At 34.7% G+C, this 68,660-nt stretch overlaps 9 protein-coding genes across 11 annotated transcripts in view; 7 read left to right on the forward strand and 2 right to left on the reverse strand.

The window, feature by feature from the left end:
• The window catches only part of LOC133699506 (conserved oligomeric Golgi complex subunit 6), a 4,107-nt gene extending 553 nt beyond the window's left edge, over positions 1-3,554 (reverse strand). Inside the window, exons 1-9 of the mRNA XM_062122769.1 lie at positions 3,281-3,554; positions 3,142-3,194; positions 2,724-3,047; positions 2,415-2,538; positions 2,176-2,322; positions 1,789-2,052; positions 1,417-1,701; positions 767-910; positions 1-31 (exon numbers count right to left, since the gene is read on the reverse strand). The exon at positions 1-31 is cut by the window's left edge and continues 553 nt beyond it. Coding sequence (XP_061978753.1) covers positions 1-31; positions 767-910; positions 1,417-1,701; positions 1,789-2,052; positions 2,176-2,322; positions 2,415-2,538; positions 2,724-3,047; positions 3,142-3,194; positions 3,281-3,502 — 1,594 coding nt within the window. The 5' untranslated portion in view covers positions 3,503-3,554. The remainder of the gene's footprint in view (positions 32-766; positions 911-1,416; positions 1,702-1,788; positions 2,053-2,175; positions 2,323-2,414; positions 2,539-2,723; positions 3,048-3,141; positions 3,195-3,280) is intronic.
• A 13,599-nt stretch (positions 3,555-17,153) lies between these two features.
• On the forward strand, positions 17,154-20,705 carry LOC133700027 (ABC transporter G family member 14-like). Its single transcript, XM_062123591.1, has 5 exons — positions 17,154-17,444; positions 17,626-18,418; positions 19,095-19,271; positions 19,389-19,576; positions 19,859-20,705. Exons 1-5 carry the CDS (start codon positions 17,283-17,285, stop codon positions 20,507-20,509), a joined length of 1,971 nt encoding a protein of 656 aa, XP_061979575.1. The 5' UTR covers positions 17,154-17,282; the 3' UTR covers positions 20,510-20,705.
• A 2,686-nt stretch (positions 20,706-23,391) lies between these two features.
• On the forward strand, positions 23,392-27,103 carry LOC133698408 (uncharacterized zinc finger CCHC domain-containing protein At4g19190). The gene is made up of 7 exons (XM_062121317.1): positions 23,392-23,727; positions 23,823-23,885; positions 23,991-24,124; positions 24,205-24,315; positions 25,051-25,252; positions 26,055-26,169; positions 26,276-27,103. The coding sequence occupies exons 1-7, from the start codon at positions 23,491-23,493 to the stop codon at positions 26,836-26,838; spliced, it is 1,425 nt and encodes a 474-aa protein (XP_061977301.1). The 5' UTR covers positions 23,392-23,490; the 3' UTR covers positions 26,839-27,103.
• An 8,302-nt stretch (positions 27,104-35,405) lies between these two features.
• Positions 35,406-39,042, forward strand: LOC133699666 (F-box protein SKIP31). The gene is made up of 9 exons (XM_062123018.1): positions 35,406-35,630; positions 35,696-35,917; positions 35,997-36,070; positions 36,659-36,734; positions 37,211-37,321; positions 37,771-37,945; positions 38,040-38,158; positions 38,650-38,710; positions 38,809-39,042. The coding sequence occupies exons 1-9, from the start codon at positions 35,547-35,549 to the stop codon at positions 38,877-38,879; spliced, it is 993 nt and encodes a 330-aa protein (XP_061979002.1). The 5' UTR covers positions 35,406-35,546; the 3' UTR covers positions 38,880-39,042.
• A 154-nt stretch (positions 39,043-39,196) lies between these two features.
• On the forward strand, positions 39,197-41,332 carry LOC133699667 (glycine-rich cell wall structural protein-like). Of its 2 annotated transcripts, XM_062123020.1 has the most exons (4): positions 39,197-39,763; positions 40,083-40,359; positions 40,649-40,765; positions 40,802-41,332. In XM_062123020.1, exons 2-4 carry the CDS (start codon positions 40,113-40,115, stop codon positions 40,972-40,974), a joined length of 537 nt encoding a protein of 178 aa, XP_061979004.1. In that variant the 5' UTR covers positions 39,197-39,763; positions 40,083-40,112; the 3' UTR covers positions 40,975-41,332. The 2 variants fall into 2 exon arrangements, with proteins under 2 accessions (XP_061979004.1, XP_061979003.1); XM_062123019.1 differs by having other exon boundaries at positions 40,649-41,332.
• A 1,180-nt stretch (positions 41,333-42,512) lies between these two features.
• LOC133699664 (uncharacterized) lies at positions 42,513-51,064 on the forward strand. Of its 2 annotated transcripts, XM_062123016.1 has the most exons (13): positions 42,513-42,753; positions 45,312-45,369; positions 45,467-45,829; positions 45,915-46,126; positions 46,718-46,875; positions 46,963-47,047; positions 47,204-47,411; positions 48,222-48,314; positions 48,425-48,516; positions 49,211-49,328; positions 49,487-49,572; positions 50,019-50,070; positions 50,183-51,064. In XM_062123016.1, the coding sequence occupies exons 2-13, from the start codon at positions 45,361-45,363 to the stop codon at positions 50,702-50,704; spliced, it is 1,998 nt and encodes a 665-aa protein (XP_061979000.1). In that variant the 5' UTR covers positions 42,513-42,753; positions 45,312-45,360; the 3' UTR covers positions 50,705-51,064. The 2 variants fall into 2 exon arrangements, with proteins under 2 accessions (XP_061979000.1, XP_061978998.1); XM_062123014.1 differs by having other exon boundaries at positions 42,514-42,753; positions 46,718-47,047.
• A 565-nt stretch (positions 51,065-51,629) lies between these two features.
• LOC133699665 (ABC transporter E family member 2) lies at positions 51,630-56,651 on the forward strand. Its single transcript, XM_062123017.1, has 12 exons — positions 51,630-51,907; positions 52,133-52,218; positions 52,302-52,399; positions 52,494-52,611; positions 52,715-52,804; positions 53,349-53,653; positions 53,744-53,939; positions 54,021-54,206; positions 54,285-54,554; positions 54,996-55,241; positions 55,934-56,070; positions 56,184-56,651. The coding sequence occupies exons 1-11, from the start codon at positions 51,805-51,807 to the stop codon at positions 56,051-56,053; spliced, it is 1,818 nt and encodes a 605-aa protein (XP_061979001.1). The 5' UTR covers positions 51,630-51,804; the 3' UTR covers positions 56,054-56,070; positions 56,184-56,651.
• Positions 56,652-57,986: 1,335 nt separating this feature from the next.
• On the reverse strand, positions 57,987-63,943 carry LOC133699563 (arabinosyltransferase XEG113). The gene is made up of 13 exons (XM_062122859.1): positions 63,398-63,943; positions 62,554-62,838; positions 62,216-62,421; positions 61,993-62,098; positions 61,094-61,350; positions 60,830-60,965; positions 60,149-60,243; positions 59,999-60,052; positions 59,738-59,851; positions 59,317-59,415; positions 59,108-59,227; positions 58,587-58,673; positions 57,987-58,472 (listed from the first exon to the last, which is right to left on the reverse strand). The coding sequence occupies exons 1-13, from the start codon at positions 63,627-63,629 to the stop codon at positions 58,305-58,307; spliced, it is 1,959 nt and encodes a 652-aa protein (XP_061978843.1). The 5' UTR covers positions 63,630-63,943; the 3' UTR covers positions 57,987-58,304.
• A 559-nt stretch (positions 63,944-64,502) lies between these two features.
• LOC133698281 (pto-interacting protein 1-like) lies at positions 64,503-66,234 on the forward strand. The gene is made up of 2 exons (XM_062121153.1): positions 64,503-65,213; positions 65,502-66,234. The coding sequence occupies exons 1-2, from the start codon at positions 64,751-64,753 to the stop codon at positions 66,182-66,184; spliced, it is 1,146 nt and encodes a 381-aa protein (XP_061977137.1). The 5' UTR covers positions 64,503-64,750; the 3' UTR covers positions 66,185-66,234.
• Positions 66,235-68,660: the final 2,426 nt, after the last annotated feature.

A 68,660-nucleotide genomic window follows, 5' to 3' on the forward strand; every position in this document is an offset into this window, starting at 1 on the left:
TGAGGAATATTTTGGAAGGAGTTTCACTATTCTGCAAGGATTCATGAGTCCATGGTATTAATTAATATTATAAATTAGGATGCAAAAGCCATTTAGAAGAATGCACAAATCTGCATATGTTTCGTCATTTAATGTTAGACAAACTAAGCCGGATGTAAGTTGAGCACAAGCATCACCCTTTCAAGCTCTTTTTTGGCATCTTAAGATGTACTTCATAGAATGAAAAAAAAAAGGGGTGTAATTCATGAATTCAAACATGAGCAGGATTATAATTGCCTAGTTCTGTGTTATCACCACAACAGCTACCCTGAGATATGGTATTGAATGCTCAGAATTTAAAATGCAGGGACAATAGAGACAGTGAGGCATATGGTCATTAAGACAATGGATACATATACATCTTAATAGAGAGAAAAGGATCATGTTCAATCCTGACATGTTATGACTGAATACTAAGTTGGAAATGATTCAGTTTACGTTCCTAGGGTTCCTTCCTTCCGCTGACTCGACAAAAGTATGTCATGACCTGGAAATTTCATCATAAAGATTATTTAAAGGTAGCTAATTTTAATGGTCGTAGATGCCAGGAAAATGCACCAGTATACAAAATCAGGGGGCTATTTGATATATCAAGCCTTCGACCATATAATGGCTCGAAATGCTCATAAAGCATACCACAAACCCACCAAGTGTGAGAAGAGAGAGGTGAAGCTCTAGGACTGAAAAAGGAAGACAACAATAAAAGCATTGAGAGAACAGGCAAAACCTTGGACGATGTTGCAGGGCTGTTATTTGACAAGAGAGCATCGACCGATGATTTACTAATTTGGCCCGAGTCAGAACTTGCTCTTCTTCTCGATGCATGGCTAACACCCTTGGACTTGTGTGCCTCTGCAGCTTGCTCACACATCTGTGATTATTGAAAGCAATTAGATGGAAATCAAAAATAACATGTTGCCTAAAAAAACTCAATGGAATCTAAGTTCTTAACAGAGAAAAACTAGTCCTAAAATAGAAGCAATACTCGCATGTTTGAAAAACATCAATCCAGTTTCAAAAGTAGTGCCAAAAGCAATTCACAACAAGCTCAGAACATAAACTCATCAGAAGTTAAAATGTAAGACCAATTGCCATTTTCTGTTTCAAATGCAATCACAGATATTTGCTCCGGCGCAACTTTAAATCACATGGTTAGAGCCTAAGCATCTTTGGAAGCAGATAAATTTCCAAACTTTACACAGTGATTGTTACAGGTCACTTATGCACAACACAGTTTTAACATTAAAGTTATTCAGCACATCCACCAAGTTTAATGCAGTTTGTCCACTTATTTTATCTCATGTTGAAATTATGTAATCAGGAGCATGTTCGCCATGAATAATGCTATTCTACCACTAACATCAAAGACAAGCACACCTGAATGATAGGGTCAAGTAAAGCAGAGATCACTGGATCAAAATCAGGCTTCTTCCCTGTAACAGTAACCATCATGCTGTTGTGGGTTTCAATTATTTCAAGCAGAACCGAGACTCCTTCCCTCACTGCTTTTGGTGGGGAAAGATCAACAGCAACAAGGGGAGGATATCGCAAAAGCTTCTCTCCCCGACTTTTCAGAATGTCGAAAAATGTTTTCTGAGCAGCATCCCTCAGTGCCCAAAGTGTATTACACAGAACTGTATCTCTCCCAAGTAAATCAGAGATCTGAAGAACAGCAGAGACTACAGTTATTGTCATCAAGAAGGAGAAACAAAAAAGCGGGCATGGAAAACAAAGATGAGGTAAACTCACAGTGTAGCTGTAAAATTCCAGTGTGTTACTGAGTTTACAGGCAATTATGAGACTAGGTTGTGACTGCAAAACTTGTTCAACTCTAACTTTAAATGGCCGGCAAACTCCTTCGAAAATTCTATCCAGAACAAATGTTAGGTCAGATTCTGTCTTTCCAGTGCCATTCTCCAAACTCTTGGAGAATCGGTTTACGGTTGATACGGTATCTACCAATGCATCTGGGTCGAGTAGGACAAGAACAAGTTCTCGTTCAGATGCCAAGGCCTGCACGTGGAGCAAATTGACATAAAATTATTAAAGAATGAAACTGAGATTAATATGTGCATGGAACTCGGCCAAGCAGAAAATTAGAAGTACAACACAATCAGAGAGGACTCCAAGTCGAACCTGATGTAACCATCCTAGCATGTCACCTACATATCTTAACGGATCATGAGCATGAACCTCAATAGGTCTTGGCATTCCACCAGGTCCTCCACGTGTAAGAGCGCTTATAAATCTTCTAAACAATGCATTATGCCTCATATTTGCTACCTGTATAAATAATTATGAAAAATTAGAGAGGGAAAAAAACAGCATTTGACCATTAAGCTATTCGTCATTAAGCTTTGCCACATGAGAACTACCTCTTCTGCACAGTACTTAAAAAGAGCAGGCCTTTCCTTGAGCCAACGGACAGCTGTTTTCAAAAGCTCATCAACTTCAGGATTATCACTGTCACCCAATTTCCTACACTCTGCCTGAACCCACCTACATAATTACACATATGCATAAAGGAACGATATCTTTTAAATTAAACCATACAAGACAGGCAAAAAATTTAGAAGAAATGAGAAACAAAGAAACGAGAAGCAAGAATTCATTCCTCATATTAAAATGAAACGAGTGGTTCTATATATTGAAGGCAGGCAAAAAAGGGGGGGGGGGGTGTTTGCCTGCAAAGGCGCTCATAGGCTCCTTCTTGGTAGACAGCCATCATATCCATGAGCTCCAAACCAGCACGCTGATGGTGGGTACGCAGCAGAACCTTGCAGTTGGCGTGGATTTGTTGAACATGAGAAAGAGCCTTGAAGAAGTTGTCATCGAGATCCTCATCCCTAAGAGCATTGATCTCTTGATTTGAGAGCTGGTAATCGCGAAGGAAGCAGGATACAATGTCTTGTCTCTGAGTGGTGATTTCTAGTTCCTCTTTGAGCCTCTCGGTGGTGCTGATAATATCACCCGTACTTGCACTACAACTACTCAAAGCCTTGGCAATACTGAAATGAAAGGATGTTTTTATTTATTTAATTATTTAATTTTAACATGGAAAACTGAATTGGAGTAAAAATCAGGACAATGATAGAAAGTTACTTATCGCAGCATTCGGCCAGGGCGTTAACCTCCTCCTCGACACGATCCAAAGCCTAGTAATAATAGATCAATTCAACTCAGTTCAAATTACAGAGAAATAGATGTATAGGAGGATTCGGAGTTTTATTGTATAGTTTACTTGCTGAGCGGTGTGGGAGGCTTGAAGAAACTCGTGATTGAGGTGGAGAGAGCGGTCCTCGATGGTGGATCTGAGGTGGCGACGTGACTGAGGGGTGTTTTCGTTGTAGAAAGCGGACAGAGTATTGAGCGAAGCCACCAGATCCGGACTGTCCGTCCGACATTCCAGCACCTTCTTCAGCTTCCTAGAAAGTCCCGGCGCCAATCCCACCGGCGTTCCCATTTCCCGTTTCCGTTTCTTGATTCTGTTTTATCTGGTGATAAAGGAATTTTGGTGCTGGCTTCATTTCTCAGAGTTTCCTTATAAATCTATAATAATTAGATGTGGATGTGGGCTTTCCCAAATCCACTAAACTCATCAAATTTTAGACCCTTACAAGCCCACCTCTGCCTAAAAGGGCCCTTTCCCACCCCTTTTTTTATCCAACCTTTTCGGCCCAGCTAATTCCCTAGATATATTTTAAGCGACCCACTGGCCACGTGTATCAAACAAAACAAAAACTGCATTTGAATAAAACTTTTATGGGGAAACTTTATATATATATATATATTTGCATATTTTATATCCTAAATTATTGTTTATTTAAATAAAATCTGAAAAAAAAATTAAAATTTTCAGTCTCGTGTTCATATTTATGCACTAAAATGACATCAATTTAAGAAAATATAAAAAAGATATTGATGAGAAAGTTAACAAATAAATTTGATTAAGAATTTTAGGACTTGATTGATAAAAATTATAGATATAAGATTTGGAAATAAATTGGTGTTTCTCCAAAATCATTGTCCATGCCGAAGACTGACTGCTTGGGCCTAATAGGAACCCAACTCGAAATGCAGATAATCTGCACATTTTAAACAAATCTACATTAATTAGGCGCCCCTCGCCAAGTTAATTATTAATTAATGTAGCTTCCACGTGTACACAAAAATATGAAGGTCACCCCTTCCTTTGTTTGCAAAATGAAATCAAGTGCATTAGAAATTATATGAGGCAATGGTACTAAATCAGGCTAGGACATCGACTCGTTTAAGTTAATGGGCTATCTGTCACTAGTTTATTGGTCGGTCCACTATAATATAAATATATTTTATAACATATAAAGCATGAATAGAAATTAGAGAGTTGGTAAGTGCATTATTTTTTAACTTAATACATAAAAAATTATAAAAAAAAAGCTAAACTAGTTTTTTTATTATATCAAATATTGTATAATATCTAATATATGTATTTTAATTATTGTCAATAAAAACTCTTCACTAAACGCTCATATTTTTCTAAACAATGTTACAATTATCATCATCATAATTGTAATTGTAATTGTAATTACTATACATTTACCATTATAATTAGTCTTTAAACCAAATACATACTAATTGCTGGTTTAGGAATGCTATAATTTAAGATGTTTTTTTTTAAAATATATATATTAAAATAATATTTTTATTTTATTTTTTATATTAGCACATTAAAAAATTAATTTAGAATTAAAAAAAATAAAAAGTTTCAAAAGTAAAGTTATGCCGCAGTGCCTATAACCACCAAAGTATAGCTAATTTTACCCTCTCTTTATGGCTATTACAGTGCATAAATAATAATGCCATAGGCAATATGCCTATCACATATTTATTTGCCTATGGCTAGCTAGCTTTTGGGATCGGATTTCCTCTCTCTATGATATCACTCCAACTATGTCCTCGTCATGTGCTTGTTAATATTTCTCTTTTTAAATCACAATATTTATATAATTATAGCTTTATTGACTAAGTATTTTAATTGCCTATATACCCACAAGTCAAATTACTCCCACGGTTTTAAGATCAAGGCGATTTAATATGTGCAGTTCTTCTTCTAGATGTCTAGCTACTAGCTAGTATAAGAAACCTCTTATGGATTTTATATACTTTGCATACATGTATTGTAGTGTGAGTATAATATATACAAGAACCAATATTAATCTTTTCGACATTTTTTAATTTTTAATTTTTTTGAGTAATTGGACATCTTTTATTGATGGATCGATTTCAACTTTTTATCTATATCTACTTTATAAGCATGCAACTATATATAATAGATTATAAACAGTGAACCAACTATATAGTACAACAGTTCTTCAATATATATATATATATATATATATATATATAACCATAGTTTTTAAATCAACAACTACTACTGCTACTACTTTCTCTGTCAAATCATCATTATTCAATAATTCCCATTATAACTTAGCTTTTAGGCGTATAATGCAGATGATGTAGTTAAAGATAATGTAATATACATGTCAGTTAATCAGTTGTTGGGTTGTTGTCTCCATCAAACAAATTAAGTGCTTGGTCTTCTGCCCATTCGACTGGTCCGCATCATGCTTATATATGTGTGAAATTAACTGTATAGATATTGTTTTTATTTTTAAAGAATAATAAGTGGTATCTTATTAGTTATTTTTTAGGTGTATTTCAAAGGGAGATATAAATCCAAGTGAGAGAAAAAAATATCATACGGAGATATTCTTATTTCTTAATGATGGGTTATAAATTTTATTTTTATCTTTTTTATGTTTAGTTCTATCAAGTAACTAAGATTCAAAAAAAGATACCTGATTAATAAGATTCAATGCTCAGTTTCTCACTAAGAGATAGAGAGTGAAAAGATTTAAGATTCTAATAAGACTTCACAGATTCAATACTCAGTTTTGATAAGTTACAAGTGTAAGTTATTCCAGGAGTGGCAAGTTTTGAAGAAAAAAAATCTGGAATTTTCTCTAAATTTTTTTTTTTTAATTTTCAGATGAGAGATACTTGATTATATACGATTTGAACTTGATCATGTACAGATTACTACGTGGTGTACTTGTGTTAGTTTTGACGGTGAAAATCTAATGAAATGATAAATGAGAGACGCAACAACTTTTTAAGAATAGATTGCATATAATTAAATCTATAAGGATGGATTAGACACAATCCTATATATATATATAAGGATATGTCAAGTCATTTTCCCTTATTTTTCTTGTTGCCCTCATTAACACTATAAACTATAGAGAAGATTTTTTTTTATGTGTAATCATTGTTCATCAAGACAGATTAGCCAGTTTACCCAATTGTTCATATGCAGCCGATTTTTTTTTCTTGATCCATAATTCTTTTTGATTTCTTACACGCCAGTCACCACACTTAACTTCTTTTCAATCTTATAATTTCAAATTTTGTTTCCAAGGTTTTATGTGTTGGTATATGTTTTTATTATTATTCCTTTGTCATAGAGCATTTTATCGTTAAAATAAATATATATTTCATAAAATATAATTTATATTTTTTTGTAGGAAAAGATAAAATATAATGACCAAAATTGACACTAGTAAAAAAAATAGAATTGTTTTTACAAAAAAACAAAGCATGAAAAAAAATCCAATTTTATCTCTGAAGTCTCAAATTAATTATACATGTTTGGTCTATGATGTTTTAGATTCTTTTTTATTATAGTCTAAAAATTTATTAAATTACATCTTAATACTTGGATGGATGTTGAGGAATGAAAGAAATAATTGTCAAAAAAATAAAAAGAGAGAAAGTTGACAACCATCCATATTTTAATCACTAAAAAGATAGGGTGATTTCATCATTTAAATATGTTAAAAAATAGATATGAATTTCGTTAATTTATTTTTTATTCTATTTTATTTTGGATTCTTAAATTAATTTAAATTAATAAGAGGGTGTTTTAGACTCCAAAATATATTTATTGTGATTTTTATGATGCTTTTGAGATTTAAATAGTCGTACTCTAACTTTCCAAATATAGAAGCAAATTAGTTACATGCCCCGTGCGATGCCGCGGGTCAATTATTTTTTGCATTTTAAAAATAGTTAAGATTTAAAAGTATTAGGTTTTTTTATAAAGTTATATCTAAGAGTCTCAGGTTTGGTTGCAACGCCTGATCCAAGAGTAATGTTTATAATATTAATAATAACATTAAACTTGGGTTAACCCTTAGCATAAAAGTGTCTGGATTGCAATACCAGACCCAATAACATTGGACATGGGTCTGGCTGCAAGGTTGTATCATAAAAGTGTGATAATTTAATAAATTAGTTTAAAAAAAACCAACAGGAAGAAAAAAACTAATGAAAAAAAAAATGAATTAATTGGGTTAACCCTTCAAACCAGGGTTAACCCGTCATACCTTAAATTTGCATCGTGAAAGCTTGATAGTTAAAAAGAAAAAAATAAATTAATGGGTTAACCAAGAATTAACTGGTCTAACTCGTCAAATCAGGTTAACCTGTCAAATCCAGAATCCGTGTAATGAAAGTTTGATAACTAAATAGAAAAAAATTTAACATTAACAATTTAAATTAAACAAAAAAAATTAACTAAAAAAAATCAGCCTTTTCACAGTGGACTGCATTGTGCAGTTCACAGTCAAAGGCATAAAAAAAAAACTAAAGGCATCAGTCGAGAACTACTTAGAAAAAAATTTAATATTAATAAACTAAATTAATTAAATAAAATTAATTAAAAAGAAAAAAGAAAAGAAAAAAAACCTCTAAGAAGAAAAAAAACTAAATAGAAAGAAATTTAACATTAACAAACTAAACTAAACGAAATGAAAAAAATAATTAAAAAGAAAAAAAAGCAAAAAATAAAATAAAATTCATGTTAACTCGTCAAACCAAGTTAACCCGTTAAACCCGAGATCTGTGTCATGAATGTCTGGTAACTAAATAAAAAAAAAGTGAATATTAACAAACTGAACTAAACAAAAAAAATTAATTAAAAAGAAAAAAAATATGGGTTAACTCGTCAAACCATGTTAATCTGTTAAACCCAGTATTTATGTCATGAAAGTCTGATAACTAAATAAAAAAAAATTTAACATTAACAAACTATATTAAAAAAAATATTTATAAAAATAATAATAAAAAAAAATTGACGGGTCAACCCGGAATTAACTGGGTTCACCTGTGAAACCAGGTTAACTCGTGAAACTCGAGATATGTGTCATGAAAGTCTAATAACTAAATAGAAAGAAATTTAACATTAACAAACTAAACTAAACGAAAAAAATTAATGATATATTGTTTGGAAAAAAAAAAGCTAGGTGTGTGGGCTCTGTATTCCAGGAGCATTCACACTTGAACTTTTCCTTATAGATCAGGCTCGCGAGCTTGTCCTGGCAAGTGTAGCAGCGCATAATTTTTTAAAAAAAAATTATTTTTTTTATTTTTTATTCAAACCCCTTTTATTATTTTTGAAATTATTTTTTATTTTTAAAAAAATATCAATTGATCTTTTGGATTATTTCTATAATTTTATAATACTTAAAAGACATTATTTTAACTTATCTTTATTTTTTTGTCATCTTAAATTTTAAATTGATAGCTTGTATTTGCAATATTGTTCATTTAAAATTATGAAAATCATATATATCTTGGGAGTATAATTAACCTTGAAGATAAATAAGAGAAAATGTTTAAAATAAAAAGGATAGTTGAGATAAAAAATTTACATTTATATTTATCTTTTATTTTTTTACAAAGAAAATCAATTTCTAACCTAGGTCTTTAATTAGCATAAATGACTTCTATTCAATTTGTCGGTTTTTATATTTTTTCATTAATTTATTAACACAAAATGTTTTAATTAAAAAACTGATACCAAAAAATATGTTTATAATATTATCGTTGTTTTCTTCTACGTTAAAAAAATTAACATGAAATATTAGCTATATTGTATTGTGGGTATATTATTCTAAAAAGAGGGAATGTACAGTATAGGAAGATCTGAAAAGATAATTAAGGTTGAAAGCAATAATTAGTGGAACATGCGAGGAAGAGTGATGAGAGGCTTAAAGTCATCAATGACCGAACCAAAAGACGAATGAAACAAATTAGTACTCCTAAGACTATAGGCAAATAAATTATAAACTAGTCACTTAAATTTTATAAAATAAATTAAACAATTGTTTTATTTTCAAAAATTAAGTAATTAATTATTCCCTTAACCAGTGTCAATCATGCTTAAATTAACACACTCTCTATCTCATCATTGTAGGTCCATATTTTGCAAAAAATTAAAGAAGAAGAAGAAGGAAGCACCAGCAATTATATATTAATTTTAGTATGTTGTTGTTTCTTTTTTTATCCCTAAGTTGCCTAAACTCATATGCATTCTTGAATTGTGAATTTAAGAGGAGGTATCATGGAAATTTTAGTATTTACATAACCTTGACTTTCAAAATGGACAAATTAATAAAGGGACAATTAAGATTTGTGAAAAAGCTAGCTAGTAAAAATGGCACGGGAGGAGTATTGCATTTTATTTTCTTTTTCTTTTTTTAAAACAAAAGAGAAATAAATTGAGAAAGAATATAACTAAAAAGGATTAAGTTATAGATAATTTTAAGATTAATTAATTAGTTCTTACACAACTAAATTAAAGAAGTAATTTATAATTTACTCATAGACTATGCCTACAGTACTAGCTACTCCTAAATGGAAAAAGAAAAGAGGGAGACGAGAGGAGGGGGGAGATCCATCATCTCCAATTCCATTATTGAATAATGACAATAGAATAATGGGAGAAGATAATGAGTGGAAGATTGGCTCCACCAAATGATTTGCTAGATCTCATATTGCCTCTCATGTGTAAACGTAATCTGTTTTTCTTTTCTTGCCACAAAACGACGCCTAATTTCCCACTTCAAACTAGGAGTGCGTGCCACGTGTCGGCTTCCCAACTCCACTCTACAAACTCACAAAACCAATTCTTAGGGCATCATGATCCCATTCCATTGGTTTGTTACAATTATAAAATCACTCCACATAACATGAAAAGAGATAAATGTAGCTAGTGAATGCAGCAGTACTCATGTATATAATGGCATCATCACCATCCCTATTCTCATCACTTGCTTTCCTTAATTTCGCTTTCTTAATCCTGATTAATTATCAATGGAAGTAATCTATCATGGGACAGATAATGGATCCTAAACATTATATTTTATTCAGTTCTAATAATAAATTAATCGATGAATATTTTATCTGTGCTGCCCTTCATTACCTTGCATTAATCACATTTATGTGAGTCTCTTTCCTCTCTCTTTTTTCCTCCTTCCCGCAGCTACACCCCTCTTGGCGCTCGCTGCCTGAGCTGATCAGGCCATAAGTTCATAGCACAAGGAAAGTACCCTAAATTCAGGCCACAAGTACATAAGGAAAGTATCTTCAAGAATTAAAATATTATATGTATGTATAGGTTTACTGAATATATTCTATATATAGGAAATGTAAAATTAAATATTGAATAAAAAAAATATAAGAAACATAATATAATAAGAAACAGCTAATGGCAAAACCTGGGTGCCCCCAGCAATGATAGGGGGCGTTGAATTAAAACATCCTAATCCCGACATGAGCTCCCAAGAGGATGAAGGTATGAAAAAACATTCTCAAGTGCAATATGTTTTCGCATAAGTACTATAGTTGAAAATGCATTAAAATATTTTTTCAAATAAAAAATAATTTTAAAAACATTTTAAAAAATATATTAAACCATCTCACGAAACATTTGTATCTTTAATTAATGCGATATAGCAGTTGAATGGGGTGGCTTTGAACATGATATCCTATCACCCAAATGTAATAGTTAAAGCTGGATTTTGCAGACGTTAATTAAGCCTGATTTATTAATTTATTCAAGGTCTCCCTGATTAGTATTCGTTCACTATAAGTTTTTAAATAATATTCACTTCACTGTAAAGGTGATGTTTGAATATGTTGAAATCTGAGTGTCTAATTAGTGCACGTCCGTCCTTGTTAAAATGTTATCTAATTATCAGTATTGGCGGAATATGGAATTCTTCTAGCTAGTCAATATTAGCATGAGGATATATGCACATGATTGATATCTAATATCTTGAATGACAGATGAAGGTTCAAAACATCGATCCTATATATAGACGCATAAACCTCTTCTCCAGGTCCCTTATTTTCTGTTGGTCAAATTATTAATTACACCCCTGTCATGATCCTCAATATTATAAAAATGAAATGGAAATAAAAATTAAAAAAAGAAAAAGAAAAAGGTAAAGGAGAGGAGACGAAGAGATTCTCAATTGGGAATGGCATCATCCTTACTAGCTTAGTAGGATGATCACCGGAAAAGAAGAGGATATTATTGATCCATTAAATAGTTAATCAAGGAGCTAGCTAGCTAGAGATGATTGATAGATTTGAAAGAACAAAGGCATGAATATGTGGAGAAGGAATAGCACTAGTGGAAGCAAAACTACTCTCATGCTTGCGAGGCAAGTTGGGGGGGGGCGTAAAAGGAGCATTAAAATATGAAGCGCACCCACAGCCTAGTAGCCAAAGAGGCTCAAAGCTTCAAAATAAAGAAGAAGAAAAAAAAGCTAGCTGCTCCATGCGGACCCATGCACTCTGATCTCAGTGCTCCGATAATAAATATTTTTTTTTTATGGACAGAAATTGGAATCCGATTGATGGGTTCCCCTTTAATCATTCCTCTTTCTTATTCTGCTGATCAAAACCAAAAAGATTAATTGAAAAGCAGGAGACTTGTTCTTTCAGGTTCAAACATTAAGATTATCGTCCAAGAATCATCTGAGAAAGGAATTAATCTCGACTAAAGTATAAACTAAATAAAAAATATCTTTATTGTCAAGGAAGAAAAGCAACAGAGAGGAAGAGGAAGAGAACATTAGCTAGCTAGGGCAGGAGGACGACTTTGCTTAGCATCTATAACACCCCCCCACCACCACCGCCAGCACCGCCACCACACCTTTTTAATTGAATATATATGATCATCTACAATGGTCATATCGAATTTCGGTGATACGAATGTTGAAAACTACAGTAAAAATCAAATACTAGCAGTTTAAAGAGAATATGGGAATCAGTTGGCTTTACAAAGAAAAGCAACCCTACATACGTGCTTTCACTTTAGTTTTATTTAAATCTGCAGACAATTCAATTCAACCTCAAGTTTCTCAGCTAGTAGCAAACAACCACCCTCCCTGACGAAAAGTGAATTCCCCGCCCAATTAAAAGTGAGAATATCCTATGCCTCGTGAATAAAACGCCACAACTGCATTAACAATATTTCCATGGATGCTGTGTAATGACTTGGTAGCTAGAGGAGCATTCAATAAATTTTCGTAAATAAACGCCACAACTGCATTATATTCTGTGGAATATAATAATTAAAAATGATTTAGTTCATGTGAAACTGTTTGTTTCACATAATGCTTTTTAAAGTTAATTTTTAATTTTTTTATTGTTATATATTTTATTCTGAATATTTTTTTAATTTTATTCTTTATTAAAGTTTGATATAATTTGATTTTTATATCAATTTTATTTCTCATTCTTTTTATTATTATTATTATTTGTTTTTCTCCTATCTTTTTTTAATTGATTTTTTTATCTATCATATTTGGTCCTTATTCCTTCGATTGCTATTTATTTTATTTGAAATATTTTATAAAATTTGAATTTTTTTTTTCAATTTCATCATCTTTCAACTTTTTTTATCTATATAATTTGTTCCTCATTTTTCTAATTGTTATTTATTTTTATTTGAAATAATTTATGAAATTGAATTTTTTTTTTCAATTTTATATTCTTTCAACTTTTTTATATGTTAGATTTGACTTTTATTATTTTGATAAATTTAAAAAAAAATATTTTCCAACTCGTTTTTTATAACAGAATCAAATATTGAAAAGTGTTGCCTAACTCGATCGTATCATAAAATAATTTATTTTTCAACAAATAAATAGGATTTTAGTTTTGATTAACACGCAAGCTAACTGGAAGATACTTTTACAGTGAAAAAAAGGTAGCTAGAATCAAAAGATTATACAAGAAGCTAGATCAGGAGGTAATGAGAAAAAGAAGGAGAGAAGACAGAGTGTGGAGGGGCATGCATGGAGAAAAGGAAAGAAAGTAATGAGGTACTGTCTTAGTGACTGATACCTCTATTTCATGGATAGCCACACATGCAAAGAAAGGAGAGCATACGAGATGCTTTTAGTTTGTTTTCTCATACCTCTATTTCAAAGTTTTTGCCGCTCGAGCCTCAAAATGCATGCAACCCCTACATCCTAAAAAGCATGTAAAAATAACCAATCTTAATTTGAAGATGCTAACTGATTATACATCATTTAGCATAAGTAAGTAATTAATTGAGATGCCATCACCACGCTAGCATGTCAATACGTTTTTTTTTTAATGCAAGGTATGACAGACAGAGCTTGAGAGATGTGTTTCCATATCTGATTTTACTTTATGTTGGATACTAAGAAGAGCAAGAACAAAAGATGTATATATGATGCAAGAACCAAAACACCATTAAAGGGAAGCAATCATCAAGTGTTAAGAGAGAGCATTTACAATATATATATATATATATATATATATATATATATATATAAAAGTGTTAAGAGAGAGCATTTACAATATATATATATATATATATATATATATATATATATATATATATATATGCGCGCAATATATTATTGTATATATTTCAAGTTTCCTACTTTATTATGGTCATATTAGACTTTAATTACTGCCGTCAACACCTTGGTAATCTCATATTTTACCTTTTACGTAAAAGTTTTTGGTAAGCTTTTCCCCAAATTAAGCTACAAACTTTAGACTTCAACTAGTATATTTGCATGTGTTTATGTGGATCGGATCAATTTTTTTAAAATACAAAAAGATATTAAAAGTATGAAATTTTTTTTAATTATGTTATTAATCCCGACCAAGTGAATTAATTTTGAAACCTCCCGACTTAATTCTTTACCTAACTCAAGTTATTTTTTAAATCATGTAAGAACTACCTCGACTTCAATCAATCGATTTTATAGGTTTAAATACAATTTTAATGATCAACAAAAATATGACTTAGCTTTTAAAAAAATTTCAAGATAACAATTTAAAAAAAAATATTAAGACAATAACAGGTTGAATCAACTTTAGTCTCTTTGCGATCCGGGTCATAGATTCTATTGGGTTTAATAACTTTTTTTATAAATTTTTTTTATAAATTATTTGATAAAAATAGATGCTCACAAAATTGAACATTAATCTAAAAACAAACAATTATTTGAGACAATTATCCCAATAGAAAGCAAATAAAAATCCATAATGCAATCTATTTCTCAACCAATCCAATATTAAAGAATAAATTAAAAACAATTGAAAGAAAAAAACATATTCTTTCGGTCGGTAAACTCGTTAAACCTGTCAGGTACGCTGGGCTAGTATGCTAAACCAGTGAATTGAATTATGGACTCCATTGAAATTATAATTTTTTTTTCAAAACTATTTTTTATTTAAATATATGATAGAAAAAATAGATAATTGCGAAATCAAACACCAACCTAATACCAAGATGTTTTTTCTAGATCACAATAATCTCATAAAAGGCAAAATGAAATCGATTATGAAACTTAATTCTAAATTAAACTAATATCTAAAGATGACATAAAAAAACACTAATTAAAAAAAGTTAAACTTTTCAAACTCGCGAACCAAGTCAATCAACCAAACTTGTGAATAAGTCTCTGGACTTTATAAAGTTTAGTAATATAACTTTTCTCTGAAATTATTTTTTTTAACTATATGAGAAAAAATAAACGATAAAAAAGTCAAGTTCAAATTAAAAAAAAAAAACACCACCAAACTCCTAAACTAGGGTAACCCGGGTTACCCTGGCAAACTCGCAAACTATGCTAATTTTATAAAAAAGATAAAATAAAAGAAATAAACTATGAAGCCAAATTCTCAACCGTTCTAATATTAAAAAGATAAAATCAAAAAAAAATTGAAAACAAAATCATAAAAAAAATTCAAAAAGAAAAAGAAAAAGAAAGAAGAAAGCAAAACACTGTAGATCACTATTATCATTCACAGTGTAATGTGTGTGGGTGAACAGTGGTTTTCGCACACCCTTTAATTTTTGTTACTTTATAAAGTTTAATAACATGACTATATGAGAAAAAAACTATAAAAAAGTCGAGTTTAATTAAAAAAAACTCACCAAACTCGTAAAACAGGACAACTTGTGTTATCTTGGAAAACCGTAAACTCTGTTAAGCTCATATAAAGACAAAATAAAAGGAAGTAAATTACAAAGCTAAATTCTCAATAATTTTAATTTTAAAAGATAAAATTGACGAAAACAAATTTGAAAAAAAACTATCATAACAAAAATTCAAAAACAAAAAAAAAGAAAAAATCAAAACACTATGGATTACTATTGTAATCCATAGTACAATAGGTGTTCGGTGAATATTGGTTTCACCACATTTTTTTAATTTTTATTATTTTATAAAGTCTAATAACATGATTTTTTTTAAAACTATATTTTTAGCTATATATATAAAAAAGACTATAAAAAACAAAATTTTATTAAAAAATAAAAAAAAAACCCTACCAAACCTAAACCTATAAAACTAAGGCAATTAGAATAACCTGAATTACTTGACAAACTCACAAATAATACTAACTAATGAAAAAGGCACTGTCCACAAAGCTATATAGTGATTTCCTCACATGTTTTATCTTTTCTATTGATTAATTAATTAATTCTTTGTTACACCTATGCAAAAGAGAATGCTATGGAGTTGCTTTCAGCCACATCATGTCAGTTTAAAAAAAGAAAGAAAGAAGGCATGATTGTAAATGAAGTTTCTACCCTTTGACCCCCAAAAAAAAAAGAAAAAAAAAGAGAGGCTCCTGGATAGCACAAGAAGGAATGAAAGGCAATTTAAAAGATCTCTTAAACCATAGAAGAGGTGGAAAGAGCCAAACTTCAGGTGCATTGACCGAGAGATCATTCAAGGTCAAGAGGTCATACCATATATCCAATTATGGACTCATTGAAATGGGGATATTTTAGGAAAATCTCGAATCTGCACGCAGCTCGTCGTCAAGGGCTATTAATAGAAATACAAAAATGGATTTAACAACAGTTTCATGCCTCTGTGAAATGATGGGAAGCACCATCAGTGTCTTCCAAGCACCACTGATATGTACCTAGTAAGCACACACAATGCCCACACACCTCTCTGTGTGAGGAAAATTATTCGTATAGATCACAGATGATATCTCGACAAGCAAATAGAAAAGCGAATAAAAATATATATAGCTTACGAACTCTGAAACCCGAAGGTAGAGCAATACTTAGCTCTTTTAAGATTCCTCTTGCTTCATGATCTAGGTACTTTGCGTGATGTGGTGGGAAGCACCATCCTTTGTCTAGTAGGCGGTACCTAACAATTTCTATTTTTCCAGTTCTACATGCACTGAACTTTTTGTATGCAGTATGCATGTGCATCGCAAGCACATAAAATACAGAACAAAGATCCAGAAGAAATCATTTACGATTCCGAAATGGAGAAGAACAACGACAGTTAGTGCTCCTGTACTCCCATTTGGTACAAGATTGCAGAAGTACATCATGTGGATTTTCTGAGGTGCTGCATGGAAATGGTTAGACTAATTGGAATGATCTTCATGAGTTGTATATAGACACATCATTGTTAGAATTAATGATCTTTAAGATTATAACTGTTCAAGTCTGGTCTTTAAAAAAAGCAAGCACCCACTGTTCAAATAGGACGAGAGAGAGCAAGTGAATATGCCGATCGTTAAAGAGAAACTCCGGCAGAGATTAATAATTAGCATATAGTAATTAACACAATTAATTAAGAGCTAGTGGCAGAATATTTTTAAGGAAAGGGGTGAGATCCCACCATGGAGGCTAGGCCCACATCACAGAGCCACAACACAGGAGAAATCCTAGTTTGTATGTCTCTATTATATATTTATATGCCGCCCAGTTCAGTTTGGGAAGCCAAGTTAAAAGAAATTCCTTAACTTCTCCCTCTCCTTATTACAACCATCATCACTACCACAACTGACGCAACGACAGTAGTAATTAAGATCGCCTCACATTGGCTATGCCTCTCAACTACGTAGTTCCCAAGCCAGATCACAACAGTGCTCCAACGGAAGGTCTGCCAAGGATGCCTGAAACCAACAACAGGGCTGTCCTCTCCTACCCAGGACAAGCCAATTCCCAATCTGTGCTCCAACTCACCATATATCCTACAACTTTGAAGGTCTCTCACCTAGAATCATAATAATACATCTCCTTTCTTTTGATCTGGGGGTACTTTTAGTAGTATCATTGAGAATAGTTATATTAATTAGAAAGAGTAATGAACAGTTATCTGAGAGAGTAATCAGATAGCATTTTTCATACCTATTACAAATTTATTTATCTAATCTGTTTCTTTTCAGTTTGAGGAGGTGGTGTACAAGGTTAAACTGGATCAGAAGGGATTGTGCTGGGGTGGCACTTGGAGTAGCCGAGAAAAGACCATACTGAATGGGATAACGGGTATGGTTTGTCCAGGGGAGATCCTAGCAATGCTAGGTCCATCTGGGAGTGGCAAAACCACCCTCCTTACGGCTCTAGGAGGTCGTCTCAGTGGTAAGCTATCCGGAAAGATCACATACAACGGGCAGCCTTTTTCGGGTACCATGAAACGACGCACAGGCTTCGTTGCTCAGGACGACATTCTGTACCCGCATCTAACAGTGTCTGAAACTCTCCTATTCACTGCACTGCTAAGGCTACCCAAAACGTTAACCCGGGAGGAGAAAGCGCAGCACGTGGAACGAGTTATAGCTGAACTGGGATTGAGTCAGTGCCGGAACAGCATGATAGGGGGCCCACTCTTTAGAGGGATATCAGGAGGGGAGAAGAAGAGGGTTAATATTGGTCAAGAAATGCTAATCAATCCAAGCTTGCTACTACTAGATGAGCCCACATCAGGTCTGGACTCGACAACAGCTCAAAGGATCCTGACCACGATCAAACGGCTTGCGAGTGGGGGACGAACTGTTGTAACCACCATTCACCAGCCCTCAAGCAGACTTTACCATATGTTTGATAAGGTAGTCTTGCTCTCTGAGGGACGCCCCATCTACTATGGTCCTGCATCTGCAGCCTTGGATTATTTTTCCTCCATCGGATTTTCTACGTCCATGACTGTCAATCCTGCTGATCTCTTACTTGATCTTGCAAATGGTAATTTGAAATCCTAACTCTTAATTAAGCATATCTAATTTCTTCCCATAACTATATATTTCTCCAAATGAAACTGTAACCTAAGTTAGCTCTAGGGGCAGAGGGAAGTTCCTTGTTTTTCATTTTCCAGTATTTTCATTTATTTTCTTACCACTCACTTGCACAAGACTGAGATGTAAGTTGGCTGTTGGGCCACCGAAGGTTTCTTCGGTGCTTAAACTTGTTAATTTTACCAAGAGAGTGTAATGAGACCCCACCCCTATAGAAGAAGGGGAAAACAGTACTTTCAGTGTTCAATTTGGTTGACTGCGGGAAATTATAGCCATCTCTTATTGGCAAATTTCCAGTATTTTCATTTATTTTCTTACCACTCACTTGCACAAGACTGAGATGTAAGTTGGCTGTTGGGCCACCGAAGGTTTCTTCGGTGCTTAAACTTGTTAATTTTACCAAGAGTGTAATGAGACCCCACCCCTATAGAAGAAGGGGAAAACAGTACTTTCAGTGTTCAATTTGGTTGACTGCGGGAAATTATAGCCATCTCTTATTGAAAAGGGTTCCAGTTTTGGAATGTAATTGTTTGTCCACAGAAATACTATAGCACTAGCATTATGTATTAAGTTAATGAGACAAAAGTCAACTTATATATTCTCATACAACTTGTGGAAATTTGCAGGCATTGGTCCTGATTCTAAAAATGCCACTGACTACGGTGAGAACACGGAACAAGAACAGAAGTCAGTGAGGGAAGCTCTCATTTCTGCATATGAGAAGAACATTTCTACCAGACTGAAAGCTGAGCTTTGCAATTTGGACCCAAATAACTACTATTATACAAAAGATGCCTCTGAAAGTATGAATACCTTCTCTTTATCCCTCCTATTATATTGACGAGGATGACACCATCGCACTTCTACTTCCTGTGTGCTCTAGTATTTAGCTAAGTATAAGTACTTAATTATTGTGACAGGAAATGAAAAAAAGTCAGAGAAATGGTGCACAAGCTGGTGGCATCAGTTCAAAGTGCTCTTTCAGCGGGGGCTGAGAGAGCGGAGGTACGAATCCTTCAACAGGCTAAGAATTTTTCAAGTCCTCAGTGTCAGTATACTTGGTGGACTCCTTTGGTGGAAAACACCAACTTCTCACATTGAAGACCGAGTAAGAACTCTACTTCTAGCTTATTAAAGAGTAGATTATGGAGACTGCTATTGCTCAAAATTCATTTAAAACTCGTGCTACGATTTTAAAAAAATACGTTGGTTTGAGTTTCATATAAACTCCAAGCTAGATGAACACGTTATGCTCTTTGTGTTGATGATAGCTAGTCTTCAGTAGTTTGTTTCCCAGCTATACTAAACTGGGAGAAACTGAAACCCAAGAAATCTAACTCCAACCCCTTGGTTCCACATATGTGCTAAAAAGGTTGGCATTTCCTTGCAGATTGCATTGCTCTTCTTCTTCTCTGTGTTCTGGGGCTTTTACCCACTCTACAATGCCGTTTTCACATTTCCCCAAGAAAGAAGGATGTTGGTTAAGGAACGAGCATCAGGAATGTATCATCTTTCATCCTACTTCCTGGCTAGAACCTTTGGAGATCTGCCATTAGAGCTTGCGCTCCCAACTGCATTCGTCTTCATAATCTATTGGATGGGCGGACTTAAAGCCGATCCTATAACTTTCATCCTTTCCCTCCTTGTTGTTCTTTACAGCGTTCTAGTCTCTCAAAGTCTTGGATTGGCCATTGGTGCTATTCTAATGGACGTAAAACAAGCCACTACATTAGCTTCGGTTACAACTCTGGTTTTCCTCATTGCCGGAGGATACTACGTCCAACAAATCCCTCCTTTCATAGTATGGCTGAAGTACTTAAGTTACAGCTACTACTGTTACAAGCTTCTTCTTGGTGTCCAATACAATGAGGATGATCACTACGAGTGCTCAAAGGGAGTCTTGTGCCGGGTTGGAGATTTTCCTGCTGTCAAATCAATGGGTCTGAACCATTTATGGGTAGACGTGGCAATTATGGCCCTGATGTTAGTGGGTTATCGAATGGTCGCTTATCTGGCACTGCATCGCGTGCAGCTGAGGTGAACTTTAGCAGAGGTCTATTCAAGAAACATAACAGTTGGAAGAGTTTTCTCCTTCTTCGACTGAGGAATAATGCTAGGTTTAGAATGTGGGAATCAGGCTGTGAATTTTTGTTCAACTACCCTTCCCACTGAGTTGATGTATTGACCTTTTCGTTTCACTTAAGATTATGCTAACTCAAAAACTTTTAGCTTCAGAACTGGTAATAAAAAATATCTAACAATGGAGGAATAATACGAATAAGTGATCAAAGGAAAGGAGATGTGCATTTCCCATTGCAGGAAAGAAAAGAAAGATGAAAACGATCTTTTTGGAATTTCCGAAACCAAAAATTAGTTTTTGTTTAATAGTTTGCTGTTGAAAGTGCATGAACAGGAAGAAGGAAAAAAAAAAGGCACTTGTCGACAACAACAACTGATAGTGATGTCGATGGACAGGAAAGATCTGAAGAAAAGCAGAGTAAGGTGCACCATATATTTGTTATTATACTAAAGTAATTGATTATCATTATCATTATCATTATTATTATTATATATATAAAAAATGAATGGTGGGAGAGGTTTAGATTTTAATTCAAGGACAGCATTATGCAGAAAGGCATGTAAAGGAATTTCTTCACCACATGCTATGAGCAAAAGTGAAGAATGATTGGCAAGAAAACTGTATACAAAGGAAGCAAATATAGGATAGAAGAAGAGAGCACTAGGATAATTGGAGTAATTATTATAGGAGTGGCAAGTAATTATCATATCGCTCACCATTCACAAGGAAAGGACACCACCAATATTTGCATTTGAAAATTAAGTTAACCAGAAATTAAAAAAAAAAAAAAAAAAAACAGCAGCAGCAGCAGCAACCATACACTCACATGTATGTATGGACACTGAAAGAAGTAGTGGAGGCAATGAGATGAGTGCACATGTATGTATGTAGATAGAGAAGAAATTAAAGTGGAGATATTGACAACCAAATCTGCGTACCAGTCCTTTTGGTTAAATTTTAAGCACACCTGGGCCAGAGAGAGAGGTGACAGCAGCCTGATCAGTATGTTCTTGCTATGCGCAGCGCGGTGCAACAAAAAAAAACAAACGAGCGTTAAATTCGTGTAAGGCGACTAGCCAACCCATAAGCCTTTATAGCTTGGCTGAAAACTGCTCAAGAAAAAGAAAAAGAAAAAAATAAAGAAGATTTATAGTAGCGTAGATTTAGCATACATGCTAAGAGCAAACCAAGTTTAAAATAGCATGATTCTGATATACATATTAATTTCAATATGTTTGAATTTGGCAGCACATTAAGTCTAAGGTGATGTGGGTCTGACATGCATGTCAGATCCAAGGGTTTGGATTGACAATCAATCAAGTCTAAAATAATTATCATCTTCTCTTGACATGTTTAGGGGAGTGACCAACCTCTCTTGGATCTAACTTTGGAGAAGAACTCAGTTTATATAAACTTAGCTACACTTGATATCTTAAACTCTATTCTGCATACACATTTATAAATATGTAAAAGTCCTTTAAGGATTTACTATATTCTTATCCAGTAAGGGATATTTGTAAAAGTTTTTTAAGAACCCATTATATTCTTATCAGGTAAAGAACATTTGTAAAAGTCTTTTAAGGACTTATCATATTCTTATCAGGTAAGGAATGTTTACTCTCCATTCAATGTTATCAACACAATTACCTTGCAGACCTTTTTTTTATGAGTTATAAATATACTATGAGAGCTTCATGAAAAAAAAGTTCATAATTTTTAACTCTTTACTATTTTGATATTTTTCAGAGCATCTCTCTACAATATTTTTGTATTTTCTATCTTTCAAAAGATATTAATTTTACCATTAAAAAATCTTTAAGTCCCTTAATTATGACTGTTTTCTTGCAAGTATTCAAGACTTTCTATGTAAATTTAAACTTCTTTAAAAATAAAAGATCAAAATACTTTATCATGCGGTTCCGAACACCAAATATCCTTTTATTTTATAACCTTATATTTTTTTAACTTCATCACAAGGTAATCAGGCATATAATTAATGCTCTCTAGGCGTCCTACAGGAACGGGAGCTGGCATGTATAAACAGGGAAATCTACATGCTAGCGGCAATGTCATTAGCTATTACTCCTATAAAATTGTAATCTTGTGCACACAGCAGCAGTTGTTGAGAAACAAACATTAAAGACATTGGACATTGAAGGGACCATCTATCAAACAGTTAATAGGCAATAATAAATATGATGGGCTTCTCTTTCTTAACAAAATGATAATTTCTTTATTCCATGGTTAAAATATCTTTATATTTATGTACATGTCAGTTGAGAGATTAATTCATTTTCAAAATGATTTTAGAAACGCATTTTTTATAATAAATTACTCAAATTCTTTTAATCATCCAACCAATACTTTACACTTATAGAATGAGAATTATGATTTATGCATAAACGTCGATTGAGAAGATTCTACAATACTCGATTTTAATTATTAATATTTACAGGAGAAATAAACAAAAAGAAAGAGAGAGAAGATTACATTCAGACTTGCCAATATTCCTCTTCTCCTCAAAATTTAATTTTCTATTCTCTTTCTCCGGTTTATTTCTTCTTCTTCTTCTTCTTCTTCTTATGTCCATCCCAGCTTCAAGTATTAATCAATTGTATTACAGAATTTATTTATTTAATTGTTTTTTTTTAAAAAAAAAACAGAGAGCAGTTTTTGTGTGTTTCTTTGGTTGGCTGTTAATGAAGTACCGTAAATGGAATGGAAGGTCAAGGGCCCAGGCCATTTCTTGACTGAACTAATTGATTGATTGCTTTTCTACTAGCCCAACTCAGAAAGGACTTAATGGGCTTTGGCTTAGGACGAATCCTGCTGCTTTTCTTAACCTCTAAGAACTACCGTCTTCTTCTTCTTCTTCTCGCTGTCTGTTGATTTGATTAGTTCCTTCTGTTCTGCTCTATTGTAAATCGGAAAGAAATCAGACGATGGAGGGAGAAGGAGGAGGGATAAGGCTGAGCAAGGTATTCGACGATAATAATAAGAAGAGTGGAGGGGGAGGTGATGAGGTTGATTACAAGAACAAATCCGGCACTGCCTGGAGCCATTCCTACCTGAACCAGAAGCCATGGCATCCTCTTTCCTATCCTAATCAACGCCGCAAATGGATCGCAGAACAGACCCACGCCCAACGCCAACGCCGTACTGAAGAAGTTGCTCGCGAGGTTCTTCTTCTTATTTCTTTTTTTTTTCTTTTTTATTGTTAGCTTCCTAAACTGACAGCGATTATAATATTTTTTTGGTTGCTTAAAATAAACAGTATGCTCAAGAACAGGAATTCTTCAGGCAAACTGCTCTTATCTCTAAGAAAGAAAAGGAGAAGGTGCCTCCCTCCCTACCATCCTCCCTTTTCTTTCTTTTTATTTTTTAAAACAAAGAAAATCTTAATTGAATTAGATTTCACTTGATTTTGTTAATACGCTGCCAGATAGAGATGATGAAAGCTGTTAGCTTCATGTATGTTCGCCCTCCTGGTTACAATGCTGAAAGTGCCAAGGCCGCTGAGATTGCAGATGCTTCACAACCCCCGGCCGCCGCCGCCTCATCATCCTCCAACTCCATGTATTTGTTCTTTTCTTCTCTACTTCTAACACTTACCATCTTTTCAACCTCATTTCATTATACTCCTTGCTTCTTTGCAGGCATCCCGAATCAGTCCCTGGTGATGACAAGAAGAAACCAAGGCCTAAAGATGCTTTTGGCCGTCCTTTACCCACCCAAGAAGATTTTCAAGTCCTCACTAATGCTCCGCGGTATGTTTCTCTCATCTTCTCTGTCACCTGCCAGCTTATGCTTCGTGTGTTTTATGATTTTGCCATCTTTTTGTTCTATCCTTAAACCACTTCTTAATGGTGTGTGCATTTTTGTTTATGGGAGATTCTATAGTGGATGAGATTGTTGCATTTTATTGAGGGTTACCAGACTTGCATTTTGGAATGTGGCCCACTTTATGCTTAATTAGACATTTCTTCTGTGGTAAAGCAAGACTATCCACTGTGTTCTCCCAAGTAAATATAGTATGTATAAACCATCCTGATCCCTGCATTTCGAACCCTTAAATCCTTATAGGATCACCCAATAAGCACCAATTACTCTTTCGATTTGGCCACATATACTGCAAGTTAAGTTTTTTCCTAATATCCTTGTTCTGAATAATGTACAGAGTAGGATAAACAAAAAAAGAAAGAAGAAGAAGAATGTGGCAGAGATAATTCCCTGTGAACAAGACAGTGAGACACCTCTAGTTCTCCCAGGGCTGAAGCCAATTAAATTGTCATGGATCTAGTGCTAGAAAAGCCCACAATGTCTCTAATTCCAAGTGCTACTGTTTGCATATTGTCATGTATATGCAGTCAAGTAAATTGATGTGGCTCTAGTGCTGTGGATGCCTGCTGTATCTCTAATTACAAGTGCCATTGTTTGCATAATCATCATGTATATGCAGCCACTTGGTAGTGGGCCTTGCTTGCTAACCTGATGTTTTTCAGCCTGGAGACAGGTGTTCCTGCAAGGGTGAAGCCATTTGGAATTGAAGTGCGCAATGTAAAGTGCTTAAGATGCGGAAAGTATGGTCACCAAAGTGGTGATCGTGAATGCCCACTGAAAGATGTTATAATGCCTAACGAGGAGAGTCGTCTGAAAAGAGATGATCCCCTGACTGCAATCGTGGCTCAAACAGATCCTAGCGAGGTTGGTGTTGTTTTCAATTTTGCTGTGCAGAAATTCAGTGATAGTTGTCACAGCTCAATCTTGTATCAGAGTTTTCTCTTTGCAGAATTAGGCTTTGATCCATATATGGAAAGAAAAAGGTCTTTTGTGAATCATTATCATCATTCTTTTATCATAATAGCATGCCTTAAAAATGTAAAATCAACTAGAGAATGTATGGATACAATATTTAGATATCCAATAGTTTTTAATGCTGCTTGCCCATGCACCCGCACCCGCACCCGCATAGATTAAGCAAGCACTTGAGTCAATCCCGTATTTATATTTTGGTTCGCACAAGCTCAGTAATAGATTAAGCAAGCACTTGAGTCAATCCTGTATTTATATTTTGGTTCGCATAAGCTCAGTAATGACAAGCTTTGGTCCAAAACTAATTTGCTTATGACAACCATTATTTATGAACCATGCACAGACATCGGTAGGAAATATGCAAAAAAAAAAATGATTGTTTTTTATTTGCAAGTTGAATTGCCTTTAGAGTGGTAACCTATTTTAACCTTGTTATATAAAGCTCATGCAAAAAATTTCATAAATCGGCACCAAAAACAAATCAATTTGACAGCAACAACAGCACAGCTCAGCATAAATATGACTCAATTTGTAATGGTCTTCTGGAGTCATCTTTGAAAGCATGATTAGTGGCAGGCTGGCAGCTTGCAAGTGCTTTTTTTTATTTATTTGTTCAACTGCAATTACTTTCATGCAGCTCATTTACAAACACATCGAGCCTCTCATTAGAATTTATTTTTGTTACTCCTTGCAGCCACTTAAGTGGGAGCTGAAGCAAAAACCAGGATTGAGTCCTCCTCGTGGTGGTTTTAATCCAGATGATCCCAACCAGCAAATTGTTGCTGAGGACATATTTGATGAATATGGAGGTACGTGCTTTTTCCTGTAGCAGGAATTTTTATTGCATTTTTATGAAATTTAACCTTTGGGATGTCATGATGTTATGCTCTAAGTGTCATCTCATCCATTTTCTAGGGTTTCTCAGTGGTGGTAATATCCCTGATTTGCTGACTAACTTCTCTCCAAGTGAACGGAAAAAGAAGTCAAAAAAGAGTAAGCACAAAAAGGAGTCATCGCCAAGTAGAGAAATAAGGGCTTCTGAAGAAAATGGGTTATCTTCACCTTCCAACAGGGAGGAGAAGAGATCAAAGGAAGAGAAGAAAAGAAAAAAGAAGAAGAAAAGGCTGGATCATTCCGAATCAAGTTCATCCGAAGATTTCGAGTTTGACAGGCCTTCCAAAAGGAACAGGCACAGGCATTCTTATTCTTCTGAAGATTGTGACCCTGACAAGAATCTTAGGAATAAAAAGAGCAAGCAAAAACATTATTACTCTTCCGAATCTGATTCTGACAGGTGTAGAAGTAAGAACAGCAGAAAAAAAGATTCATATTCGACTGTATACTTCCACTCTGAGAGGCATCATAGAAGTGGCAGGGACAAGCAATCTTATTCTCACTTATCCACTGATTCCAAATCTGATAGGCAGCGTAGGGGTAAAAAGCATTCTCACCGCCTCTTCCATCGGTCTGATTCATAATCAGAATGAGTTTGTAGGCGTCTTAACTTTCCTCTCAAGTACTAGGAGAACAGGGTGTTGAGAAACCCGCTGCTCGCGTCTTCTGGAAAAGTTTTCATGGATGATAGATCAGGCGACATCAATGTTTCTACAAAATACTCGTTTCACAATCAAGCAACTTGTTGTAAAGTATTTCTGATCAGCACCAATTTTCAGAGCGTACCCATGTGAATTGGGAACTTAGTTTCTATGTGTACTTGTGGCTGAAAATGTTGCGTTTAACTTATTTTTGTGTTTGTTTTTTTTCCAATCAGAATGAGAGCTAAAGCTCTAGAGAAAAATAACAGTTACAAAGACAATCGACCAATACGGGCCTCGTCGAAGTGAAATATTCAAGTGTCCAGAGAACGGTTGTTTGGGTTTGTAGTGCAACTTATATTTCATGATTTTTTTGAAGAAAAAAATTGTTTAAAATTAATTTATTTTATGTTCGAAATTGTTTTGATGTTTTAATATTAAAAATAATTTTATAAAAATAATAATAAAATATTATTTTAATATATTTTTGATTTATTTTTTCTAAAAAGCAATCATTACTATATTTTTTAATATTATATATAGAACACCAATCAACTTATCCGTACTTGATACGTCTTGGGAGAATGAAGAACACCAACCAGCTTATCTGTACTTGATACATCTTGTGAGAATGAGAATGAAGATAAAGTAAATATAATGTGTGTGTGTGTATATATATATATCCATGATTCTATCGAGCTTGTGTTAGTTCTAATAGTTGCAACTTGTGTGTGCATCAATGTAGCTACTAACTAACATGTTTTGAAAAGAAAATTGCATACAGTACAAACTATTCACGAACATATTGATCCGGTTACCATTCAATTAGACAATGTCATTGATATTTATCAGACTATTCTTTTAATTTACAGAAGCATATAATAGTCACCGTAGTTGTTATGGAAGTCGAAACAACAAAACTTACTTCCCAAGAGATTAACCATGCATAGCAAGAACCAACGCAGCCACGCCAACCTTACTTGAACAGCAAAAATGGAATCAACCACATGGCAAATAAAATCAGCACCAACAAACACAAAACCAAAATAATCAATTTTATAGGTAAAACCCATCAAACATTCAGTGTCATCACTTTTTTTTTTATTAGTTTCTGTAGAAGAACAGGTCAATGAGACCATTTCAAATTCAGAAGACTCCTAAAATAGAGGAAATAAAGATAACAAGTTTTTCAATTTCAAATGCATATCTTATATAGGCAAACAAATAGGATATTTGTTGCAATTTTGTTCTACTTTTGTTAAACTAAAAGTCTATTTAAAAGACACTTTGTATGCATACGACGAGTAGAAAAACAAAATCAAAGACTCTTCAAACTCTTTCTAGTTTCTTAAGTTTCTTTATGATATCAAAGCTTCTAAAAAAACCAACACCTATTCTCTATTGATTTTCAATAACTTCCTCATCTTTCACCTCAAATAATTCTACTGATCCTTTTTTCATTGTCCCGTCCCTCTCCAATCTTCCATTCATTATCAGCATCAAACTCAACTTCTCCAACTATCCTGTATGAAAAGCTCAAACCCTACCTTATTTTAATGTTCTTTGTTTATGGTATCAAAGCTTCTAAAAATACCAACACTTGTCTCTTTCATTGTCATGGTGTCTTTGGTTACCTTGACAACACAATCTCAATCCCACCTCAAGAAATTAATGTTCTTCATCCAGCACAGGTGCTAATATCAAAATTCTCAATCCTTCATATATTCAATAGCTTCGTTAAGATTCTTTAATCCTCGCCACCATTAATGCCTCACTCACTAAAGATGTTCTCACTCAAGTCAAGTCTTATACAACATCTCGTGAGGTTTGACTTGCATGAAAACAAACTTTTTCCTCAATTTTGCGTGCTAAGGCTATTCAAATTTGCGTGAAAAAGTACGTTTTAGCACACATATTCTTCGTTGACTTCTTTTCTAGTCCCATTACTTTTAGAATTTTAAGTTTTGATTTTAAACTTTTATTTTGTTCATGTTTCAATTTCTAAGTTTGAGAGAGAAAAGTCATTGAAAAGCGAGGGAGAATAGAGAAAGTTGTCGGCTGACCACATTTCAACAATAAAAAAAAGTTGATCTTAGTGTTAATGAGTTCTATTTTACGAGAGGGTGCTATTGAGGTGTTTTTAGTTATTCATCTTGTTGAAAAAAAATAGATCAGAACTTGGGAAAAAAAATTAGGGTTAATTTTTAAATTTTTTTATCAACAAAAGGCTTAGTTAAGGTTAGTTATAGGTTTATTGAGATTTTTAGAGTGTTTCGTAGATGTTTTCAAGTTGAAATGAGTTTGGTGAGTTCTAAAAGTTAGAACCCGACTTTCTAGGCACCTGAGATGGTTGGAATTCAACTAGTAGATGACATATCATCTACTATTGCAAGTGACACATAGTTCGCCTAATTTAACAAAAAAAATGTCAAGCATTAGCTTTTTATATAAATAGGAAACAAATCATCTGTTGTGGCAAACAATCTATTGCCGGTTAAACTACTTTTTAGTTATCTCTGGTGACCAGAAAATTAGGCTCTAAGTTTTAGGAGTCCTAAAACTTAATTTTTTTTAGCTTGTTTCCACTCAAAAACACTTAAAAAAGGCATTGTAACCTCAATAAACTCGTTTCCAACCCCATGACACCTGGTTCCTAAAAAGATAAAAAATTAACGAGTTAAAAAAATCAATGGACCTTGATCTACTTTTTCTTGCATGGTTATAGGAAAATACCACCTCTGTTGAACTTCTTTTGAGAAGATGAATTCATTGACACAAAAATTAGCCTTTTTGATAGCTAGAATGTAGTCATCCTAGCATTTTCTCTTTCCTCAATATTTTCTGACAACTCTCTCTGCTTTCTGAACATCCATGGATTGAAACATAGAGAAAATGAAGTGTGGTACCAAAACGTGAATTGTCAAAACAATAAGGACCAACTAACAAAAAACTAAAACTTAAGGGATCAAATGGAAGTTTTTCATGTGAAATTCTAAATGAGGCATGTTTTGTTGTTCTTTGTTAAAATTGGTTCTGGTTCTTTTAATTTTTATTTTCAAATCCAATTAATCTGATTTTGCAAAATCAAAATTGAATCAATCTTTGAATATCCCTTAAAACTCAATGCATGCGAGATAATTGAAAGAAATGTAAAAAAAAATTAACAATGCTACTGTAACTTAGAAGGATGAAATTGCAAATATTAAAATTTTGTTGATTGAAATGAAAACAAATGCATGGTTTATATGAATATTACATTACAAAATGCATTGTGTCTAGGTGCAATGTGAATGACAATATATTAATTTGCCCAGTTGTTGATAATCTAAACTAAACCTAAATTTTTGAATCTAAAGATTCAATCTTTTTTATTGTCCATAAACATTTTCATCAAATCTTTTTGTAAAGTAATATTTTTTAGTGCATAAACATGCATATAAAATTAAAAATATTAATATTTATGTAACGTTTAATTAAAATATTTTAAATCAGCGCTAAAATATATTGCATCGTCAAAATGAAAAATCTCAATGTTCAAAGAGTGAGCATGAGACGCCAACCAAGGTTGTTAAAATCGCGATTTTAACACGGCATGGAAAATGCAAAACAAACTCAGATCGTAAAAACGGATCATAAAATCGTAAAATCGTAAGGAATTTTAAAATACATTAAAAAATTCATGCTTCAAATAAAAATTCAAGAATCAATTCAAATCAGCCTTGTAGTCAATCCAAACATTTTATGATTGTAATTAAATTTTTGTTAAAAAAAATAACATAATACATAACAACTCATCTTCTATATTATTATCCAATCAGAAAATAATAGACAGAATCCATTCATCCAAATTACAAATAATAAACAAAATCCATTCATCCAAATTACAAATAATAGACAGAATCCATTCATCATAAGTTACAACCCAGATGACTGGCAGCACTCTAAATTACAAATAATAGACCGCAAAGATTACAATTTACAAACATGGTAAGAAACGGACAGGGTAAGAAACTAAGAATCTTACCTCTGTTCTGAGCAGTGAGCACTGAGTTGATCAATATTGTAGTCAAACTTAGAGCCTGAAAATCCAATCAAAGTAATATTAGCATTAGAGTAAGAAACAGACAGGGGAACATGATACAACATGTTCCCTCAACGCCCCCTTTTTCTTTCTCATTTACGATCTGCTGGTCCTCTTAGCAATTTAACTATCCCTAACTAATCTCAAAACAAATGCGGTCAAATGAAAAGGGAAAAATCATCCAGTCCAATCTGTCAATTATCTTTTCTGCATGATCAGAATTCTCATATATTGATGACCTGGCATTTCATTTCAATATCCTCATTTCAGCACCCTCAATTCCCTCAACTGACTTCCAACAATCCCATTATCAGCTATAATTGTCGATGGTTGGCCTTATAACTATACTACAAAAATACTCTGCTCTACTTCAGCAAGTTCCACAAACTGGAAAAGTTATTCTTAACTTTATCAAGCCCCTCCAATTCCATCGACAATCTCCTCTTCACATACTATCTGACAACACCACCCAACACTACCAGGGAAAGGAAAGCCACTTTTATGCGTCTTTTTTCCTTGACATCCCACTATTCTCCTGTTCTAATGAAGTCACGATGTCTTCTCCATTCTACTCCTCTCCTGATTATTCAAAAACTTACAGAACCCTTAAACTAGACCTATGAGTTCGGATTTACAAGACATGCATATAGGAAAAACCTTAAAAGCCACCATTAAACCACAATACCTTAAATTCCCAGAGCTATAATAAACAAAAGCCTCGAAATTAAAAACCCATAAAAACAAAAAAAGAAAAGAAAAATCAAGAAAGAAACCTGAAGGCGTATAACAAAGTCTTCTTCTTTATCAACATAGAAACGTCGTGGGAGGTAATTGTTTGAGGAGTTTATTGAGGGGCTTGTAGCAGAGAAACACTGTCAATGATGGAAAAATAAAAAAAGATGAGGGCTGTTGTGGAGTACCGGTAGACGGTGGTCGACTGTTGGACCGTGGAATCGTGGACGGCTGAGAGAAAGAGATTGAGAGACTGAGGAATCCTTAGTGAGGATTTAGAATTTAGGGATTTTTTCTGTTTTGAACGTGAATGGTGAAATCAGAAATGTGAAGAGAAGACTGCATAGTGCATCCTCAGTGAATTTGTAATTGTCAATTTGTCACTTTTGCTCGGTTAAAGCCAATAGGCGGTTAACACCTGTCATCAACATTGCTTTTTTATCTCCTGCGGGCAAACTCGTTGAATCGGCAGTGAAATCGTGATTTTAAGCGATTTCACCCGATTTTAACGATTTGACCCGATTTTATCCATTTCCGAGTTTTGTGAACGATTTAGCATGTAAAGCCTATATTGACTCGTAAAAATATATGATTTTACGAGTTGAATTGTGATTTTAACAACCGTGACGCCAACCAATACACCCTATGATTTGCCTAGTAATGGACATATTGCAGCTGTACTTGCCAAGGCCTGTAGATGAAATTGAGAATAGAGTGGATCGGTTAGGAATTGGGAGACACTTCCTTAACCAGATTGATCATGGTCAATTAAATCCATTGCTAGTTTTGAATTAACTTCAAGAACAATCTTTTTATGACCTTGTTTCCATGCTCTTCAATATGATAGGAGAAACCTTTCAACCACACATAACATGATCGTGTAACATCCTAACTATTATAACCCCACCAGTGAACTCTCTTACGAGCTCTATCAGTATTTAGCTTCATCCATCCACAAGGAGAAAATTACCAACACATCAATATTTCTTGGTAATTAGGACCAACAGAACCCTAAACCATCCCCCTGGATCTCACACTCCCTCAACCAACATACAATGGTGGTAATGCAAGCTGTAAGTTTGGAGGGCACTCAAAAAAGCCTTAATGGAGTTTCTCGTATAGTCACTAGTTTGGTCAACTCACTGTCTATAAAAAAATGGTTAAAAAAGTAGTTGTTCTATAATTTTCTTGGTGAGTTCTCACTTTTAAAAGTAAGGTGTAGTTAAAACCTTTGATAATAATATTAAGGGTGTGTTTAGGAGCGTCGTTCTGTTGGGTTCCCGAATAGTATACACGCAGTGAAACACAATAAAATAAAATTATTCAGGATTTTCTAGGATCTCATTAGACAGATCTATACTTATTTAAAGATTTATTACCTAGAGATATGATCTTCTTTGGCTTTGAATAATTCTTTAAGAGCTGGATTGTTGCAAACCACAAGTCGTTCAATTATCTGGCCTCCAACGGTAATTAACATGAATCACCAGTTAGAAATCTTCTAAATCCTTATTAGAAGAGAGTGATTGCTATGCCTAGAGTGCTAACTCTCTATTTTATGACTTATGTAATTTTCTATCTAACAAACAACCACCTCTAAATAAGAGGCATATCTTACTATTTATAGAAAATCTAAAAAACTCTATAAATTAACAAAATATGAATTTGTCTCCTGAATAGTATTCATATATTAATTCAGAACAATTTTAGAAATTAACTTAATCAAGTCCTTACTTGATTTTCTAGGTCTAAAAATATAATCCCTATATTAATTATATTCTAATCCTTAATTTCTAAAATATATTTTAATCAAGTCATAATTAATTAAATCATCTCAATTTAATTTTTGACTAATGATTTTTAATACGTGTGACTCATTAGGTTCATAATATGTTGACTCAAATATAAATTATAATTCTAATTAAATAGAATTAAATAATTTAATTTATTATCAATTCAACAATTGATTAATTTATATTTGAAGATCATATGCATTATTTAGCAGCGTGTCATGATCTCCTAAATATTAGAAAAGTTATTAGTAATTTGACTTAACCTTTCAGTGACTAGCTTTTCAGTGTAATTAATAACCTTTTATCAATAATATTATGATTTAACATTAAAGCATAAAGTATGTCTGTCATGTTAAATTGTGTTTGTTCTTTACATAATAGTTATTGATCATTTGAATAAGATTTGAAACCCTTTTCAAATCTCATTCCATATTAGCTAATGATTTCTCAGCTAATACTATTTAAGAACAAATGAAACATTTTTCTAATTCATCTAGTGTGATGAATCTTCTCTTGATCACTCAAGTACCTTCATATAACAATGTCTGTCTTTCCGTTACCTCGATTAAAATAACATGTAACATGATCAAAACATAACATTCTCTATATAAGTTAACTTAGTGATCTCAAGTTAACTTAGTGATCTCAAGTCTAATGATCACTTACACAATTGTCACGTGAGCCTTTCCATAGACATAAATGATCTCTCTATAAGAAATTCTCATGCGGGTCAATTTAGTATACATGTCTTATGAATAACATTTACATATTAGTTTTAGGTATCTCTTATACCTCAGTTTATGAGAATAGCTGGTTCCTTTCATAAAGAAAAAATAATAATATGTACTAATTTCTATGACTCTAATGAATGTTCAATATTTAAGAGGGCATCGACTGAGAATATTTTAGGAACAATGCTTTGATGCAATATGAATCTCATAATTATAATAATTTTATAATTTTTTTTTGTAAAACATTTTTGTCCCAAAAACTTTATCTTTACTCTTGATTTATAAATCAAATATTAGATTCATTAATATAATATTATATAAATATTAAAGATAAATAAAAACTTTATTAATAATAAACATGTATTTACATGAATATAATAATACTACGTGTAACCAACTGATTAATTACGGGGCATATCAAACTAACAGGTTCAACTGTGCTTATTAAAAAACTTGAATTTTTTTTACTTCGAATTAATTTTGTGATGTTTTTAGATTATCTTAATGTGCTGATGTTAAAAATAAAATTTTAAAAATAAAAAAAATATTATTTTAAAATAAAAAATATTTTTAGAAAATAATATTTACCGCTGTCTCATACATCTCAATCATATTCTAAACCTAAATTACCTATAAATTAACTTATAATCATATTGTGAACCTAAATTACCTATAAATTAACTTATAAATTACATGTTTGCTTTCATGTAATTTGTTTTTAATATCAACTATTGTGTTTATACGATTCACTTGTGATTCACTTGTAAGATCCTCTTCATATATATATATATATATATATATATATATATATATATATCATTTTTATTTTTCTATTATTTTTCTTAATTTTTCATTTATAATATCTCACAAAAACACTTAGAAATAATAATAAAAAACTCAAAAATTAAAGTTTAAAAGTATGATATTCGATGGCTACGGGTTATATTGGAATGTTATGGAAACAATAAAGGCAACATTACAAATTTTTAAATTACAAATGTAGAATTTGAATGTTAATGAATCTATAATGGTGAAAATGAAGCTTACCTTTTTGGTTAAAATTGTTTTTTTTTTTTAAATGTTTTTTCATATTTTTTAAAACAAAAAACACTACATCTGTACCCGACCCACCCGATAATCCAACGTGGGTGGGTGGTTCGTGTTGGTTGCTACTAGGCTTATCTTCCTCGTATCTAACATCTATCACGCAACGCAACGAAGGTTTTTTTTTTTTAATTATTATTAAAAACTCCGTTCAACCACCCATTCCCAATCGCCGGCGAATTTACCGGAAAGTCAATCGCAGATCCCCGCATGACGATCTCAGACGAGGAAGACGAGATTTTGGCCAAGTTCCTGGAATCAGAGGTCCTCTCTGAAGTCTCCGATCAAGATCAGGTATCCTTAGTTTATTTAATTTCGACATTTTGGATTCTTTTAAAAGTCTGATCATTGACTTTCAGGAGGAGGAGGAGACAGAGGAGGCAAAGAAGGAAGAAGATGAACCAAAAGGCAAGAGAGTTCGTTTCCAGGAAACACAAGAAGAAGAGAAGGAGCAAAATCAGAAAAAGAAAGCTAATAATAATAATAATAACAAGGGTGAGCAAAGGAGGATAAAGAGTGGAGTTTTGAGCAAGATCCCTCCTGAGCTCTTTCCACATATCCTCAAATTCCTTTCCTCTGAGGTAACACTTGTTCTTATTTTTATTTATTTATGTACTTATTTGTTGCTAATGATCCAAAATATTTATTTATTTCTCGCAGGATCTCATAGCTTGCTCTCTAGTTTGTAGATTTCTGAATTTCGCAGCCTCTGATGAGTCCTTATGGCGTCGCCTGTCTGTACTTCCTTCTCTTTTTTTCTATTCTTTCCTACTACTATCGGTATCGGTATCGGTATCATTTCATGTTTCACATTGATTGAATTCTAGCATCCAGGTCTTGTTGTCCCTCTTACTTTTCTTTCTTTATGACTTTAGCTTGGGGTTTTTATAAACCCGTGTTCTTGTGTTTTCCACACTTCTTTTAAAAGATTTTATAGGAATATGATTTAAAATAAAAATAAAAACAATACTTGATTCTCCATATTTCTCTTTCATCTCTCCTGCGAGTGATAGAGAACACTGATTTGTGCTGCCAAAGTTTGTTACTTTTTTTCATTATTGATTTCAAATGATGGCTTTCTCTTTTCAGAAATCCATCAACGCCCCCTGTTCTTCTACTTTGGACTTGATTTTTTTTTTCCTGCCCCCCGCCAGTAGCTATGAGTTTAATTTTAACGTGATAATCTTTGCAATTCTATTCCTGCTTCAATCAATTTCCCTCTATGGTCTTGTTGATATATTTTGTACTTCAGCTATGCATTCTTCATATATATTTGTATTATCCAGTCAAGGACATGCTTCTCATTTCCCAAAATTTGGCAGGTATTGCATGCGATGGGGTTTCTTGCCCCCTGCTACAAAGTTATGCGAGAATGCTTGGAAGAAGCTGTACATTCAGGTGGCTCCTTCAATTTTCTCTCCATGTAAAAGTTAACTAAATAAAAAGTTATCTCAGAAACCTCCTCCATTGCAAGTGATTTTGCCCTTCATTTCTTTATCTTTGACAAATAACTCCCTCTAAAGTCTGAACTCTGAAGCAATAGCAGCGCAGAACTCTAGTTTCATTTGGTTAACTGCCAGTGGGAATCTTAAGAAGGAAAATTAAACTCAATAGCTGTTTTGCTATTTACCACCATAAATCCCTCTAGCTTGCAGTCCAACATTTCATCCGTGATCAACATTTTGCTTAATCACGTGCATTGATCCTGTTCCAGTTCTAAGAGATCAACATAGATTCCTCCTTCGTGTTAAAAGCTGCTCAACAGTTTAGGTTTTAGGATATTTCTATTGTTACTTTTCAGCATCATATCACCCCCACAATGAGTTAAAGCTGGGGTAGCAGTGTTATTGAAGCTTTGCCTCTACATTTTGCAGCGTGATGAAGAGGACATGGTTAAGCTTGTTAGGAACTGCCCACCGGAGTTTAAAGAATATTATGTTCAAATGAATGCAGCAAAGAGAAGCCAAACACCTCTTCCTTCACAGGTAACAGGCTGTTGTTGCTTGAACCGTTTTTTTTCTCTCTCTAATGTCATGGAAGAGTTTGTTACTGTTTGTTGATGTTGCTCCCAGCCTTTAGTTATTTTTCATGGAACGAATTGTTTATTCTGAATAGGCTTTAGATTATACGATTCTCTAATCAAAAAATCCTAGAAGTTAAAAGTCTTAGCCCACCTATATTGACTGAAGAATAACACTAATTTTTAATTTATTATTATTATTTTAAGGGCTGCCCTGCTTTGTGAAACAACTATCATTTACAAATTCTAGATTAGCTCTGAGGTCTCTGTCGTATGAGCATCTAATAGCAGATTCAGGGATGTGCATGCTTGACAGTAGTTTGTTTATCTGCTTAATAGTGGATATGCAACATTATGGAAAAGTTATGTTCTGTTATGTGTATTATTTCTCATTTATTTGTTTACCATGTGAAGGTGAAGGATGACCGCATAATTCTTGACAAGACCATTGCTGATCAGGTGTCTACATGGAAAAGCCGCAGAGGCCTGACTGATAAGGTGGTCACTGACCATGCTTGTTCAGGAGAAACTTGTTCTTATTTCAAGCTTGGAGATGTATTTGTTTGTGAGAAAACTGGAAATGTTCATGGTAGGAAATTCTTTTTTTTTTTAACTTTGTGCAAATGTTCTTTTATTTAATGATGTCACTGCATGGTGATTAATTTCATGTTTCTCTGTTTCAGTGTGTGATGATACATGCAGAGAAGTCATTATGGACCCTACAAATGAGCTTTTGGTCTGTACAATATCTGGGCATTGCTTTGATAGGTGGCTCTTGCCATCTGAAATGGAACCTGATCCTGTAAGTTAAAATTTTCCTCTGGCTTGTACATTTCGTAATAGAATACCAGCTTCCCACTCCCACAATAAGGCAGAGAAGGAAGACCATTCCTGTCAGAAGATAGTGGGAGGAGGTTATACTTTTAAGGATTGATTTCTTTTTTACCCCCTTGAAGTATGAGTTTATCAATTTCTTCCCAAGAGTTTATTTTCTATCAATTACCCCCTGAGTTGGTTAATTTCATTTTACCCTGTGTTAAAAAAAGACCTTATTGATAAATAGATGAAATGTTACGGGTTACTTGATAGCGAACAAGCATTTGGATAAAAAATTGATAGCTACCATAGATTTCAAGGGGGTAAAATGAAACGAACCCAATCCTGAATTTTACAGGCTAATGGTTATCATTGCGCCGTAGCATACTTTTCTGCATCCCCTCTGCTAAGAAACGGCTAGTGGCATCTCCACTTCATATTTGTTTCTAATTCCTCTTTTCCCTTCTATATATTTAGGATCAGCAACAAGGCGGCTTGACTGATGAAGCAGAGCCATTCATGGGATCTGGTCGTTTTGGTAATTGAATCTGCTTTGAACTCAGCTCCATGCGCTTATTATTTCTGCAAAAAGTTCTTTGTACATGGATCTCATATTTGTGTTTGTACATGTAACAGCACGAGCTTATCTGCTGGGATATAACTGTGATGATGATAAGGAGCTAGAAGCTGCTTTGAGGTTTTGCTGATCCTAATCTTTGATCTCTGTGAGGTGGATGGATCAGCTGAATGTATGGAAATGGCAGTGGATGTCATCAGTTGAACATATGAATACTTAAGATTTGCTTATCCAACAGTTGCATGCATGTAGAAGTTCTATCCTTTGATTCAAAGGGAGAGTTTGTTCCTTAATCCTACCTCTTCTTTCACTTTCTTTCTTCTATCTCTGAAATAACAGTGTTTTTTTTTTTTTTGATAAACTGAAAACGAAATGGACAACCGAATCCAATTCGATGCTCATTAGAGGTAGGAAGTCTTTGTCAAATAGGAAAGGAATACACCATGGATTTGTGTCGACTTGGTGATTAAGATCAGGCAACGCACTATGTATCAATTTGATATTTTGTGATTTGTCTTCTTTTTTTTCCCTCAAGAATTCAGAATTAAATTGAGAATTTTGCTTTTTCCTACAATCAAGCTGCACCATCCAAGGAACCGTGCTTTCAAAATATAGATATTTTTTTTATAGTTTTTTTATCAACCACTCTCATAATATTTCACTATTTATCAATAAAGTTCTGAGAAGAAATGGACAGAAGCTATGAAATTAACGAGATAAAAAAAGGGGGGAGCAGGAATCCTTGGATGCATGAATGCGTGATGCATGCCAAGGAAAGGGGGAGTGCAGTGCTGTGCTCTGATTAGCTTATATATATAAAAAAAGACGTGTCAAATCCGCGTAAAATAAACGCGTGAGAGGAGGAGTGGATGAGACGAGTCGTTATTGATTATCAATATCACCAACCTAAAGAAGTAGTATATATATAGAAGGAGCCATGTGAAGGTCTCAATAGTTTGTTTCTGTCTTAAGAAGCAGTCTTCGATCTTGATCTCAACACCGCTATCTCAATCGGTACGATAATGCATCTGTCCCTCCTCTCTTCTCCTCCCCTTCTCTTCTTACTCTCTCCGTCGTCTATTATTACAATTTCTTGAAATCAATTCAATCCTTTTGAGATTTTATTTTTTCAGTGATTTTTGGTTTTCTTCAAGATTTGATTTAATTTGGTATTTCACTCCAATTAACAATCATCCATGATCATTTTTAATAGCTTGTATTTGAGACCATTTCAACGAGATTCAATCCCTTTGATTTAAGTGTGAAGATATCTGCAGACAAACTAACAGTTTTTTCTTTTTTTCTTCTTTTAATTTTGTAACAAAATATGCAGGCACAGTTTGTTATTCTTCCCTGACAAAACATGGGAGGTGGAAAAGATAAGGACAAGAATGGTGACGAGCAGGAAAAAGGTCTCTTTGGTCATGGTTTTGGTCATGGTGCTCCTGGATATCCTCCACAGCCTGGAGCATATCCTCCTCAAGGTTATCCTCCTCAAGGTTATCCTCCCCAAGGGTATCCCCCACAGGGCTACCCTCCCGCTGGTTACCCTCCCGGTGCATACCCACCATCTGGTTATCCTCCTGGACCATCCGCTCCCCACCAACCAGGTATCTTGTTCATTTCCTCAATCTTTGCAATAGTTTAAACTGCCGAGAGAGAGAGATAAAGAAAAAAGAATATAAGTTTAATAATTCTCTAATCTTTCTGGTTGCCGGCGTGATGGTTGCATACAAGTCTTACTATGAAAATCTTAGGCCTAGTATTATCTTTTTCCCGAAAGAAAAATCGGTGGATGAGATGTTTATTTATTTCCTGGATATTCTACGTTCTCGTTTGTCAACTGTGTATGTTACGGGATCCTATATGTTGACGAGTCTCGTTCTTTTATGTTTTCAGGACATAGTGGTGGGGGCCTTGGGGGGCTGCTTGCTGGGGGGGCTGCTGCTGCTGCAGCCGCTTATGGTGCCCATGCGCTTCAAGGTGTAGGCCGTGGTGGTTACGGCGGAGGCCATAGTGGTTACGGCGGAGGCCATAGTGGTTACGGCGGAGGCGGTTACGGCGGAGGCCATGGTGGATACGGCGGGGGCCATGGTGGTTACGGCGGGGGCTATGGTGGTGGTCATGGAAAATTCAAGCACGGCGGCAAGCACGGCGGTGGAAAGTTCAAGCGTGGGAAGTTTGGGAAGAAGCACGGAGGAGGGAAATTTAAGAAGTGGAAGTGATCATCCTGCATGTCAACTGGATTTAGTCTTGATTGCTACGCATCAGCAGATTCTGGTTTCTTTGAATAAATCTTACTTTTTACCATCTCCAGCTAACCTTTTTAGCTGACTTTGATGATTACATTGCTGGTCCAACATAAACATAATATATATATATGTTTGATTTGTGCTTCCAATACATATGTTGTACACCTATACTGTTCATAGGTAGCCCATCATCGATCACAGTTCCTTGTCACGGGGCCATTATGTGAGTTCTTCACCTTGGGTTTTGTTGGCAGGCAAATTAACCTACGTTTGCTGCTGCGGCGGTTAGGGTTTTTCCAGATTGTAATAGAAAAGCCTTTTGTTCTGCTTACCTCCCTCAATTGTCACTCAGGAATGATTCGTGTCTTGTTTAATTTTACCAATAGGAAGGAACTTAAAAGAGTTTGATGGCTTTTTCTTTCACCATTGTGTGTTTTGCACCGCGGTAGCTTTTTGAAAAAAAAAAAAAAAGGTTTGAAGAACAATTATAAGTGGGATTTATGCGTGTACGAGATATTGTTTAAATTTTGGTTGTGTAAAATGCAAATTGTAATCTACTGCATATGAAGCCTTAATTAGTTTATTCACGCTGGTTGATCATATGCTATATTTGTAGCTTGTGAACCTGTTTTGCGGTTTATCAGAATTCGTGATCGCTTCTTTCAGTGATTGAAAAAGAAAACTATCAGGTGGGATGGATGTAATTGTTTTTTTTTAATATTTTTTATATTAAAATAATATTTTTTTATTTTTTTAAAATTATTTTTAAAATTAATATATCAAAACGAGTTAATACTAGTATTAGAGCAATTACGTGGATTGTTTTCATATGTGAGTGAAGTGATTTTTCACTTAAAACGGGCGTTTCGCAAAGGGGAGGAGGGCAAGTTCCAGCTCTGGTCTTCGTTTTCTTTGATGATTTAAAGGGTTAAATTACATGTGTTATCCCTGTAGGGCCTGTACTCTGATGATGTATTGTGTTTACTGTTTAGCTGAGTCATGATTAATAATTCTGTTTACAGTCAAGGCCCCTCCTCCATTGCAATGTCAGTGCCGATTTGCATGACAAGTGTGCACAGTGGCCTCGTCTCATCTCTGAAAAAAAAATAAAAAATAATGCACTTCGAAAATGAAATTGGATTGGCCTCTTTTCAATTTATGATTAAAAAACAAGGAAAAGGCTACTCCTAATAAAAATATGCTTTACAAAATATTATTTATTAGAATAGTGTTTGTCATGTTTTTTTTATAAATATTTTTTATTTTTATTATTAATTTTTATTTTTATGCTTGTTTTATATGGCACACTTTTCAAAAAGATTTTTTACTTAAAAATAAATTAAATAAATTCATATATTTTTTTATATTAGCTTATCAAAATTAATAAGAATTATTAAAAATTAATATTTATTTAAAATAAATACATTTTTTAAAAAAATATCTAAAAATAAAAACTACTGGACACTCAAACAAATTATTTATATAATATGTTATTTTGAACCAGATAAATTATTTTGATTGACCTCTTAAGTTCTCGAGATATCAAAAAATTATTATAATTATAAATTAATCCCCCCCTCTCTCCTGTCTACTTAATTTCTCTCTAGAGTCAAAATCAAATAAAGAAAAAAAAAAAAAAACAGGGAGAGATGGCAAATCAATTGACGCGTATAGCTATAGTAACCTCCGACAGATGCAAGCTTAAGAAGTGCCGTCAAGAATGCAAGAAAAGTTGCCCCGTCGTCAAAACTGGTATTTTTCCTTAATTCAATGACTTCACTTTTGATTTAAATCTCATCGATCTATTTTAATTCTCTTAATTATTCGCGCGAGTCTGTTTTATTTAGGCTGTGATTAGAGCTTAGGAAAGCTTTCTTACTGTCAATTTGGAGTATTAGGTTTTCTTATTGTTATTATTATTGCTGTGAGATTAACGGCTTGGTCAAAATTTTAGTGTTTGCTGATTTCATCTGGTTTTGTTCTGCTCGGAATGCGCATTTTCTTTATAATTAAATAGGGATTTAGGTTTGGTGCAATGGTATTTATACATCTTTTTTCCATTATTGTTGGCGGTTTCATTTAATTTTTCTTAAGTTAGTTATTGTTATTTTTTTGGAAATAACAGTGTTATTTTGCATTATTTTCATATAATAACATTGCTATATTTCTTAATTAAAAAAAATGAAATTACATTATTCTAATTTCTTATTGATAAACTGAAAACAAAATGCACAACCAAATCCATTTCGGTGATCATTAGAGATAGAGTGTCTTTGACAAAAAGAAAAGGAATACACTATTGACAGCGTCAATGGATGCCATGTTTGTATTTACTTGGTGATTAAGATTGGGTAAAGTACCTTGTATCAATTTGATATTTTGTGATTTTTTTTCAAAAAGTTAGAATTAAATTGAAAATTTTGCTTATTCCTTCAGTCAAGTTGCGCCATCTAAGGAACTTGTGTTTCATGTTTTCTTGGTGAGTGGGTAGAACTTGCATTGATGTTTACCTTGTACACCCGTATGTTAGAATTTTGTAATTTTATCTTTATCCTAGTGCATTGGTCGTAGTCTATGGTGTCCGTCAAGCATTATGGTGCCCATAGAGGAGTTATGAGCTTCAATACTACTATGAGTAGGGTGGCTGACTCCTTGACCTAACCTGAACAAATGCATTACGAGCACCTTCCCCATTCTCCTCTTCTTCTCTTAGAACTCTGGCCTAGTCCACTCCCCCTTGTATCGGGCATGAAAAGCCACTTGAATCCTAGAAGTAGATCCTAAAAGCCATGAGTTTAGGTCCAATCCCCGTATGCATTCCACTCAGGACTTCGCATCTCATATCCGTCGCCAGAACACCTAACCCTAATAGGTAGGTCCCCATGCTTCAGGCGGGTTTAGCCCGTTCCATCACCAACAAGGTTGTGAGTCAATGCTTTATTCAGGACAAGTCTTTCACTCAGTTCTCTTTGTTTCGGGGGTTATTAAGGCTTTTAAAATCATCAATTGGCAACCTTGGAGCAGAGGACCCATTCCCCAGGAGAGAGTTCCCCAAACCAGCACTATCATGGCATGTGCTATGTCCTTCTCCTACAGCTTGCGCCGAAGATTCACTACCAGCTCTTTTACCGCCCATAGTCGACTGATTTGAGTCAGGAACTACTTTTAGGAATCTTTTGACTTTGTTCAAATTGTTCAAAAAACAGCTGTTATCGAATAGGTTCTTCTCTTTGAATCTACTCTGGTCAAGCCCGCTACCGGATATAAAGTCTCAATTTTACATACTTGATAAACATTAAACTATAGAAGTGGAACATGGTTAGATCTACACAGCAAAAAGAAAGGCAGAAAAATATCAAATATACAATCAAACTATTTGATAGAACAAATTTTCAGGTAGAATAAACTATATAATTTGAGGAGTAAAATGAAATCAAGTGGATAAAAAAAGGGGAAGGTTTAATCCACAATGTATGTGTGTGTGTATGCATGCGAGAGGAGTAAGAAAACAGGTCATAACACGCTGTTGCTTTTATAAGGTTATTTGATGATTATTGTTAGAGGAATCTTACAGATTGATTGAAAATTTGTTTTCTGGTTGATTTATGAACTCTCAGTTAAGATCATTCCCTGGAAGAAAGCATGATACTTTGTGGGGGTGAGGAAAATGTCGTGAATTTTTTCATTGAACTTTCAGATGGAATTTAGAGATCACAAACATGTTTATTGACTTAAAATATATGTAACCTAGTTGGACTTGGACTTGTAAATAGGAAGGCTCGAGTTTTACTAAATAATAAGTGAAATCTTAAACAAAATCCACAATGTATGTGTGTGTATGCATGCGAGAGGAGTAAGAAAACAGGTCATAACACGCTGTTGCTTTTATAAGGTTATTTGATGATTATTGTTAGAGGAATCTTACAGATTGATTGAAAATTTGTTTTCTGGTTGATTTATGAACTCTCAGTTAAGATCATTCCCTGGAAGAAAGCATGATACTTTGTGGGGGTGAGGAAAATGTCGTGAATTTTTTCATTGAACTTTCAGATGGAATTTAGAGATCACAAACATGTTTATTGACTTAAAATATATGTAACCTAGTTGGACTTGGACTTGTAAATAGGAAGGCTCGAGTTTTACTAAATAATAAGTGAAATCTTAAACAAAATCCATTTGTTTGAGGAAAATCAGGCACTGGTATATAAAATAGGATCCTAGACCTTGCTATTGACAATTTCTAGCAAAGATAGAAATAACCTCAAGCCTACTGACATATTTGGCCTGGGTTTTGCAATTTCTTCTTGCAGGGTGAGGCTGGGGGTGAACTCAAAACCCTAATCGTATTTTCTCTTAATCATGAAATTTGTAAGTCCCTATTTGTGTGTGTTTCTCAGATACATTCTGATTTTATGTTAGTTCATTTATAAAAAAAAAAAAAGAGTTAATTAGTGTTTATTTGCAGACTTGCTTGAGCAAAGGAAGTGGTTTCCATTTCCCACCATGTCACATTCTTGATGTGAGTGGATTCAGGATATTACTTGATTGCCCTTTGGACCTTTCTGCTCTCACAATCTTTTATCCTGTTTCTCCATCATCCAAAATGGAGGAGGGGCAGCAAACTTATGATTTTGCTGTCAACAATTGTTTGGATATGAGGAAGAGGCAGAAAATTCTTAAGTCTTTGATCTGTGCTCAGCCTTGGTATAAAACTCCCAATAATTTGCACCTTTGGGATCCGTCTTCCATTGATCTTGTACTGATTACAAGCACAATGGGGATGCTTGCCCTCCCTTTTCTTACTCAAACCAAGGGCTTTTCTGCTAAGGTAACTGCAGATTTCTATATTTTTGCTTGAAACCACCCCCTTTCTTGCTATTTAATTTGTTCGAGTTTTGTGTTGTACTGTTTAGATATATGCAACTGAAGCAACAACAAGGCTTGGACAGCTTATGATGGAGGATCTTGTTTTAATGCATAACGAATTCCATCATTTTTTTGGATCTGACTCTGGTTCTCCTCAATGGATGAGCTGGGAGGAGCTTGAACTGCTTTCACCTGCATTGAGACAAGTAGCTCTAGGCAAAGATGGAACAGAGTTGGGTGGATGGATGCCCCTGTACAGGTAATTGACACTGAAGTTATTGCTTTTGTAAAGCTTTATGATTAATATCATGGAAAATTGGTGCTGAGCCTTTTCCATAAATCGCTCTTTTCCCTTCGCATGCACTGGACTTATTTTTACCTAATTATATGGTGAAAAAGTGGCACATCAAATGAAATGAACAAAATTTCAGTTTCCCTGACAGCATAACACATGCTGTCGATTGGGAGTTCTTCTGATCTGTTTTTGCATGTCTTATTCTACTCTATCGTTCGGTACTAAGTTGATTTGTGCTCATAGTTATAATTTGGAAAGAAAATTACTTGGAAACTTTAATCTTGAAAAAAAAGAGCTGCTTGGCAGTGGATAGGTATATTTAAGTTTGAGTGTTCTTTGTAAAATGGATCATAGGTATACAGGTCCCCGGTAAATTAATAATGTTGTTTGAGCATTTCCTTAGGCTGGCCTTTTGATGTTTTCATTACTTTAAGTGGTTATTACTGGCATGTTCTCAGTTATGCTACTTCCATTTTAATTTGCATGCTGCTTGGGTATGTTGCATATTCTTTAAACTAAAACTTAAAATATGTTTTGATAGAGGATGTTGTCCAGGTCTGTGGACGTGGAGGACTGCGTGAAGAAGGTTCAAACACTTAAATATGCAGAGGAAGCCTGGTACAATGGGACATTGTTGATTAAAGCATTCAGCTCGGGCTTAGAAATAGGCTCCTGTAATTGGACTATAAATAGTCCAAAAAGAAATATTGCATGTATTTCAAGCTCTAAATTTTACTCTGTTAATGCAATGGAGTTTGATTATCATGCTCTGCGAGGTAATGATCTGATATTATATTCAGACTTCTCATCTGAGGGTGTCTTGACAAATGATGAACATGATAATAACTTCTCTGCTTCAACTACCTACAATTCATCAACTCCCAGGTAATGTCTCCCTACACCCTTCCTATAGTATACTGGATGAAATATCAGCCAGATTCTTTACTGCAGTCCTTGGATGTTAGGAATTCATTTAGTCCTTAATTTTGTAATTACTAGAATGGTCAAATGAACGTTCTGCTTTTCTAACGGGGATTGCAGTGCTGATAACGACGATCGGATACCGAAAGAATGCTTATTGCGTAATGATGAGAGTTTAGAGGAAAGGGAGAAACTGGCATTTATCTGTTCATGTGTTGTAGATTCTGTTAAAGCTGGTGGCTCTGTCATTATTCCTTTAAATCAACTTGGAATTGTTCTGCAGCTGTTGGAACAGATACCAGTGTACCTTGAATCTTCAGCTATGAAGGTAATCTATGAAAACATATTTCCTCTATAGATATGTGAAAAGTTCAATACATAATGAATTAAAGGCTGAAACTTAGAAAGTTTAATACAAGTCCAGAACTTGGAAAAAAAAATTGTTGTTAGACTTTAATTATGCTTTTGCTTTTTGTTTCTTGGTTTGATGTATCCGCAATGAAGGGGCTTTAGGATCCCACATAAATAGAGCAACAAATTGCAACTTTTGCAAAAAACAACATGACATTATTAAGTAAATATTGATGCGCGATGTTTGGATAACAAGAGGTTTATGCCATCCATCATGCCTGCTCCATGAAACCAATTTTTTTTTATCAATCATTGATAATTTTTCTGTATACAAAAAAAAGAAAAAAAAAGAAAGAAAAAGAAAATCAATATGGCTATTGCTTGCGTGATTTTAGCTAACCCATCCCTTTCCTCTTTCTATTAGGCTTTAAACTCCATTATTTTTCTGGGTATGCATCTTTTATACATGTAACTTAATGAATGGCTTGTGTGCCTTGTGTCATGAAGTATCTAGCTGCCTATCAAGGAAAAACACATTATATGGGAATATTATGTCTGAATAGAGTTAGGAAGATTTACCTCATTGCATAAGACATTATCTATCCGATGCAGAAGCATCCTATTCCTCTTAGGATGGGAATCCTAGGTTTTGGGATTCACGATGGGGCGACATGCACAAAAGACCCATTAGGAGCAACTAGTAATTGGTTTCTGCATCATAATCTCAATAATCCAGTCTTGATATGCCTTCCTTTAAATTTTAATCAAATTATTCATCATTCTTTAGGTTCCAATATATGTCATCTCTTCTGTAGCAGCAGAACTTCTGGCATTCACCAATATCATACCAGAATGGTTATGCAAGGAGCGGCAAGAGAAGGTACCTGGGTTCAGAGTCTTCCTTGTTTAGTTTGCATAGAGCTTTCCATTAACGGTGTTACAATAAAAATAGGAGAAGTTAAAAGTTTCTCGCTTTTGATGGTCTGGCAGCTATTTTCTGGTGAGCCACTGTTTTCACACTCGGAGCTCATGAAAGGAGAGAAACTTTATGTCTTTCCTGATGTTCACTCACCTGAACTATTGTAAGAAACTACCAGCCTTGCTATGTAAATATATTTCTTGCTGGTGACTCTGTGACAGGATAATGTCAAAGTTTTTACTAATGCAACCTTTGTTGGCAGTATTTTCAATCTTCACTTCAGTGTAAGGAATTTTTCAATATTGTTTAATAAAGCAAAGCTGGTGTTCCGAAATCCTACTAGGCTCAGGAATATTCTTTCTCATTTCTTTGTGTGTTTGTGAATGAAAATCTGTTACTATTTCCTATGGTTTGTTAGAATTGCTCATTAAGTTAGTGTCTTTCAAAGAGCATCTGAGCATTTCAGTTTTGTTTCAGTTGTAGTTGGACTTAAATTCATATTGAAACTACATTTAGATTATGTAGTATTCCCAGAAAAATAATACATACTATTTGGCATCATATTACAAGATGGTTGTTAAAGTGTGAAAACACTAATAGCTCTTTCTTTTGAAACATTTGGAAATTGTGCTTCCCATAAGAATGATTAGGATTAATACCCTTGCAGTGGAAGTTTTTTGCAACATTTTGTATCTTTAATGTCTTCGCCATTATTTCCTCTAATTAGCTTTGGATTAATTACCCTTCATTCAGAAAGCAAGATGTATCATATAAAAAAGCACAATTTGTGATATAGCAGATTTTGATGAATTTACATAACATTCCTTTCTCTCCACAAACTGACATCATGTGCTTAGAACCAATTGGCAGGAACCATGCATTGTATTTTCTCCTCACTGGAGTCTGCGGCTTGGTCCAGTTGTTCATTTGCTTCGACGTTGGCGTGAAGATGAAAACTCCTTGCTTGTTTTGGAGGTGCTCAAACATTCTATGAATTATCTTATTTGATTCCGAATTGAACTTTCTTTCTTTGCATTCACTTCAATGTCATTTGGACTCAAACAAGGGTCCATTCTATGTGATTTAGTTGGGGCTGCTTTTATGAAATGGCTAATTAAATGGATTACTTGCAGGATGGACTGGATACTGATATGGCCCTCTTGCCTTTCAAGCCAATGGCAATGAAAGTTCTCCAGTGCTCATTCCTTTCTGGAATAAGGTAAGCTTTTTTGTTTCTATGATAGTTTAGGTCCCACTTACAAGACATCCATTTTCTGAAAATTTAGGAGGATGGTAAATATTTGTGCTTCATGATTCTGTCTGTCAAACAATTTTATTTATTTATTTTTTTTATCTAGGGCTTCAAAGGCTATTCGGATTCTGTAATGTAAATTATCACTTTCTGGCCTTGCATTACTCTTAACACATGGAGATTTTTTTTGTCCGGAATTGAGCTGGATTAAAAGATTCTTTTTCCTCAGCTCAATGTCTATTCAATGTTGAGGAATGTTATATAACTGAAATTTGTCTGCTTGTTTACTTTGCTTATTCACCAAGCTGCTGTATTTTTTTGAGGAAAAACAAAGTTCAAGTGCATTGCCTTTTTTTTTAAAAAAATATATATATACACACAGGAGAACTTCATTGCTTTTGGCTCTTTTTTAGGTTGCAAAAAACTCAACCTTTGTTAGAGATGTTGCGGCCAAAAGAAGTTCTGGTAATAACCCTTCCCCATACTTCCCTCCCTCCTGCTTATTATTTATGTATTTATTTTACATTTTTTCAATCTCTATACTAAATTCTGTCTTCCTCATTTCTGCACAACATAGTTCCCAGAGGATTTGAGGGAACAAATCAAGTTTTCAGGCTCACATTCATTCTCAGTATTCTACTATGCTGAAAATGAAACATTAGTTGTACCAAGATCGAAAGGCAGTGTGGATCTAGAGATTGCGTCAAACTTGGCTACACAGTTCAGTTGGAGAAAGTTGGATCATGATGACATGGATATAACAAGACTGGAAGGACAGCTATTCATAGATCATGGCAAACATCAGGTACTATCAGGCAACAAGGTATCAGAGATGGCCTCAAGAAAGAAGCCATTACTGCATTGGGGTGTTCCAGATGTGGAGAAGCTGCTTACTGTGTTATCAAAGATGGGTGTAAAAGGATCTGTAGAACGATGCATGAGTGATGCTGAATCTGGAAGCGATGAGATCGTACACATCCATGAACCAAGCAAAGCCTTGATTGAGGTTAGGGCAACGAGGACTGTTATTAGTGCCCGGGATGAGCAATTAGCCTCCCTTATTTTCGAGGCAATTGGTACTCTTACGGGTGGCATTTAGGATGATGAGTGGGATTCGGAATCAGGTTAATCGTATTATGGTGGTTAATTATGATGCATTAATTGACTGAATCCCTCTCATGATTAATTAATTCTCTTTACAGTCAATGCCCTCCATAGAAGAATAATGTCAGCGCTGATTTATTGTTGCCCTCGATGCCTGACAAGTGTGCACTTTGACTGAATCTGGCCTCGTTTCATTTGTAAAGGAAAAAACATGCACTTTGAAATTGGAATTTGTTTTTTTTTTTTTTTTGCAAAGGAAGATAAAAGATAATAGTTTCAATAACAAAAATGTAAAAACTCCAAATTAACTTTTCATTCTGCATGATTTTAATCAGGGTCTGTTGTGGTTGAATTATATATCTTGTTATTTTTGTATTTTTAGATTGTTTTAATGTGTTGATATTAAAAATAATTTTTTAAAAATAAAAAAGTATATTATTTTAATACATTTTAAAAAAAAATATTTGAAAATTAACAATTTTACTAGTGTTACAGTCAGTTTTGCAATAGAATGTGGTTGTTCAAAGCTTTCTCCATCCTTCTATTTTTATGATCTCATTTCTTTATCAACTTTTACTTTTTCTTATTTATTGTTAATGTTAATTAGAAAAGGAAAGTAATAATTGTAGATGAATTAATAACACGTTTGATATTGATAGTGACAATTGTTTTTTATTTAAAAATATATTAAAATAATAATTTTTTTATTTTAAATTTATTTTTGAAATAATTTAAAAATATAAAAAAATTAATTTTAAAAAAATCACTTTTAAAATATAAAATATACTAAAAAATACCAGAAGATTTAAGATTAAAGTGAAAGAAGACGTGGGCTATAGAAACCGACTTTAAGAAGAGAGAAAAACGGCGGCGGATCATAAAAAATAAGAAAATGGAAAACCCTAGTAGACTTTTCATTTTCATATTTATTTTTTTCGTAGGGGTTTGTCACCGGAATACAACTCCACAGAGAGGGAAGCGTTACCAGCACGCGTATCTCTCCCCTTGTCTCTTTCGAACCCCCCTCTCTCTCCTGTCTTCTTCTTGATATCTCTTTAGAATCAAAATCAAATAAAGAAAAAAACAGAGAGAGAGATGTCAGATCGATTGACGCGTATAGCTATAGTAACCTCCGACAGATGCAAACCTAAGAAGTGCCGTCAAGAATGCAAGAAAAGTTGCCCTGTCGTCAAAACTGGTACTTTTCCTTGAATCAATTACTCCACTCTCTGTTGATTTAAATCTAATCGATCTATTTTCATTCTCGTAATTATTCGCTCGAATTTAGGCTGTGATTAGAAAGCTTTCTTACTGTCAGTTTGGAGTGTTAGGTTTTGTTATCGATAATATTATTGTTGTGAAATTAGGGCATTTATAAATACATAAATAAGCAATGGTTTAATCTAATATATCCAAATTATAGGGAAGCTGTGTATCGAGGTAACTCCAGCTTCGAAGATAGCTTTTATCTCGGAGGAGCTGTGCATTGGATGTGGTATCTGTGTTAAGGCAAGCTCATATCCTTCTCTCTCAGAGATTATTATTTTTGTTGCTAGATTGCTGACTGGGTGATTGTTTATCCTGTGATGCAGAAATGCCCGTTTGAAGCAATTCAGATCATTAACTTGCCCAAGGATTTGGATAAAGACACGACCCATCGTTATGGTCCCAATACCTTTAAATTGCACAGGTTGGTTGCCTGCCGGCCTGCCTTTACTTGCTCGATCAATGCTTTTTCTAGCAAAAAAAAAAAAAACAATACAAAATAAATAATGTATTGGCAGGTTACCAGTCCCGAGGCCTGGGCAAGTTCTTGGCTTGGTTGGAACAAATGGTATTGGCAAGTCCACTGCTCTCAAAGTTCTGGCTGGAAAACTCAAACCTAATCTGGGTCGATTCAATGTAATAAACAGCCCCATTTTGTTGTATCCTTTCTCTTATTTCTAACTTACGAAGATGCATTTATGTTGGTTACCTTATTCTCATTTTTCTTTTTTCTTTGCAGAACCCTCCTGATTGGCAGGAAATCTTGACTTACTTTCGAGGATCTGAGCTTCAGAATTACTTTACCCGTATCCTAGAGGATAATTTGAAGGTAACACATCTATTTGGGCATGCTCAATTGCATTTAAACTTTGCATTACTGCTAGAAATATTACTCCCTTTTGTGAAAGTTACCTGACACTAACATAGGAGCCATGGTACTGATTCCTTTCACCTATCATGATCATGGCTCTGCTTTTTTCCGTTATACATGTAATTAACTTTGTCCATGTCATTCAGTTAGGTGTTCTGTTAGGGTTCCTTTACTTTTTCGTGAATAATAGTAATACCTAGATTGTTAATTTGATAGCTTGAGTTACAGTTTGATGCTTATGCGAAATGTCATGTAAGCTTACATGCTGTAATTCATTCCTTAGCATGCAATCACTTCCCTTTCCTTGTTATGGAGACAATCATGAAATGATGTTTTCTTAGAGAATGTTATGATGTAAAATCATCTTAGCAAATCATGTTCAGGATTATGCATGTGTTTTCACATCCTGAGTGTCTTTGCCATGCCTCTTCTTGGATGTCTTATTATTACTTTACTTTTCATCTGTATCTTCCTGCTAAAATCATGTTTGTTTCATACCCAGGCCATCATAAAGCCTCAGTATGTTGACCATATTCCAAGAGCAGTTCAAGGCAATGTTGGACAAGTGCTTGACCAAAAAGATGAGAGGGACAAGAAGGCGGAACTTTGTCGTGATCTTGAACTGAACCAGGTTATAGATCGTAATGTTGGGGATTTATCTGGTGGAGAGCTCCAAAGATTTGCCATTGCTGTTGTTGCAATACAGAATGCAGAGATATATATGTTTGATGAACCTTCAAGTTATCTTGATGTCAAACAGAGGCTCAAAGCTGCCCAAGTTATCAGATCTTTGCTCAGGCCCAACAGGTTTGGCCTCCTCTTTTCTTTTCTTTGTTAGCATTGCCTTTGTGCTTTGTACTGAGAACATGGGTTACAATGATTATGTCTTCATTTCAGCTATGTAATTGTGGTGGAGCATGATCTCAGTGTCCTGGATTATTTATCTGACTTCATTTGCTGCTTGTACGGGAAACCGGGTGCATATGGAGTGGTAACTCTTCCCTTCTCTGTGAGAGAAGGTATCAATATATTCTTGTCTGGGTTTGTTCCTACAGAAAATCTACGATTCCGGGATGAATCTTTAACCTTCAAGGTATTTTTTTAATCTCTAAACATTTACTTCCCTTCATCCTGCATTTTTTCTTTTTGTCATTAAATTTGTTGCATTTTCCAGGTTGCTGAGACTCCACAGGAGAATGCTGAGGAGATTCAAACATATGCACGATACAAATACCCAACCATGAGTAAAACTCAGGGAAATTTTAAACTTCGTGTCGTTGAGGGTGAATTTACTGACTCTCAGATTGTTGTGATGCTAGGTGAGAATGGGACAGGGAAGACAACATTTATCCGTATGCTGGTAGTCTCTTCATCCTTTTTTTTCCTTGCAATGTGAATTTCTGCCTGTAAATGAGTTATTTTGTTGGCAAATGTGCAGGCTGGTTTATTGAAACCTGATACTGTAGAGGGTTCCGAAGCCGAGATACCTGAGTTCAATGTTTCTTACAAGCCTCAGAAGATCAGTCCCAAATTTCAATTCAGTGTCAGGCAGTTACTGCATTCTAAAATACGTGATTCGTATATGCATCCTCAGTTTGTTTCAGATGTCATGAAACCACTTCTTATTGAGCAACTGATGGATCAAGAAGTAGTAAATCTGTCTGGTGGAGAGTTGCAAAGAGTTGCTTTATGTCTATGCCTCGGAAAGGTAAAGAAATTTTATCTGGTCTACTATCATCTATGCTGGTGAATGAAGATTGATGTCTGGAGTTGTTTTGTTGATACTTTAATTCATGATACTGATTTCTTAAAGTACGTTGAATCCTTCATGTGTTGAGCAGTCTTGTGAAATGTAGAGTTTACTTGTAGTGTACTGGTCTGTTAAATTGTGGTTTTGGGGTTTAGATTTTTGAGAGGTTAATGTGGTCAAATTTTATGTCAGTCAAAATGTTTGCACTGTACATTGATGATTAATCACATGTTGAGCAGGCTTTCCTCCTCTGTTTTACCCCACTATTTTGTGCAATTTAGTCCTTGGTTGGATATCTTCTTGGATTGAATGGCTTATTATTTTAGCACTCTTCCACATTGCATTTTAAAATATTTAAAGTTGCTAACTGTGGTCTGGTGTGTGGTTTTCTTGATGCAGCCAGCTGACATTTATCTGATAGATGAACCGAGTGCATATCTTGATTCTGAGCAGCGTATCGTTGCTTCAAAAGTCATCAAGAGGTTTATCCTACATGCAAAGAAGACTGCATTTGTGGTCGAGCATGATTTTATAATGGCATCATACCTGGCTGATAGAGTTATTGTGTATGAGGGACAGCCTTCTGTGGATTGCACGGCAAATTCTCCCCAGTCATTGTTGACTGGGATGAATCTCTTCTTATCTGTAAGTCCTGTATTCTCTTCCCTATTGTTCATGTTTAAAAGAGAAAAAAAGGAAAGAAAATGAAACCAATAATGAAGAAGCCAAGTCAATGTAGATTTAATTATGAAGCCATATCTGTGAAAAATATTCCCTAGCGACGGCTCTGTTGATACCAGTTGCGCTTAACATGAAATCAAACCAAGCTTACATGAACAGAACAGCTCTCTGTTGCTTGAGGAATCTGTATTGTTGTAAATTTGACATTTACGATGAGTGAGAATATTTGAGAAGGGGAGGGTAGGTGCCTCCTTGTTTGGATTTGTAACTAGTTGGATGGGAGTGAAAAATTTCTTTGTTTGGTTAGAGGATAGAGGATATGGGAATAAGAGTTTTTGGTATCAGATTACATTTATGTCTTTTGAATAGAGTTCCATGAATAAATAAGAGGCTATAATCATAGACTTGAGTCCAAAACATTTCAATGGGTTGTGGGGAGACATTTTAATAGAATGTAGGGTGAAAGGAGGTAAAATCTTTTCCTTCCCCTCCTATTCAAGCGTTTTCTCAAACAAGGTTAACTAATTAGTTCTCCCTTTTCCTCTGTTCAGCTCCTTCCTAGACAAAATGTTATATTTTAAGGCCTGGCTCTCCTACTCTCTCTCTCTCCCTCAATAAAATACTAATCTTTCACATATTTTTTTGCTCTGATGCAGCACCTGGATATCACATTTAGGCGAGACCCCAGTAATTACCGGCCAAGAATCAACAAATTGGAGTCCACCAAGGATAGGGAGCAGAAGGCTGCTGGGTCATATTATTACCTGGACGATTGATGTAACTGTTGACACAGGTCGGCATTATCTGTCCTAATTTCATATAGTCTGTTACAGCAAGCGTAGATATTTAACTCTTCTTTTGCCCACCTGGGTGCTTTAACTTTATTTGTTGTTGGCAATCATGCAGAGTTTAACGGCATCAATCTGAAAAATCATGTAACCTGGTCAAGTCAGCATGGATATGGTTAATTTTTCCATCGCAGTCAAGTGAATTCAGTATGCTGACAAATGACTGGATTACCTCTGCCTGCGAAGAAGCCATGGCATATCTTTCTGCCTAAATGAGTTTGGTGGTGCTTTATGATATTTCTCCTGTAGCGAGTTTTGTGTTCGCCATTTTTGCTCAGGACATTAGGTGAGTGAATCATAGTGCTACCCGTTTTGGGCATTTGTTGCTTCAAGTTGCTGTACTTTGACTAGGGTTGCTATTTAACTAGAGCAAAGAACAAAAAATGGCAAAGTGAGCTACTGGGGTCCTTGCCTGTGTTTTTGTATCTGTTTTGTTCATTTTAACTATTCTAGCAGCAGGGCAAGTAAACTGAACTGGTCTAGGCTCCCTTTTTATTTTGCTTAAGATATGGTTGATTTTTTTCAAGTCAGACTTATGCGGAATGAGAGGATGATTAATCTGTCAATCAAATTAATAAATAACAATACAAAAGATCTCCAATTAATCCTTGATTCATGCTATTCATGTGTGGATACAGCAGCGAGTAACGAGTAGTTGGATAAAAACACCAGCTAGTTTCCCCTTGTTCGCTCGTTTTGATGAGGGCTAAATCGATCTGAAGCAGTTATTTTCACCATAAGCTTAGGTCGCAGAAAGTAGGGTTTTTTTTTCTTTTGGTGCGTGGGTTGAGGATTGTTTTTGACGTTTCATTTTAATTTTTTTTAAGTTTATTAAAAAAAATAAAGATTAAATTGAATAAAAAAAAAGTTTGATGATATTAAAAAAAATAATTTTAAATAAAATAAATATTAATCAAAGGAATATAAATTAAATTTCAAGTGGATGATATTGAAAAAAATTAATTTTATAAATTAATTTAAATAAAATAAATATGAATCAAATAAAAAATTGAAAGATTATGAAATTAAAAAAAATATTTTAATTTTATAAATTATTTTAATTAAAAAAATAGAGATAAGATTTGATAAATAAAAAAAATTGAAAGAGAATAAAATTGATTTTTTTTAATTTAATAAATTATTTCAAATAAAAACAATAAAAATCAAATTTGATAAATAAAAAAAATTTATGAAGAGGGATATGAAAAAAAATAAATAACAATAAAAAAATAAGGATGAAATTGATATAAAAATTAAATTAAATTAAATTCTAAAAGATAACATTGAAAGGAATATATATATATATATATATATATATATATATATATATATATAGCAAACAAACAGACAATCAGAAAACATTTGCAACAAGACCTTGCATCTCTTGTTCTTATTCGCAGGATGCAGTTCAACAGTTACTGTAAAGTCAGGGCAGTTGTTCGGTTGTGCTTATATTTTTGGCTTCTATAATATTTACTCTCCCTTGTGCCCTGCTCTATGAATGAAATCTTTTTTCTTCTTCCTAAGCACCGCACCCTCGGCAGCAAACTTGGATGAGTTAGGGTGCGAGTTCATGAATGAGAAAACTTGATCATCAACTCACACTGTGGACTCCAAAAGATTATCCCAGTTTTCGTCAATTGGATATGGGATTTGCACGCGCGCGCGTACACACACAGCTTTGAGATGCAAACCTTTTCTGCGGGTATCTAAAGTCCAGGAAAGATGCAAGCTACGATGGAGCCAGCTGCAATATGACAATAGATTATGATATGGTCTTCGCAATAACCAAAGCCGTAACAAATTTGGCAATTTGGTTTCCTTATTATTATTATTATTATTATTATTATTATTATTAGCATGGTGAAAAATTACGGTGATACATAACAAAAAAAAACCTTTAAATAATGTTACAAGATAAAGGGGGAAAGGATACATCAGCTTCCTCTATTTCAAATATTAAACCCTCAAGAGTCTAACTATATTCCCAATCTACGAACAAGAACACAGCACCTCTTGGTGGATTGAAAAGGAACCGGAGCAGCTATGGGATACTCACTCTATTCTAACGTCACTTTCCTAAACCAGCATCCTACATTCCCTTTTGACTCTTGTCATCTTCTCTTTGCTCTGGGGGGGATTCTTCTGATAATTTATGCCTCCTTTTGGCAGCCAGTCCTTACCATGGTGGGTGGTCATCCCCTGTGGATTGTGGTGGCATCGGTTTCCAATCGGATTTCTCGTCCCAGTACATGTCGTAGTATATATGTCCAGGATCGTGATTTTCAACACAGCACCATATACCAACATAACGTTTCATGCGATTCCTAAATTTCTCCTCTCTTCTCTGAGCATATATTCAAAATAGCATTAGCACATGAACAGCCAAGCATTGAAAGACTATACAAATACCTTCCACTGTATGCCAGAGGCAAAAAAATAGAAAAGAAGAAGAACTTGCCTTGTCAGTGAAGCCAACAAAAGCATCTTGCATTGAAGAGAATTGAATGACTTTGACATCCTTGAATGATGAGAATGTGGTCTTGAACTACATGGTGAAAGAAAAATTCAATTACCCATGATAAAGAACAGCAGACAAGCTGTTGTATAAACTGAACTGAAGAATTAAAATAAACAAATGTTAAAAACTCAATAAAACAAAATTAACCAACATACAAATCTGAAGTGTCATCAAGAAAGTGAAAATGTACACTTTCCCTCTTTTTGAAAGGATTTGCAAGTCTATTTTTGATTGATAGTTTTTTTTTTTTTTTAATTTGTGAAGGATATCGAACACAATACCGGTCATGTCTAGAACCATTTTTTAAGGATCATAAACAAAAAGAGAAAACAGAAGCCACCAAAGTTCCTTATAATAGGTTAAGCAAAAATGACATATGACGCTAGATTGAAAGAACTTTAAATATTGGAACTCTATAGTATTTGATAATAGATACAAGCTTTTGTAATAATTCCAATTACCATGTCTTCATTGCTGCGTTTTGGAAATCTGAGTATTCCTGGCCGACTTGTCTTGTTTGACGCACCACAATCTTCGGCTCCTTCTTGACAAAGCTGAACATCAAGCCACGACTCTTTCACCTGCAAGCATCCAAAAGACTAATTAATCCTCAAAGTTCTAAATAATGAAAAAGTGAGCCTTTCATGTGAATTCCATGATGTTTGCTTACATGTCTAGGCAATAACGGATTGTCCAAAAAAGAGTACTCTCTGAAATTAATTGCAGGGCCAAACTCCTCCTCTGGCTGCTCTTTCAACATGTTATTCACCTTCAGGTCAGTGCACAAAACATTCCTCAGTTTCACAACATATGGATTCCAAAGTAAAATACCAGAGAAGGTTATATGAGGTGAGGTCCCTTCATCCTTGCCACAGAAATGACAACACAAATGAAACCCTTGGGAGTTACTTGCTGATGGAAAATTCTTTGGTAAAATGGAATGTAAGAGGATTTTCTTTGATTTTTACCACAGAAAAGTGCCATGTTACATAATAAAGACACCAACGCTCTTTACAAACACAGTTTGCTAAAACTCTAAAGTAAACCACAAATCAGAGTCACTAGAATTTTCTTCAGAATATCATAAATACCTCAAATACGTGATCCAAAGGGCATAGAAAAGGTTGCCTGGTCATAGATCCAATCAGAACTCCAGGATGGGCAAACCATAGTCTATCCAGCCTACACCATAGTGGAGGCATGACCTGAAATTTACATATAAAAGAACAGAAAAGAGATCAAGATATAGACTACTCAAGGATTTACAAATACAATAATGATGGTCAAATATAAACAAAAAAACTGCCACAAAATAAGAGGATGGAAATGTCCAGGGTTGGTATTATTCTCACCAGCGTGCGTTTTAATAACGAAGCAATTGCCAGCGCTGTCCTTATTTGTTTTATCTGAACAAAGTTATAAAAAGTTGAATTGTGAGATTCAACAATGTGGTTTCCAGGGAAGTGGCAGAAGTTAGTGGTACTAGATCAATACATGCATACTTGGTAATTAATCAGAGAAAAGTGTGTTTCAAGGTTATGGTCCCCATCCAGCAACATACTCTTTGGAATAGACGGCTTGAATGAAACGAAACCTCCTGCACATGGGTTCCCAAGAGACGTTAGACAGTGGCAATTTTGTTAAGATAGGATAAACTCCAAAGTACTAACTAAGAGCAGGTCCAGCAATTAGCACCCTGTTAGGGTTTTTATGTAAAGAGAGATTTGAGACAACATGATACACTCCAGCTTACATACACGTCTAAACTCATAAATATGAAAATTACAAATAGGCCCTGTTAATATACTCTGAACATATTCCACTTGTTTCTTTGATGATTCACATTGCTCCATTTGTTAAAATAAAGCAAAATATGAAAAATACTTGCAGAAGCTATGAGGTTGGAAGCACCTAACAGGAATAAGATTCAACCATTAACAGAAAGTTGGCTCTGTGTCACATGCATTGATATGTAGAATTTGTTGTATCTATTATAGTTAGAAAGTAGAGGCCTGTCAGTTTGGATTGAACTTCAAACGCAGAATTAAGTTGGCATGTTTCATGGACACTTAGTTTCTACATGGTCATGATGAGATCAAATACAAAAGGCAATTGTTATTGTTTTCAATAAGGTGTTCAAGTACATAGAATTTTCAGAAATCATCAATCTAATACTAGATTACCTGGTGCATCATAGTATTCCGGTGGATCATAAAAAACCATGGCTTCCCGCAATCGATGCCTCTTCCCTTCAGTACCGGCATACTGGAATGTGGTATGCACTGCATAAGGTTCCAGTCTAAGTTGTTGATACATGGCCTGCAAATACATTATCAAGGCTCAGGATATGCTTGATACTCATCATATGACATCCAGTCAGTTAAAAGAACACAGTTAAAATTGACAGGCATGTTAAAATTAGTGTTAAAACTACAAATTAATCCTACCTGGACAAAATAAGTATGTCCACTGCAAAATATACTTGCTGGTAAAACTCCAAGTTTGAGATTCCCATCAAAAGCATATACAAGTCCACTGTCTCCGTCAACAGATGGCCCCAACTGCTTGCGTACAATATCATTGAATCCATTCTGATCCCATATCTTATCGTCAGCTAGAAGCATATCTTTCCATTCTCTCGCCAATTTTTTTGCAGACTCTGTTGGTCGCCAGTGGAAAATTCCTATATTATAGGCAGCACCAACTGTTGAATGTGAAGAAAAAAAAAATCTTTTCAGTAGGGTTGTAATAGTAAAGAAAACATGCAAAATACAAAAAGATTTAACATAGAGCATGAAAATAAGCGGAAAAAATAGCTTTTTATTGGTTCTTCTAAAACATGTAGCATCCCTCTTGTCCAAGCTATATTATCTTGGTGATTTAAGCACTACAAGAGAGGGGATGCGTCTGGGAAGTCAATTCTTGCTATTAACCAAAACACAGGCTAACACCTCTTAGTTCCCAGTCTCAAATAAGAAATGGAAAATGCATTGGTGAAAGCCACCCTACGATGGGGATGGTGATGGTGACAAAGGTTTCAAAGAGATAGGATATGTTGCAAAACCAGTTACTATTAACTGAAAAAAGGCAAAGTCCATTCGGAGTGCCCAACCAAGCTCAGAAAGGGTAGACAGAATTTCAGTCAACAAAACATTGTGCTGACAAGCATTTGACATGCCAAATAATAAAACTGAAAAAAGAAGAAGTTTATATACTATATGATGAGGATTAAGATTCTGTTTGTAGTTTGGTGCAGAAATAGAAAGGGGGTATCAGTAATCATCAAGTATAACAAAGGTTAAGGAAAATGACATGAAAAACACATCTTGTTTCTAATAGTCTTCACCTTGTTGCCATAGGTCCAAGCTGTCATCAACGACTGTGGGTACAACTTGATCACTTGAAGTCAAAACATCTGCTTCAGGATAACGTGCAAGATATGGAAGCGGGTCCTATTCCAGTAATGCAGCAAATACAATAAAACAAACTATCTTCAGATGCTACTAATAGAAGAAAAATGATGCACCAAAACAGCTACATCCATCCCAAAAAAACTCATGTAACAGTACCTTCAACCAGACCATGTCTGTGTCACACATCAATAGCTCAACACCATAAGGGAGGATTGCATCTATCAAAATAACTTTTTCTCTTCCCATCTTATGAAAGGTTGGCGAGCCCCACCCAACATCTGCGGTGCTCATGTGGCTTCCCATGTCAAAAACTGGAATACCTTTCCAGTACAAAGCCTCCAACAGCTTGGTGTCCATAGCACCTATTAATAGGGGAAAAAAGAAGATCCAAGGTAAAAATATCATTGTTTTTATTTTAAAAAAACTTAACTCTGGACTTTAATAAAGGTAGAAAAACTGAGAAAAACTAAAAATGGCCTGATAGCAATACGTACCAACAAGAAGATTGGAAAGGCCCAAATCAGTCAAGTGTTTAACCCAGGAAAGGATAAAATCCATGAAAGCATAGTTACCAAAGGTGACTATAGTAACATTATCTTTCACCCTTTGCTGAACCAGTTGTTTTGTGAGTCTAAAGGTCTTTAAGGGCGGGAATTTGGTACCGTGTGGGGGAGGTTCCCAAATTGGTTTTATCTGCATGGTTTGAGGGTTGGATGTCGTTGGCGATGAACCCGCAGCTAATGTTGTTGGTTTGGAAAAATTGGAAGATTGATCCATATCTGATAAAAAAAAAAACAAATAAAATGGTTGAGATAAGTAGATTATGCATAGGAAATAAAAAATGGGAATTAAATAACTGAGAATGAAAAAATCGATTTTTACAATTAATAATAAATCTTTGATGTTAAAATGATTGATATTGTTGGAGAATAGAAAATGGAAACTAATTTGTATTATGTTAGGGTTTATGGATGTAATAGTATTTGATACACACTCTGATGTTTATAGTGTAATCAATCAATCTACTAGTAGTAGCAGAAGCAAAAGAAAGGAAGATGCTTTCACAGTATTATACATTCATTCATTCAGTGGATTTTGCCTTTGCCTTTGAATTTGAAATTGAAACAAAACTAACTACTATTCATTCATTCCATTTATTCATAGGATGGCTCAACGATGAGAAAGTCAACGTTGGCTGGCTAGGTTCATCATGCAATTGCAATTGCAATTCAGAGAAAAGGGGAAGAAAATTATACAATACTTAATTCGATTTGATTTGCAGTGACAGAAGAAATAGAAAGCGAGACTGTTTTTAAGTAGGAAGAAGAGATGGCTTACGACGAGTATTATCAATACTTGTAGGAATGGGAGGAGAGGAGAGCCAGGAAGTGGAGGAGGAGGATGAATTGGCGGAGTAGACGGCGGATAAAACATACAAGGAAGAGAAGACGATTCCGAGGAAGACAGTGGCGTAGATCGCGACGAAGAGAGGCTTGGAGTTGGCGATTTCCTGGTACGCATTCCTCCATGTGGAAGATGCTCCTCCGCCCCCGCCCCCACCTCCCACCATTTCTTCTTCTTCTTCTTCTTATCACTCCAACTTGAATATTTTTTTTTGCTTCAATCAAACTCACTCACGCCATTACTAATTTTGATTGATTCAATTTCAATATCAAAATAAATCCAAACCCAACCAAATCCAGGCTAGACTCAGACCATTAGTTTTATTTATTTATTAATACTAATATTTATTGTATTGGACATTTTTTTTCTCTCTCTCTCTCTCTTTTTTATTTTGCAGTTTGTGCTTGCTTAGTGGCTTCCTTCACCTGCCCTCCCCCCTCCATCCCTCCTTGTAGACTATAGTGTGTGTCCTGTCCGGCAGCCGCGGTCAACGCGCCACGCTCCCTCTCTTTTACTTTTGTCTTATTTCTCTTTTCTATACATATTTTATGTTTTTTTATTGATTTTTCATTAATTGATTTAATAATTGGTAGATAATGAATAAAAGTGCATGCATAATTATTATAAACTCTCAACAATTTTATATTGTTTCTTATAAACATAGTTAAGAAATTAAAACAATATTCTTTATATTCTAAAAATTACAATAAATAATAGTGAAGTGGTCAACTAAATAGGGAATCTTTCTGCAATTAAACAAGGGAATCTTCCATTTAATTCTCCTAATATCCATAATACAGGCACTTAATGGCATCTTTCATGCCAGTCCAGCGTATTGTTCAAGCCCCCGTCCACGCATTTCCAGCTTAAATATTAATCTCCAAATTAATTAATACTCCTATAATAATATTTTTTATCCAATAATAAAAGTGTTTTTAACTAGTTTTCACATTAATTAATTTAGATTAAATTCATGCCCGGTTTTAAAAACATTATATATATAAAAAAATAGATTTAATTAAGACCCTTGTGTAGCTATCACTCATAGGACACTTCCAACGCCAAGTGATCAAATATTCCAAAGCTCTGAATCTTTACATCTTTCTTGGTCACCTACATAATCACGACTTGATGTGTAAAAGGGCATTGATTAATTACAACATTCAGCTCGATCTTAATTGCCATGAAAAACAAGATATCATGATTCTGAGCTAGGCATTAGCTTAGCAAATTAATACCTAGCAATAGCAAGAACAAGAAGGTAATTAAATCCACCAAACTGATATCATGTGGCTCTTTGGATTCTCCACCAAACATCCAAGAAATATGTGGATAATTGGAGCCATATCCCTAGTAATCCTTGTAATCACAGCCTTGAGGAGATATTTCATGCACCTTGATCATAAGAAAACAAGTGATGATGGTGATCATCGCTGCAGCACTGCTGTCCAAGTTACAGGAAGAGTAGTAGAGCAAGAAGCAGTGGTTACCAAGTGGTGCCCTGGTTTCATACGGACTTACGCACTCGAGGAGTTGAAGATGGCAACAAGGGATTTTCGAATTCGGATAGGGGTTGGAGCTACTTCTTTTGTTTATCTTGCAGATCTTGGGGATGGACGATTCGGGGCGGTGAAGAGAGTGATGGAGGATAGAGGTGGGAGCAAGAAGATATTCTTGGATGAAGTCTCAGTCTTGTTACGGATTTCTCATCCAAATTTAGCCAGGTTGATGGGTTTCTGCTTGGAAAAAGGTATGCCAAATCTCCTTAATTTTATATATTCTTCTTCAACCTTTCATCACTTCAGTTTATTAATCACGTATATGCATGCCAGTTGATTATTCTTGGAAAAACGTTGGTTTGATGAAGCCTAGGGTTCTTATAGGTCCCGCAAGTGTGTCACTATATGGGTTAGACAACAACTTACAGTTTTAGCCCAACTCTCCCAAGGATCATTTTACATCCCAAGATTAAGAGGCAAACAAATGTTCCAAATCCAAAAACTAGGCAAACTAACACTAATTTAATGGGTCTCTGCAGGAGAACAACTTCTTCTACTAGAGTATGTCCCAAACAAGACTCTCTTTGACAGGATCCATACTTACCATGGCCAATCCTCGGGTATTCTTTCATGGTCTAGCCGCTTACGCATTGCACTTGACATTGCTCGAGCGCTCGATTACCTCCACTCGCGAGCTGATCCAACCATCATTCACAGGGATGTCAAGTCCTCTAACATCCTCTTAGTTGACGATGATCACGCCAAGTTAGCTGACTTTGGGCTATGCAAGTTAGGCTATGACAGACCAGACTCAGAAACTAGCACCACTCCTAGTACTTCTCCAACTAGCATCAAGGGCTCTTTTGGTTACATTGACATCAACTACCTCAATACAGGCCTTGCAACACCCAAGATTGATGTTTATAGCTACGGGGTGCTACTACTTGAGCTCATCACAGGCCTCAAATCAATACAAGGTTCTGTGACGCTTGCTGAATGGACCGAGGAGTGGAGGAAGAGTGATGATGTAGAAGTTTGGGCTAATCTACTGGATCCAAAACTTAACGGGAATGCGAATTTGGAGCAGTTAAGTGTATTGATCCATGTAGCCAATTTGGCTCTACTAGAGAATTCCGAAGGGAGACCAGAAATGGGGCAGATTGTCGATAGAATTCGAAGTTGTATGGAACCTCAACCCAATCCCCACTTGTTGTCAGTATAAAACCTTACATGCACATACTCTGCTTTGGTTCACTGCATTGATTGTAATCTCTTAGCTATATATTGTCACTATATTCTCCTTTTCTTTTAATAGCTCTCTTTTGTAGTTGTCAGTATATTCTCCTTTTCTTATTCTATTTCTTTCATAGCTGTCACTATATTCTTCTTTCCTTGTTTAATTTCTGTCATAGCTGTATATCCCTTGATTCTCTCTAAAGATCTCAATTATTGTCTAGGTCTAGTATTTTACAGGATCTGATTATGTTTATTCAATCCTAGAATTCAGGGATTTGATACTTCTTAATGTATATATATATTGTAACTCTCTTAGTGAAAAATACAGAAAACATTTCAGAATTTCTCTTGTATTATCTTGTCATGGTATCAGAGCCAAAATTCTGAAATCAATTCATCTTGTGTCTAGTTCCTTGTCTGGTTCTTCTATTCTGTTTTTCTTGGACTTGATCTCTTGGTTCTTGTTTCTAGTTAAATCATGTCTCTAGAACGATTTGAACATTTTCTTGTTCGATTCACTGGAAAGAACTATTCTGCCTGGGCTTTCCAGTTTCAGATTTTTGTCAAGGGAAAGGAATTATGGGGTCATATTACTGGGACAGTTCCTGCACCTGACAGTGAGCAGGAAAAGGAGAAATATGTGAAATGGGAGGTGAAGGATGCTCAGATTATGTCTTGGATCACTCCATGCTTCTCAATCTCAAGCCTTACAAAACCTTTAGAGAAATGTGGGATTACCTGAAGAAAGTTTACAACTAAAGCAATACAGCACGAAGGTTCCAATTGGAACTCGAGTTGGGTCAACTCAGTCAAGGCAGTATGTCAATACAAGAGTTTTATTCTTCCTTTGTAAATCTTTGGGCTGAGTACACAGACATTGTGTATGCAAGTGTACCTCTTGAAGGACTTATTGCTATTCAAAGTGTGCATGAGACCAGTAAGCGTGATCAGTTTTTAATGAAGTTAAGGGGGGAATTTGAAGCAATCAGGTCCAACCTGATGAATAGAGAACCAGTTCCTTTCTTGGATATCTGTGTAGGAGAGCTTCTCAGGGAAAAACAACGGATCATTACACATGTTGTCTTGGAGCAAAAAGCTCAAAATTCTGCTCCAATTCCTGTTGCATACACTGCTCAAGGGAGGTCTAAAGGAGGTAGAAATATGTCAAATGTCCAGTGCTATAGCTGCAAAGGATTTGGGCACATTGCCACTACTTGTACTAAAAAATTCTGCAACTATTGTAAGAAAACAGGGCATATCATCAAAGACTGCTCCATCCGGCCTCCAAAGAAATCTGAAACTGCCTATAATGTTTCGGTTGGTTCCTCAAATACTCCTAGTCCTGGTCAGTCCTCTATTACCCCTGAAATGGTCCAACAAATGATAGTTTCTGTCCTTTCTGCTTTAGGCCTTTCAGGTAACCGAAATTCTATTCCTAAGCCTTGGTATTTTGATTCTGCTGCTTCCAATCACATGACCAACACTGTCTTACCTTTAAATAATGTTCAAAAATATAAAGGCAATCTTCATATTCGTACTGCCGATGGTAATCCCTTGTCTATCACAGCTGTTGGTGATATTTCAGCCCTTCTGAATACTGTCTTTGTGTCTCCTAAGCTGTCCACTAATCTTATATCTGTTGGCCAATTAGTTGACAACAATTGTGATGTTCATTTTTCCAAATCTGGTTGTTTTGTGCATGATCAAGTGTCCGGGAAGATGATCGTGAAGGGATCTAAAGTGGGACGCCTATTTCCCTTGCTTCTATCTCCCTCTTCTATGTCAAATTATGTTGCATGTAATGCTGTTCAATGTGATAATCAGGTGTGGCATAGACGTTTAGGACATCCTAATTCTCATGTACTTCGAGTCTTGTTTAAATCTGGTTTACTAGGAAATAAAAATTCGACTTCTTCTAATAATGATATTGTTGATTGTGCATCTTGCAAACTTGGTAAAAGCAAAACACTTCCTTTTCCATTGCATAAAACCCGCACCACCAAACCTTTTGAGATCGTGCATACTGATGTATGGGGTATTGCACCTGTCATTTCTCATGAACATTACAGATACTTTGTTACATTTATAGATGATTTCACTCGTTTTACTTGGGTATATTTTCTTCGATCTAAAAGTGAGGTCTTCTCTGTGTTTAAAGCCCTTTTTGCCTTAGTTGAGACACAATTTTCTGCCAAAATCAAAATTCTGCAATCTGATTCAGGTGGTGAATATATGTCAAATGAATTTCAATTTTTTCTTCAAAGTCATGGGATCATATCACAACGTTCTTGTCCTTTCACCCCACAACAAAATGGTGTGGCTGAAAGAAAGAATCGTCATCTTCTTGATATTGTTCGAACTCTTCTCCTTGAGTCATGTGTTCCTTCTCATTTTTGGTGTGAAGCTTTGTGTACTGCTGTTTATTTGATTAATCGATTACCATCTCCCCACTTAAACAATGA

This window comes from Populus nigra, chromosome 7 (assembly GCF_951802175.1).
Source record: "Populus nigra chromosome 7, ddPopNigr1.1, whole genome shotgun sequence".
NCBI classification, from domain to species: Eukaryota; Viridiplantae; Streptophyta; class Magnoliopsida; order Malpighiales; family Salicaceae; genus Populus; species Populus nigra.

Excerpts from the sequence above, each read along its gene's own strand:
- LOC133700027 (XM_062123591.1), top strand. The coding sequence starts at position 17,283 with ATGCCTCTCAACTACGTAGTTCCCAAGCCAGATCACAACAGTGCTCCA. Across the intron at positions 18,419-19,094 it reads CTTACTTGATCTTGCAAATG|GCATTGGTCCTGATTCTAAA; the intron begins GTAATTTGAAAT and ends GGAAATTTGCAG. Across the intron at positions 19,272-19,388 it reads TACAAAAGATGCCTCTGAAA|GAAATGAAAAAAAGTCAGAG; the intron begins GTATGAATACCT and ends TTATTGTGACAG.
- LOC133698408 (XM_062121317.1), top strand. The coding sequence starts at position 23,491 with ATGGAGGGAGAAGGAGGAGGGATAAGGCTGAGCAAGGTATTCGACGAT. Across the intron at positions 23,728-23,822 it reads CTGAAGAAGTTGCTCGCGAG|TATGCTCAAGAACAGGAATT; the intron begins GTTCTTCTTCTT and ends TAAAATAAACAG. Across the intron at positions 23,886-23,990 it reads CTAAGAAAGAAAAGGAGAAG|ATAGAGATGATGAAAGCTGT; the intron begins GTGCCTCCCTCC and ends ATACGCTGCCAG.
- LOC133699666 (XM_062123018.1), top strand. The coding sequence starts at position 35,547 with ATGACGATCTCAGACGAGGAAGACGAGATTTTGGCCAAGTTCCTGGAA. Across the intron at positions 35,918-35,996 it reads TCAAATTCCTTTCCTCTGAG|GATCTCATAGCTTGCTCTCT; the intron begins GTAACACTTGTT and ends TATTTCTCGCAG. Across the intron at positions 36,071-36,658 it reads GAGTCCTTATGGCGTCGCCT|GTATTGCATGCGATGGGGTT; the intron begins GTCTGTACTTCC and ends AAAATTTGGCAG.
- LOC133699667 (XM_062123019.1), top strand. The coding sequence starts at position 40,113 with ATGGGAGGTGGAAAAGATAAGGACAAGAATGGTGACGAGCAGGAAAAA. Across the intron at positions 40,360-40,648 it reads ATCCGCTCCCCACCAACCAG|GACATAGTGGTGGGGGCCTT; the intron begins GTATCTTGTTCA and ends TTATGTTTTCAG.
- LOC133699664 (XM_062123014.1), top strand. Across the intron at positions 48,517-49,210 it reads GTTCACTCACCTGAACTATT|AACCAATTGGCAGGAACCAT; the intron begins GTAAGAAACTAC and ends TCATGTGCTTAG. Across the intron at positions 49,573-50,018 it reads TCATTCCTTTCTGGAATAAG|GTTGCAAAAAACTCAACCTT; the intron begins GTAAGCTTTTTT and ends GCTCTTTTTTAG.
- LOC133699665 (XM_062123017.1), top strand. The coding sequence starts at position 51,805 with ATGTCAGATCGATTGACGCGTATAGCTATAGTAACCTCCGACAGATGC. Across the intron at positions 54,555-54,995 it reads TATGTCTATGCCTCGGAAAG|CCAGCTGACATTTATCTGAT; the intron begins GTAAAGAAATTT and ends TTCTTGATGCAG. Across the intron at positions 55,242-55,933 it reads GGATGAATCTCTTCTTATCT|CACCTGGATATCACATTTAG; the intron begins GTAAGTCCTGTA and ends GCTCTGATGCAG.
- LOC133699563 (XM_062122859.1), bottom strand. The coding sequence starts at position 63,629 with ATGGTGGGAGGTGGGGGCGGGGGCGGAGGAGCATCTTCCACATGGAGG. Across the intron at positions 59,228-59,316 it reads ATCCGTTATTGCCTAGACAT|GTGAAAGAGTCGTGGCTTGA; the intron begins GTAAGCAAACAT and ends GGATGCTTGCAG. Across the intron at positions 58,473-58,586 it reads TTGTTGGCTTCACTGACAAG|AGAAGAGAGGAGAAATTTAG; the intron begins GCAAGTTCTTCT and ends ATATATGCTCAG.
- LOC133698281 (XM_062121153.1), top strand. The coding sequence starts at position 64,751 with ATGTGGCTCTTTGGATTCTCCACCAAACATCCAAGAAATATGTGGATA. Across the intron at positions 65,214-65,501 it reads GGGTTTCTGCTTGGAAAAAG|GAGAACAACTTCTTCTACTA; the intron begins GTATGCCAAATC and ends GGGTCTCTGCAG.